The sequence below is a fragment of the Polyodon spathula genome, chromosome 1 (assembly GCF_017654505.1).
Source record: "Polyodon spathula isolate WHYD16114869_AA chromosome 1, ASM1765450v1, whole genome shotgun sequence".
NCBI classification, from domain to species: Eukaryota; Metazoa; Chordata; class Actinopteri; order Acipenseriformes; family Polyodontidae; genus Polyodon; species Polyodon spathula.
The window spans coordinates 94,387,712-94,459,800 of record NC_054534.1 but is presented as its reverse complement, the minus strand read 5'-3'; the positions used below and the strand labels follow the sequence as shown (position 1 = coordinate 94,459,800).

The following is a 72,089-nucleotide window of genomic DNA, read 5'->3' as shown; positions in this document are numbered from 1 at the left end:
CACTCAAGAACATTAATTTTCTTCTTGTTCAACCACTCCAGTGTGGCTTTGGCTTTGTGCTTCGGGTCATTGTCCTGCTGAAATGTAAATTTCCTCCCCAGTTTCAGTCTTGGCTGACTCAAACAGGTTTTCCTTAAGGATTCACCTGTACTTTGCGCCATCCATTCTCCCCTCTATCCTGACAAGCTTCTTAGTCCCTGCTGAAGAGAAGCATCCCCATAACATGAAGCTGCCACCACCATGCTTGACAGTTGGGATGGTGTTGACTGGGTGATGTGCAGTGTTGGGCTTGCGCCAGATGTAATGCTTGGAATTTAGACCGAAAAGTTCAGTTTTTGTCTTGTCTGACCACAAAACCTTTTTCCACATGTCTGCAGTATCATCTACATACTTTTTCTCAAACTCCATAGTGCTTTAAGATCAGGCTTTCTGAGTAATGGCTTCTTTCTTGCCACCCATCCATACAGGCAAAGCTTTGTATAGGGACTGGCTTATTGTTGATGTGTGAACACTGACTCCGATCTTAGACACAGAACTTTGCAGATCTCTCAAGGTCAGTGTTGGTTTCAGAGTGAAATCCCAAACCAGTTTCCTGCCTGCCCAGCTGCTTGATTTGGGAGGGCGACCTGATCTAGGTAGTGTCTGGGTGGTATGATGCATCTTCCACTTCTTAATGATGGACTTCATTGTGCCTTTGAAATTTTCTTGTACCCACTTTATCCCTGACTTGTTTCGAAAGCTCCTTGGTCTTCATGGTTGCTTTGTTGGATCACTATGTGAGTTGCACCTTGAAAGTCTTTATATACCTGAGGGAAATGATCTACAAGTTAAACCAATTTGAGTACACACAGACTAGAAGCATTTCACTAAATTTGTGACCTTTCAAACAAATAATTTGCACCTGAGCTGATTTAGGTCTGCAGTAGCAAAGGGGCTGAATACTTATGCAACTGAGATTAGTTTGGTTTTCTCTGTAAATCTTACTTATTTATATTCTATATGCATTTTTAACTTTATCAATGTGGAGTAGTTTGTGTAGATTCCACATGTAAAGCCAATTTGAAAGCCACGTGGAGTAAGCTCAGGTGCCAACAAAATGTGAAAACTTTGAAGGGGGGGGGGGGTATTTCTGCAAACCACTATATATTGGTGCACGGAGTATGGATTATCATGATTTAAAATATATAGTTTTATTTAGGCACAGGGATTGCACAATCACTTCATGTGCTGATTAAAGTGGGTATTAGTATGAAAGCACGGGGAGCACAATTAGTTCACGTGCAGATGTACCGAGATTCCAATTGAATGATTGATTAGCAATCGAGTCTCGGTACAGCTGCATAAAAGATGCAGTGTTTCACTCACTTATCCCAATCTGCTGTGGATTTACTTTCATTTCAGTCGCAATGCTGTGTGTTTCTTCCTGGTCTGACGTCACCGCTCAAGCCAGCTTGCTGCAGATGGTGTCCTGCGTGGTATAAACAACACCTCCAAGACGCAGGCCAGGAACGTTACTGCTGGTGAACCTTTTTGTTGTTTTGAAGAACTTTTTTTTGTGTGTGTGCATGTGTATTTTTTGAAAGGAAGAAAAGAGAAAATAGGGAGAAGAAGCCAAAGGGGAAAACAGAGGAAGCAGGGAAGTGAACCCTGTGATCCGGTCATGTGACCGCATGCAGTGGGTCTACAGGGAGTACTCCATTGTGGAGCAGGAGGACATGGAGTGGTGCTCTTACTGCTATCGCTTTGGGCATGAGAAAGAAAGCTGCCCAGAAGTAGACAGGGACACAAACTAGGAAGGGGATGAGCCTGAAGTCCTGTTGTGTCTAGCACCCACAAGGGAGGTGCCCGAACCTCCAGTGCCACCGGTGCTATGGCCAGAATACACCGCACACCTGCCAGCTACATGGCAGGTTAGCCGCTGGGATGGCTACTTCCGCCTGGTCGAGACCTTGAGTTGGTGCCCTTCCTGCCCCTGCCCTGGAGAGGAGGAGGAGGGATGACCGGAGGGCAGCTGGGAGGCTTACCTCAGTACTCTCGAGGCCTTGAACCTGTTCTGTGTCTGTGCAGAGTGGGGCTAATTTGTGGTCAACTGCCCCCTCCTCCAGAAAGAGGAAGTGAAGAAGCACCAGTTCCCAGCATGAGAGGAAGATGCCCCACTGTCTCCAGCGCGAGAGGGAAAGCCGCACCCATCTCCAGAGGTAGGAAACTACCTGCTGCACCCGCCTCCACCGTCATGGGAGGACTAATGCTGAGCCCTTTTACAGTGATATTCACTGTCAATGATTTCCAGAGCTATTTCTAACACATTCTATCAATGGGGAAAAACACAAGCCATGTGTTCTGTTGGACCCTTCACAAAATGTTTCTATTCCTTGACAATAAAGCTGGGCCTACTCAAATGTCTCATATATGTAATTGACTTTCCTCTCCCATTGTGTTGCGTGTCCCTTGCTAGTAACTACTTGGGTTAAAAGTGTATTTTTTATACCAAGCCTTGCTTTGACATCTGTAAGTAGCTGGACCCCTACCATTTTTAATCATCCATTAAATGTTAGCTTCATAATACAAGGAATGCAGTAGTTGCTATTGCAACTGCAAAATACTAACAATGAATATTTAATGGTTCCAGATAAACAGTTTGCACAGAGCATTTTTTAACAGTTCAAGGGTCCCCATAGGTGACTATTACCCTATCGGGGTAGATATGTCATGAGGTGTTTATCATTTTATCATTCTCATAATCATGTTCCATTTTACACTAAAACACACATTACTAAGTTCCTTCATAGTTTAAATAAGCACACCTTATCATAAATCGGTCACGTAATGGAGAAATGAGCTTGCCAAAACTGTATGTCACTCACTGGGACCAATTGGCCTGCTCCCTTTTATGACTTGCCATAATAAATTACATCTTCAAGCTCGGTTATATCTCAGAATATTACATTGTACAAGGAACACAAATATGTAAATCCTAGTTAAAATCGGATGGGGTACTACAATAATAATATTTTGGGCTTTGACATTGCTATTATAACTATATAATTTATTGAGAAAAAAGTTACAGTGATAAAATAATCAAAACCATTATGTAATTGCTAAAGTATGTATTAACTCAAAAATCATCCTAAATCTTGCAATCTGCATGCAATGGCCCCTTTAAAATGTACTGCTGCATGTTCAAGGCACAAACTCTTTAAAATCAGCATAAGACAAATAAGGAAATTACTTATCAACAATTAAAGAAAACACAGACTGTTTAAAAGCATTAATGTATAGTGAAATCAATTCATGGTTTCAAATATGATATTACACACAGAAATATGGTAAAGTACAGTAAAGACCACGTAGGCATGGTAAATTTAAAGCATAACAATGATAAAGTGAAACATTACTGGACAGCTGAATACAAAACAGTATGATTTAGACATGTTGAATTTCTTAAGGAATAGTATTAAACTGGGACAAATACATGCTAGATTTCAACAGCATTTACTTTACCTAGACTGTATTTTAATGGTACAGTAAGTGCAGTATAAACATAAGAACAAGAAAAGAATGAGAGAAAGCTATTCAGCTCATCAACGGTCATCAGGTTACTAATAGAAAATTTATCTCAGGACCGTATCCAGACAGCCCTTGGAGGAGCACAATGAATCAGAAAAAAAGCATGTCTTGGCAACCCACTACTCTGTGTGGCCACTGACATTTTGGTGTGAATAGTTTTATGAATTTGTTTTAACTGAATTTTCCTCATCTTGCACTTCATGCTATTGACAGTACATATCTCATTAAATTACCATTTTGCAATAATCTTGATTCATGGGCAGAATTTGAAACAGGTTCCGTTTTCTAATATCAACCTTGAATAATATGTTAAAACAACCATATGGGACAGTACATTTTAACATCATATTAGCAAATAATATGAAGATTTATTTTTATAAATTGCCAGGCAAAAACTAGATTTTTGTTCTGCAGTGCAAGGAACCAACCAGTATTTAAAGCTATGTATCCAGAGAAGAAGACTTTAATATTTTTTAAAACTCAATTATCCCCAATTTTAATGCAGAAGAGCGGGTAAAGTAATAAAACAGTAAATGACAGAGGTATAATAGTCTGCTTACTACATTTCGTAATGCAGTAAGTCACCCACTGCAATGTCTTAATTCATAGTGGCATATATGTGCCAATGTATGTATTATTGTGCTACAGTAATCCATCGTGTATCCGCCCGTCACATATCTGTTTATTTGCCATGATCAGCCTCTTCAGCAACGTTAGGTTTTTACTGAATACAGAAGATTAGTTCTGATATTGTAGATCCTACCAATGTTTCCGTACACTGTGTTGTATGTGTTCCGTGAGCAACCATAGCTGGTAATGTCACGTGAGCTGTTGTTCAAAGTGCTGACTTCATATGTAAATAAATCCTGTTTGCCTGCGGGGCGTATCAACTTCACCCTCCATCTCAATCTCCTACCTGTCACTCAGCAGCGAATGCACGCACCCACATGGCAGACGGCTACTCTGTCACAAGAATTAATACCCCATATCTTTCTAATCAAAGGATTTAGGGGAGCTTGTTAATAAAAACTGAATCTCAAAACAATACTTGTGTGAATATAGTAATTGTTACTGCCGTGTATAATGGTATTTAAAACAGGATTCATTCATCCGACATTCATACATATCCGCCCTTTCTCTTGTCCCCCCGCAGTCAGATATGTAATGGATTACTGTATTATAAAGCAAGTTATAATAACAAAAGAAATGCCACTACGCCTACTTGGGCCAGAACAGAAAGAGTTGAATAGTGTAAGTAAAAAAAAAATAGTCAAAGGTCGATTCATCGCCATATTAAAAAAAAAAGAAAAAAAAACACATGATAAATCATGTATTTGACAATGTCCGTTGCTGTATTGTGAACATACTGTTTCGCAACATTATGGGTGGTTGTGCACTATACTTTTTAACTGCATGGAATTTTTACAAACTATTAATGTCCTAAAATGTAATTTATATGTTAATGGATTGCAACAGCGACTGCACTATACGTGGTGTACAGCTAGTTGAATACCGTTTCAGAGGTTGACTGTCACGTTTCTGTTTGACTAGTAAAAATTGTAACTAGTATAAATATATAATTGGGGGACAGTGGGATTAAAACAATTATGTGGGATCTTTGGACGATTTGCATTTTTACCTACAATTCTAATGTAAACTTTGTGAAAAAAGACAAAGTATCCCTGGTAGCATAATATAGAGATAACTTCAAAAGTCTGCAAATATGAAGTCATTGCCTCAAATGGTTTCTGAGATACAATACTTTCACATTGTATCGACAGCAGCTTTGCAAAAAAAAAAAAAAAAGGTTCATTTTCTCGAAGGCCTCCCAAAATTGAACCTGAACTAGATAATCACAGAATACACCAGTAAAAACAATACCTCGAAACGTTTGGTCTTTATCTTTGGGAAACCAAAAAGTCACATGACTCCAACATGGCAGCCATCTTAGGTCACAGGTCGAAGTAAAGGGTGCAGTTAGATGACTTTATGGACGCAGTTTTCACAACCCTGAAAATATGAAGTTGTCAGTTTAAATGTTTTATTGTTACGCTTGCAAGGTTTTCAGGCAGGAAATCTACAGTACAAGTGCTTGGTACATTCACTGGTTAATCTACAAGCCTATTACCGGCAAGTTCCCATTAACCAATAACGTATATAAGCCTATTTCACTCAAATTACCACCTTGTCCCCAACCACTACCACCTCACTCCCAGTCTTGTCCCGAGTGGGGGAGTATACGATGTTCCTCTGCCTAATATTTATTGTTCACCAGGATGAAGATGTCGTATAGATTATTTTATTGTTTTTTAGCAGGTGGCACCGAAGGCTGTGCTCCAACTAGTTTTATTCTGCTTATTTTTCTTCATCCATTGTTGGGTTTAATGTTTTTGGGAATCTATAAGATTTTGTATTATAATAAAGGTGGTCATTTAATACAAGATTGTCCTCACTCAAAAGATATTAGCAATATTAGGTGTGGCAGCTGCTGTTTTGAAATGATGCAATTATCTTTCTAAATGCAGCATTGTTTTTCTCTTTTAGATTCCAAAATGTTAATAGTGATTTGTACTGTAAGCTTGATTCACTGCATCAGTGGACAGCTGCTGGACAACAAGTTTAAAGGACATTCCCCCCAGTATATCTGCAGCGTACCTGGTTTGCTTGGTCCTCCGGGGCAACCAGGAGCCAATGGACCACCTGGAGCACACGGGCGCATTGGACTGCCAGGACGAGACGGAAGAGATGGAAGGAAGGGAGAGAAAGGAGAAAATGGAGACACAGGTATCCACATTACAACACTGCTCTGTAGGGGTGTGACAGGATGCGAGTGGTATGGGGAATAAGGCAATGACCAAACAATTCAACTGCAGTTTCAAAAGGTGCATGTTTATTAAACAATAACAATCCACCTCTGTAACAACAATGGTATGGTGGAAATTAAACGCGACGTGTTTCAGTCACAAATAATAATACAGTACACCAATTGTAATCCCCACGGTTCACGAAACAGTGCTTTCCAAACGGGATGGTGGTGCTTGTCTGTGTTGTGCAGTGAGGGTAGTTCTCAGGGGTTTGTGCTGGCACCATGGCTGCAGCTCCTAGTCCTCCTCTGCAATACAAATCACAAAACAAGAACACAGCGCTCTGGTGCATTAGTAACACCAGCCTAAGGAGCCGTAGTCACGTAATTGCGTCCTCTTTGTACTGCCAAACTCCTCCCTGCGATCATCCCAGCACCACGCTCTATCCAATCGTTGCGCTCCACAACTGTACCAGTTGTGCTTTACAGACTGACCTCTGCCCAAGGCTTGGGATATTCTATACAGTAATGACCGGAAAAAATGTGGTGAGGATATGTGAGCAGCCGGTTGCCTTCCCCTCAATAGACTGAACCTGCCCCCAGAGGTTGGCAAGCGTAGGGTCATTTCTCTGTTCCCACACTAGGTCAACATCGCTGGGAGGCCAAGACTTCGAAAGCAACAGAAGTAGGTCAGCTTAGGAGATGTGGATCCCAAAACAGTATTGAGTGAGTTATCATAGAGTAATATGTTCCTGGAGTGGGACGTTCCTTTTAGTGGGACTATCGCTCGTCATTTTGTGTGGCAAACTTATTTTTAGCTTTGGTTTCTTTATTATATGTGACATTAGAAGTTACCATTGTTGGTACCCTAGTGTCAGTACTGTGTTGAAATTAAATCTGCACACCTGAGTGGCATATCAACACCAATGCTCTGTGTCAGTATTACCAGCACATGTAACACAGCACACTGTTACAGGGTCGTATTGGCCGCCTGGGATTCCCCAGCCAAGTTGGGGCCTTGTTGGGTAGCCCACCACTCACAAGGCCATCTGGCTGCAGTTGCCAGACCGCTCGAACACCACCAGACAGGCCTCAGGGCCACCCTCCAGCGACGTTTTGGGAGTATGATTGCTGGTTCTGCCACTAGTTTCCTCCCATGGTCATCTGCCCCATGAAGGTTGCGTAAAATTTCCGGTGCTCCACCTGTTGTTGAGCCTCCCTCGACTCTTGCGCCTCCAACATCGAGCCACGATACTCGGTCCAGCCTTCCGGTTCAGAATCTCTTTTCTGACTCCACTTGTGACAGGATGTGAGTGGTGTGGGGAATAAGGCAATGTCCAACTAGTTAAACTGCATTTTCAAAAGATCTGTATTTATTAAATAATGAACAATAACAATCTACCCCTATACCAGCAATGGTATGGAGGAAGTAAACGCGGCGTGTTTCAGTCATAAATAATAATACTACAGTACAACAATTGTAATCCCCGCGGTGCACAAAACTGTGCTTTCCAAACAGGGGATGGTGGTGCTTGTCTGTGCTGTGCAATGACGTTAGTGCTCAGGAGTTCGTAACTGCGTCTCCTTTGTACTGCCAAACTCCTCCCTGTGATCAGCCCGGCACCACGCTCTATCCAATCCCTGCATGGAACACAGCTGATCACAATGGATTTGTTCAGCAAACTCGCAGCTACGCACTTCCTCCAAAATGGCTAACTTCAGGTTCCCAGCTACCATCAAGTCACCCTATCTATGGGAAAGCATATCACCAACCTTATACAGCGCCCTTTCTGGTCGGGAGAGAGATTTGCAGCTCAGATTCCTCCTCTCTCTGTCACAAGGGGCTTAAAGTAATTATAGCTAGCAAAATAGTTCAAGAAATCTAATTCTCTTTGTACTGTACTTTCATTAGCTACATAGGTCTCTAATGTGCAGTTTAGAAAGAAACACGTTATAACAAACATGGCTTTTCATTTTAAAACAGACATCCAACACTACACTAAGTTAAAGACAGCTCTCAGTTTGCTTGCCTTGACTTCCAGGAAGCCTGTTACTGTTTTACTTCCTTGGTCATTTCACCCCAGCAATGTCTTCTGGGTTCAAGAATGTTACTGGCAGAAAGCATGTCAGTTAATAGGAGAAGCAGCTGATTGGTTATTGACTGGAAAGAAGCTAATGAAGGGATCATGACAGCTTCACCCACCAGCAGAAATGACCCAGAAGTACAAGACAGTCCAAAAGCATAGCTTTTTAACCTTTCTCCAAACCTTGTGTAGTACCAGATATCCTGTTAAAATGAAAATATGTGTTTGCTAGAACATATATATTTTTTCAAAACTGCACATTTGAGACCTATAAAATGAATGGATGTACATGGTAGAGAAAACTGATAGAACTATTTTGTTAGTTACAATTAATTTAAGGATAACGGCTGGAGTTTACGGAAATGTATTCAAAACAAGCTAATATATTAATTGTATTTATTAAGTCTTACACTGCACACAATGCTGTTTTAGTATGCATGTTTCACATTCTTCATGACACTACATACTTATTGCAACAGGCAATTTTTTAAAAATGAACCAAGTTGTTGAGTTGCCTATTTCTTAGTGAATCATGAGAAAATCACATAAACATGTTATTCACACAAGACAGGAGACACACTATTAAAAGGAAGTTCCAAACGCTGCATGTCTCCAGTGGTCTTTGCAAACATGAAGCAACACCCCCTTTCTTTTCTGTTAACAGATCAAGAGGTAGCTGTATCTACCTCCAGTAGTAAACAAATCGTTAAGTCTGACAGTCTTCCAAGGTCATGGTTGTTTAAATACATGACTCTTTTTCAGGTCTAAGAGGGAACTCAGGTCCCGCTGGAAGAACTGGGGAAAAGGGGGACAGAGGACTAACAGGCAAGAAAGGACCTGACGGATTTGCAGGCGTCAAAGGAGTGCTAGGCCCAGAAGGTCCTCCTGGGGAGAAAGGAGACAAGGGACAACGAGGGCTGCCAGGACAACCAGGAGTCTGCAAGTGCGGCAGCCTGGTGCCTAAATCAGCCTTTACAGTCGGTATAACCACCAGCTACCCTGAGGAAAAATCCCCCATAGTATTCAACAAAGTCCTTTTCAATGAGGGAGAACACTACAACCCCACCACTGGGAAGTTCGTATGTGCTTACCCGGGTATTTACTACTTTTCCTATGACATCACACTGGCCAACAAACACCTGGCAATTGGACTAGTACACAATGGCCAATATCGTATAAAGACTTTTGACGCCAATACAGGGAACCATGATGTTGCTTCTGGATCTACAGTTATGTACTTGAATCCAGAGGATGAAGTCTGGCTGGAAATCTTTTTCACTGATCAGAATGGCCTGTTTTCTGACCCAAACTGGGCTGACAGTTTGTTCTCTGGGTTTTTACTTTATGCAGATACAGACTACTTTGATGCACTTTCAGAAGATTATTCGTGAAAAACTGACTATATAATACTGGTTGGCAACATTATAATAAATGTTAAGTTCAGGTTTAAGTATTAAGCAATGTGCAAAACAGAACTAATGAAGTAACTATATACAAGTTTGCTACAAGTGGGTTTATTATAACAAATAATTAGTGGCTGGTGCTATGTATACGGTTCATATACCATACTTTCCAACATTTTGATATCCAAAGTTCTCTTGGCACCCTGTGTTTTCACACTGGGCATAACAGATTGGTGTTGTTACAACACAAAACCCAAGATGAATCAAAATGATCTTAGAGATAGCAAAATCTTATGAATTAGATACGGTAAATCTTCTGCCATAATCATACTATTGAACTTTCAAGTATTTTAACACAATAAAACTTTTAAAAAAGCTAGTTGGGACCTTTGAGGTGATTTTAGATAAGAATGGCCCACAGAAAATACAATAACACCTGAAACCCAACTGGCTGTGTTTTGTGTTTTTCCAATTAAAAAAAATGATTTGTTAATAAAGAATCCCCAAAATTAATTTAGAAAAAAAAAAAAAAGAAGCATGCGAGAAACAGTTTTGTCCCACAACTCACATCTGGAAACTAACTTGGAATGACAATGAATTTCCAGATGGGCTGTTAAGGCTGATGAGGGACTAACTTTTCAAAAAACATATGCATAAAGAGCTGTTTCTGCTGAGTTTTAAGACTGAGTTGTTAGGGTTTGTATTTAATAAAGTTGTATATGGTTTCTCCTTAAATGGCAGCTGTATCTAGTACGAGTTAAATGTATATTGTTATGATTAATGTAGGTGATGTAAATCACCTACTGTGGAAACACAAGCAGGATTTAATGGTAGCAGTACAGCAGATTCTAAACCCAGCTAGACCGAACTGACCTATAATCCAATTCATGCTTGCATAATGAAATACACGCTAATAGCAGCTGTAAGAAACAAAACTTCATAACTAAGTGATGAATGTGTGAAATATTTACATGTTTTTTTTTTACTCAAAGAAATCTAAGTTATTTTTGAAGAAAATAAAAATAATTAAAAAAAAAAAAAAAAAAACAACATAAGATAGGCATTTTTAGTATTGTACAGATTACAAACAGAACAAATCACTAATTAGTGAGAGTCTATTATATTTAAATCTGCCATTTCAAATAGATTAGGGGTACACTCTGAAACCAAGTGTACTCATCATATGCAGGTACCTGTTTTGGTAATAAAAAATTTAAAAAAGCTTTAAATTGATCATAAATATTGATCTTTGATATGCATAAAACATAGTTAAATACTATACATAGTTTTACCTTCCTGCACTGTAGATGTGTGTAGCCTTTAATCTATGAGATGACTAAAGTTACCTGTAAGCAGAAATGCACTCCATGCTGTAGGATTACTTGCACAATAACCTCATTCTTACACTTTCTGTAAAATCTTATTAATATTGATTATTTTGTTTTGATCTTCATTTTCCAATGTATGAATCTGCTTTTCTTTTGTATTTCTATCGAACAGCTTTGAAACCCCACTGAGAGCCCGATCCAAAGCTTGGTAAATTATACTGAGGTTTGGTTCTAAACAAGGTTAATAGATATTTTTAATATTTAAGTAGACATCATGACTTCATCGATCAAAATACGTCATTCAATTTAAGCTGAGATAAAAAGCAAAGGAAAAGTATATTTTAAAGCAGATAACATTGACAAAATCCACTTGCTGAGTTTTGAATATCAAGCCTGTGAGTGTATTGCAAATTATAATTCCAATCAGATCTCTCTGTTGTCCTAGGATATGTCACTATATATTACAGCTTTTGATTTCTGTAGTTTATGCAGTGGAACTAGTTTAAGATGAAAAAAAAAAACATAGCACAGACTATTGCAGAAGAAAGAAAAGTAAAAAAGTAGAAATGTTAAGATGTATTCAGTATTCGAGAAAAGAAAAATGTAAGCAGACCATGTTTTATGGAATTTTTGAACTTGGGGGGGGTTAACATTCCAAATTAAAAAATAAACGACTTGGCAGGCCTCGTCGATTATTACAGTTCACAATGTTTACCTCCTAGTACACTACACTTAAAATACACAGACAACTTAGGGAAAGTCATTCCATGAAAGATTAGAACACCTCACAAAAGGAGAAAGGGGTTCCTGGGCATATGAAAGCATGTTTTGGGTTTTCTAATAATAATTCATCCATTAGTAAAAGGAGTTGAGCAACTCCCCTTGGTCTACTTGAGCTAGAATGACCCAATACTATTTTGATACCTCTAATGCTGTCTCTGTATGAAGACAAATCATAAACACAAATATTTTCTTTAGCACTATTTATTGTTGTCTCAGAGGGAATTGCACTTAACCTAATACATTGTGTCTTAAAATTTATATACGTTTAAAACTACATTAAGATGAATCACTGTTTGCCAAATTAAATGTGTGTCCATGTAAATTGCATGCTGCTGTTATATATAAACAGAAAAAAAACCCCTAATAAATAATATTCTATTTTATTGCTGGCATGCATACACAACCTCACAACAAGTATTCGGAAAGATGAAAGTTAAAAAATATATTTTGTTTCATATAACCTTTTTGACTTGATCTGTTGGGACCTCAATTCTGCCAACAACACTGAGCTTAGGGTTGTAAAACAAGTAACCCCAGCTGGGACAGATATTGTTGAGCAATTAACCAACATACTTTCTGAATGTGTTGTCGCTTTAATATGTTTTTAATATACAAAATGAAAAACATTCCCAAGTGCCTTATTAAGCCAAGCCAAGCTGATATTTATGGCCACTATTTTTTTTTTTTATCCCAATCAATTCCATGCAAAAATGTAAATGGTACTGCATTTATTGTTTTTGATGTAATTTTATCCATATATGTAGAGTTGACAGTTTACCATTTCCTCTCAAGTACTGACTTATTGTCCAAAACACATGGCTAAAAAAAAGACAATACCTGCAGCCATTGAAGCAGGACTTGGCACACTGTGTGACTTTTTATTTGGACCAAGAATTTATAGATGATCTTCTGCAAGGCAGCCACATTAAATATTAATTAAAGGTGAGCCAGAACATAAAACAGCTGCCAAAGGGATGACAGAGAGAAAATGAGAAGAGATCTGAAGCCCAACTTATTGTTTTGTAGCAAACTGAAGTCATGGGCTATTTTAATGATCTAAACGAGCGGTTCCCAACCTGTAGTCCCGCAAACAACTCCCAAAATCTGGTTAAGCAGTTCTAAGCAACACAACAAACACATTATGTGATCGGGTAAACACAATAATAAAAAAAACACATCTCGTTTGTTTGACTTGCTGGGCCACCATCACTTGCAGTCTACCTTTTTAATGCATATCATTGGATAGGGGAGGAATTGAATTTCACTACCTGCTTGTTTATTTTATCATGTAACGTCACTGAGATGGGCATTTACTTTTAAAGGGTGGAGACATTTTCAACAGCACAGAGAAACAAAACATAACTTGTTTACAGCTAAGAAAAAAAACAGGTTTTTCATGATTATCTATGTTTTTAACTTTATAAACATGTCTATAAACACTTAATATTTCATTATGTGATACGTATACTTATATAAGCTGATAATCACAAGTGAATTGCATTCAAAAATTTCATGTAAATCTTGTCAATTTCAATGAAATGGTCACCCAAAGCAAGGGGATTTCAGTCTGAAGCCCAAGTCAGTTGTCTGAAATGTGTATAACATGGTGTTAGAACACTGGCCTAAGTATAAAAGTGTCTTTGTTAGATGTTCTCTTAGTTAACTAGCATGTTATGTAATAAACCTTTTGTCACCAATTATTGTTAACAGGTGAGGGTCCATGATTACTATAAATATAGGTAGCACAGGCACAAGTTTGTCATTGCTGAATGTAAGGGAGCAAAAAATGGCAAAATACGCTCAGTTAAGCAAAGAAAAAAGAGTCTGTAATTACTTTAAGAAATGAAGGTCAATCTTTAAGACAAATCGCAAGAACTTTGCAAGTGTCTGTAACTGCTATGGCCAAGACCATCAAATGATTTGAAGAAACTGGCACTCATGAGGACCGAACAAGGTCAGGCAGGCCAAGGGTGACCTCAGAATCAGAGAACAAGTTCATTTGAGTCCCAAGTCTGCGAAACCGGCGATTAACTGCCCCTGAAATACAAGCTCAACATCAACTGTTCAGAGGAGATTGCGTGAAACTGGCCTAACTGGTAGAATTGCTGCAAAGAAACCATTGTTAAGAGTGCAGAATAAGAGGAAGAGACTTGACTGGGCCAAAAAAAACAGAAACTGGACGTTCGAGGAGAGGAAGTCGGTCTTATGGACCAATGAGTCAAAATTTGAAATATTTTTTCGGTCCAACCGCCGAGTATTTGTAAGATGCAGAGAGGGTGAATGTATGAGTTCTGTATGTGTGGTTCCCACTGTCAAGCATAAAGGAGGCAGTGTCATGGTCTGGGGTTGCTTTGCTGGTGATCTTTACCAAGTCCATGGCAAGCTCAACCAGCATGGCTATCATAGCATACTTCAGAGGCATGTCATTCCATCAGGATTACGGCTAGTTGGGCAGTCCTTCATTCTTCAGCAAGATAATGACCCGAAACACACCTCAAAGTTGTGCAAGAACTATCTGGCGAAGAAGGAAAGTGAAGGACAACTCAATCTAATAACCTGGCCTGCCCAGTCTCCAGACCTCAATCCCATAGAACTTGTATGGGACGAACTGGACAGAAGAGTCAAAGCAAAGCTATCCACAAGTGCCCTACACCTCTGGGAATTGCTGCAGAAGAGCTGGGAAGACATGTCTGGTGATTTCCTACTGAAACTTGTTAACCGAATGCCTTGTGTTTGTGAGGCTATTATTAAGGCAAAGGGTGGCTATTTTGAGGAATCCAAGATTTAGAGACAATTTTCAATTTTCTTGAACATTGCTTTGATACTCCTTATGTTTTGTTTTGTATATTGTAACATGTGTTTTTCGTTTTTAAGTATTAACAGAAATGTATACAACGTAAAACATTGTTAATTATGAAAAAAACCTAGTTTCCACAAGTGTACTCAAATTTGTGACTGGTGATGTGTGTGTGTGTGTGTGTGTGCGAGTGGATATACAGTACCTATAGAAAGTCTACATCCCCTTTCAAAATTTCCACCTTTTGTTGCCTTATAGCCTGGAATTAAAATGTATTATTTTTTTTTTTTTTTTCATTTATCTACATATCTACCACACAACTTCCAAGTGAAAAATATTCTAGAAATTTGTAGAAAATTAATTAAAAATAAAAACTCAAATAGCTTGGTTGGATAAGTGTCCACCCCCCTTGTAATAAAAATCCTAAATTAGCTTAGGTGTAACCAATCGCCTTCATAACCACACACCAAGTTAAGTGGCCACCTGTGTTAAATTGTAGTGATTCACATGATTTCAGGATAAATTCAGCTGTTCCTGTAGGTTCCCTTTGCTGGGTAGTGCATTTCAAAGCAAAGACTCAACCATGAGCACCAAGGCACTTTCAAAAGAACTCCGGAACAAAGTTGTTGAAAGGCACATCTCAGGGGATGGGTATAAAAAAATATCAGAGGCCTTGAATATCCCTTGGAGCATGGTCAAGATGATTATTAAGAAGTGGAAGGTGTATGGCACCACCAACATCCTGCCTAGGTCAGGCTGTCCCTCCAAACTGGTCAGAGAGGCTACCAAGAGGCCAATGGTAACTTTGCAAGAACTACAGGCTTTTATGCCCAAGACTGGTAAAAGTGTGCATGTGACAACAATATCCCAAGCACTCCACAAATCTGGCCTGTATGGTAGGGTGGCAAGAAGAAAGCCATTATTCAAGAAAGCACACCTTGAATCCTGTTTGAAGTATGCAAAAAAACACTCAAGAGATTCAGTAGCCATGTGGTTTGACGAAACTAAAATTGAACTTTTTGGCGTTAAGTTTGGCACAAACCCAACACAGCGCATCACCCAAAGAACACCATCCCTACTGTGAAGCATGGTGGTGGCAGCATCATGTTATGGGGATGTTTCTCATCGGCAGGGACTGGCGCACTTGTCAGGATAGAAGGGAAAATGAATGGAGCAAAGTACAGAGAAGTCCTTGAGGAAAACCTGCTGCATTCTGCAGGAAAGCTGAAACTGGGACAGAAGTTTACCTTTCAGCATGACATTGACCCAAAGCACACAGCCAAAGCTACACTGGAGTGGTTAAGGAACAAAAAGGTAAATGTCCTTGAGTGGCCCAGTCAGAGCCCCGACCTAAATCCAATAAAAAATTTGTGGCATGACTTGAAGAGTGCTGTTCATCAACGTTCCCCACGGAACTTGACAGAGCTTCAACAGTTTTGTAAAAAGAATGGTCAAATATGGTCAAATCTAGGTGTGCAAAGGTGGTAGAGACCTATCCCAACAAACTCACAGCTGTAACTGCTGCCAAAGGTGCTTCCACCAAGTATTAACTGGGGTGGAGACTTATCCAATTATGATTTGTATTTTTAATATATACTTTTTTTCTTAATAAAAGCTTTTTCCCACTTAACAGTGTGGAATATGGTTTGTAGATAAGTGGAAAACAATCCTCATTTAAATGCATGAAACTCTGAGGCACTGACACAACAAAATGTGAAACAAGTTCAAGGGGGTGTAAACTTTTTATAGGCACTGTAAGCAGATACTATTTCATGAACTAAATAATGGAATTAATTACCTATTTCGATTTTTCATACATGTATCTCTAAGCAGAATACATGATAATAAAAAATACTTAACGTTTAAAAACTTAAATAAAAAAATACAATGTTGAAAATAGAGACAAGTTTATATGGTTTCTAAAGTACTTTGTTCCCCAGAGTTCTGAAAACATGGGCACCAATTCCAAGATGCTACTGTAAAAAAAAAAAAAAAAAAAATAAATAAAAAAATAAATAAATAAATATATTTTTTATAGGAAAAATAAACCTCTCGAGCACCCACACTGAAAAATGCGGGTCCTGAAAGGGTTAGCCACATTATATATAAATGATAAGATATGTATGTAGTCTTCCTTTTCCCGTCTTTATCAGTTTTATTTTATTACGGGTGTGCAATAGTTATTGGCGACTCAGTGGGTGCAGTAACTAAATTGCGCTAGAAATGGGCTGATTAATTTGCTACACGAGGTAACGGTTGTGAGTACCAGCATTTACGATCCAAGACCCCGTGCATTATGTATCACGAGGTTTTGTCAAACACAACTCTTAATCCTGCAAAACTGAGACTCCACTTAACTACAAATAATTCAGAATGTGAAAAAAACAAAAAACAAACAAACAAACAAAAAAAACAGGAACTTTGCCATTAGCAACTTTCAAAACGTAAGATGACAACATTCGTTGGATGAACTGGTAGCGAACATTCAAGCCTTGGAATCTCATTAAGTTAGGTACGTTATATAAATACTTTACTTGTTATATTTAATTTACATGTGCACTTGCAAATTTGTTACTATTGTGAAGTGAAAAAACGCGTAGTCCGCGTGAAAAATCCAAACACCAAGGTGGTCCTTACATTGCAAAAGGTTGTCGTTCCCGTGTGATTTATTGACCACCTTTTTAATATTATTAATTATCATTTTAAAAAAGTGCAGCTAGGACATTTACAAATAATTTATAAGAATGAAATATATGCTAAAAAGAGTATTGCCTACATGTTTCTACCTATAACAACTAAAACTGAACCTGGAGAAAACTGTCAAATTGAAAATATGAGAACTACCTTTAGCATCTGTTCTGAGAATTTTGACCTTTCCTTAAAAATCACCACTTACCATGTCCACAACAAACGCTGGTTTATTTATCCAGTGGGGCCACCGTAATCTGGGAAAAGAAAATTTAACTCCTAGGTGTGGAGGAAATGATTGACACCAGTGTAAACGAATGGTTCCTTTGTTTCCCTACCGTCATTTCTCAAATAACCTATTATACGCTTTTATGGGCGGTGCGTGGATTGTTTACTAGAAAGTGTGGTTGAGGTGTAGTTTTTGTCGTTACTAAGCAGCCGTTTTCACTGCGGGTGTCGGTAATCAGGTAAGTGTGAACCAACACATCTTTAAAGTTTAGTGAGAGACTTAGTGATTATTAAAGAAATATAATGCCAGCAAAGAAATTAAGTATTGGAGTAAATTGTATCTGTGCAAAACAGGGTGGGTGGTTTTATAATTACTTTTCATATCCACTGAAGTTCACGTACACATTTTGATTTATGAAAAAAAAAAAAAAAAATCTCAAAATATGAGTAAGGCTATACCGGTAAATATTCGCTAGTCTTGATATGTACAGTGTGAACAGATCGTTGACAGCTGTATGGGCAAGGCTACTTCAGCAGCATACTAACTGTGCAGTCTAACACAGATTGGCGAATTGAAAGTTTATTTCAGTGCCACCATGAGTAATGTCTCTGTGTCTTTTTGTAATTTTATATAAAATGCTGAAACTATGTATAAGCTCCAGATAAGCATTCCGTATATTTGTATGTGCTGGTAGTAAGAAGTACAGTTGAAAATTAGTGAGGCATGCACCATAGTAATATGTACTATGTATTACAATATTTAGGCATCCGTTTTTCTGTTCTTGAATAGAAAATACATGAATAAAGAGAAACCATACCTTGCAGTTCACAGGCCCCGCATTGGTGTCATGCAGTGTTACATTAAGCAGCATACAAGGTGACGTTTTAGTAAAATATATATTTTGATTGTGCAGGTCTATTGGTATGCTGCTAGTACTGGGTGGTGCAGCAACTTCTCAAACCACAGAATTGGATACAGACTATAGCCTGTTAAAACAGAGTGACAAACTGAGGGTGAATCCTTTTCATCATCTCATGGCATTTGGATGTAGTTAAAATACTTTTATTCTCAAAACCAGTACTTTATTGTAGGTTTTTAACAATACACATATAACAAGCCAAACTATCTAGATCAAGCTTGAGTTTGTTAGTAAAAGATATAGTCTTTGGGATAGAGATGAAAAAAATGTGGAAATATGTGTGAAAATATCAGCATACTGAGCCTCCAGTATTCATTTTTTTGCTAATCAAGATATCTTGTGCAACTGACAACTTAGAGATTTTTTTTTTATTTTTATTTTTTAAGAGTTCAGTATTCAATACTATAATTTGAGTGTACAGCACTTCTGTTGTGAAGTTAGGAAATGAGTAACTGTTCTGACTGGATTGTGTTGGATTACTTCTTGACTATGATAGGTTTCTTCTACGCACTCGCTTTACATTTCATTATGAACTAAATGTGTCTGTATTCTGCATTTTGTTTGCAGAAGACTGCAGTCACGAGTCATGATCTGAGATTTTAACCAGGAAACACTAAAGAAAATGGCATCTACTACGTGAGTAAACATTATGACAATATACACTTTAAGGAGCATCTGATAATTTGTTGCGCCCCATAATACAATTGTACTATAGGGATAGAAAAACAATCCTGTTGTCTAGCCGTTTGAGCCATTCCAGATTGTATTGGTAACTGCAGTGAAACTAGTGTCTACTAAAGCTCTCATTAAAACCTGAAGTGGCTGAAACTGCTGAACTTTCAGAGTCTTATTTCCCTCACTTCTATTTTCTTAAATACTAATCCAAACATTTTCTGTATTGACTGGTGATAATACATTTGCTTCAGTTTTGGCCTCTGACTGTTTGCGCCAATGCAGGCTAAATCTTCATAACTGTTTTCCAAAAGGAGCAGTATAATTAAGTATAATAATTAAGTTGAACAGAAACAGTGCAGGAGGTAAACATCCTGTAGACACACATATCTGTGGAGTTGCTGAATGTACATGTTTGGCTGCATACACACCTGCTTGTTTAACTGGGTCCTCTGTGGACAACCATGACCATACATACATTTTTCACTAGGTTATCACCTAAGGATCTTCTCAACTTACATGTTGAACACTACAGAGCTCCTGCTGGAATAATTCTATCACTGAATTATCGCAGGCAGAGCACCAACCCAGCATGTGCCTCACTGACCTCAAACTGCAAGATTTTTTTGTTAGGTAAATATTTTAGAGGTGCAATCAGTAATGTGTGTGTCACATTAAATTTGGTCATGTTTTCTGATTTTGTTTTAGAAATCTCCGTGAGAAAATTAAAAGCAAGCGAAAGGCACTCCAAGAATCCTTGACAAGAACCAAAGATGACATTGATACACAGGTAAATATAATGGAGGATAAATCGCCAAAATCCAAGAACATGAACATGGCTTCATATTTCTTTGGCTTATTTGAAGCAATGCATGACAAAAGGTAACACTTGTCTCTATAAACATATATGTTAAACATATATAGCTATAGTGTAACTGAACAATAGCGAGTAAACTAGAAAGACAAATGTATATATCAATGATACATTCTGAGTCGTCAGAGATCCCACTGAGATTATAACGTTACAGTTTTTGCCTTTTAAACCAGGGTTGCATATCGTGTAATTTCCCTCAGATGCTTTGAATTCTGTGGTAATTTGCCTGGAAAACAACCAACTGAAACATGCACATAATATTATATGCATCTGTGAACATATTGCTTATAAGCAGTATACACTGTATTTTAGAAACAGTTTAAAATGTGTATTTCAAGTTATTAAGATTCTAATCTGATATATGTAGATGTAACACAATAATAACATATTTCAAGAATATATTCCAAATTGAATATTGTTTATCATTCATAAATTAAGTTAGACAGTTGCATTTACATTTAATTATATGGGAAAGACTAGGGTTTGCAACAGTGGTTGCTGTGATTTCTGATATTTTTTATAATGTGGCCTCTTAAATGCAATGCATATCCATGTAAATTAAAGAAAACTCAGATAGCCAGTTAACACATGCTAAACAAGTGGCTTTAAATGGAAATCATTGCATAACAGAATACAATCAGTTGAAGCTGTTTTAAAATAACAGTAGCACAGAAGTATCTATGATTGAAAAGAAGGCAGCCCTAAGCAAGACTCAACATGTCCTGGAGTTCAGTTTTGCAGCTGAAATGCCACAGAGGCAGCCGCAAAGCACAGCGGAGCTCCTTGACATTTCTAAATCTGTGCTGTTTTGCTTGCCAGGCTCTGGTCAACTCAGAAATGGAAATCAATAAAGAAAGTCAACAAATAGCCGTGAAGGTTGGTATTTGTCCAGCGTTGAGCTTGGTGTGCTGTTTTTCTCAGCTAATAATTTGCCCCCATGTGGGTGTTCACTCTACTTCAGGCTAACTTCTTTGTGCTTCTGCTTACTATTCCTGTTAAACTGGCGCATACTTACCTGGAATTATTTTCTTTGTACCAGTTAGCTAAGGGCCACCTGAGGATGTGCAATTGTTAATAAATTATTGTCAGCTTTCCATATTAGTAAATTGTTTCTTCTGCATATCTTTTGATTTCTGTCATTGGCTCTTAACAATAGACTGCTGGCTATGTTTTCTCTTTCAACCCCCCAATATAATGGTTCTCATTGGTAGAAGTTTTTATTGGCTTTCCTATTGTCTCCTACTTATTGTTTAGATGAGACCTACATTTTTTTCTAATATATAGTTTACCATTTGTCACTGTTTTCATACTGGCAGTTGTCTTAGAAAATAATAGGAAGTTTTTGTATATTTGTCAACATTTTTAGAGTTTTTAAGTATATCTCCTTACTGTCCTTTTCATATAACCTGTGAACAGCTTTGTTGAAGAGTGTAATAGTATTTGGTCTGGTCTTGTGTTTGTGGTTTTCAGAGTACATTTTAAGTACCGGTAAGTATTATTACATAAAGTTGAACCTCTAGGATTTCTGGTTTAATAAGCATTACTGTTCTGCTAAAATCATATTTCGTTTTATATCACAAAGGATAAAGACCAGCTGTGGGCCTGAGAAATATACCAAGGCTTTCAGTGTGTGAAACAGCATCCACTCAAGTAAAATACCGCATTGCAAACTGGCTTTAAAGAAAGATATGGGTCTGTGTTTTACTTAGGAAATTGCAGACAACGAAGAGGAACAAGTGGAAAATCTAAAACGTACCCTCAAGGCGCAGAGACAGAGGAGGAAAAAGCCAGTAGGTTTTCTTTTTAATGTCATTATTTTATATGTCTATTTATTCTCATCATTTTTTTTTTTTTTTAGTAACATAGCATGACTTTTTTTTTTTTTTAATTATTATTGATTTTAGTACATCAGTATGAAAGAACAATAAGAATATACTGTATTTGGAAAAATGTACATGAATAATAGAAAAGGTAAGTAAACTATATACACTTCATGACAACAGCATCTGTCCCTGTCTCCCATGCAGGTTTTCTGAATATTCATCAAATATTATCTGACTGTCTGACCATTGCATTTACAATAACTTATGACACTGTGTTGAACAGTAACATGTGATCTGAATCCATTTCTCTCTTTTTTTGTGGATGAATAGAAGAAATGCATTTATTAAGATAGGAAGGCTGTCAATTTGCTAATTATTCAGATGATGGGGAAGCACAAAATGTAATGTTTTATAACCATGAAGACCATTCTGGGGAATTGTGTGTTTTTTTAACAAATCATTACTGGTTCATGTTTTTTAACTTTCAGCGTTAATGTTTTATGCAAATAATAATATATGTACACAGGATAAGACATTTATAGAATTTCTTACCATGCATTTAAAATCTGTAACCAAGTTTATTACTTTTTAAGCATAGATTAGTGCAGCTAAATTCAGAATGAATCGCTCACGATCATGTTCTCTTTTGCTTCTTACAATCAGGTAGGTATAACTAACCTCTCCAGTTGCATGATTGAGTCTGTGTGAAAGAGCTGTCACTTCGAGTTTTCTGATAGTTCCTCTGTAATTTATTACTGGAAGTCAGCTTGCCACTTTGTCGGAAACTCGGCTTTCAAGGACTGAGCGGAAATGCTGCGCAACTTCGTCCGCTTAGAAATAAATAAATTAATACATCTTTCTTTCTTTCAACAGCCTAAATTGCTTGGCGATTGTAATCTGCTTTCTCTAACCTACAGCATCTGCTGTCTGTGTATTTTTTATTTTTTACCTCTGCTCTTTGCAGCTTAAAAAGGTATATATATATATATATATATAAAAAAAACAAAGAGTGACTTTTCCTACACCGGGACCCAGATCTGACACCCCGCAGGTTCTTATGTGTGTGAACAATGTGTGCTTGCTCCACTGGGTCTGATTTAGTTCACTGTAGAGTAGACATACATTGACCCACCCACCGACGAGCTTGCAGCCGCTCACGGTGGATGACCAACAAACCTTGTGAGTTTGCATCACTCACATTCACGGGTTGGATGCAAAAGAGAATGTGGTCTGGAGGGGCCTATTGGCAGCTCTGACATAAAACGCTCAGTAAATACCCGATCAGTGGCAGGCATATCCCGAAAGTATAGTTGTTGGTCGTCTTCTCTTTCAGGGAAATGGGGTTACATCTGTAACCTATCGTTATGTTTGTGAGGGAAAGTGCTCAATTTGAAGTTCTAATAGTGTGGGAAAAGCATGTTACCCTTACACCTTTGTTATAGTTGCTTGAAGATGTAACGGACATGCCAACTGAAGAGCTGGTGGAAGACCTGAGCACTGTTGTTCGTGGCAAGAGAAGTAAGGATCTCTGAAAAACATTTTTTAATCTGACCAATTTTTTTAAGTGTAACTTTGCAACTCTGTGCAGTTACCAGTGTTATAATACTTCATGAAGATGACAAAATCTTAAAATTTATTTATGCTATCTTTAACTCATGTTATAGCTAAAAAGCAGAAAGTATAAAATGTGATGTTAAAAATGAGACACAAATAGATTGAGAGCAATTAAGAGACTGGATTATTGTACGAAGTTTCTGGTTTTGCAAAATGAACAGGTCTTTTTCTCCTTTCTCTAGATATAAAAATACATTGTATTTTTCTGTATGGAATTCATGCATCTGTGCATGTTAGAAATGTTTTTAAAAGGCTGGGGAATGCATGCCATGCCAATCTGTCAATAACATGAGAACTCTGACTTAAAAGCAATTGCTTATATACTGCAGTATATGTAATTTATAAAACTAATCTTACATTATTTATGATCAAAGCGATTGTTTTTGGGTTCCGTCCCTTAAAATATTGAACAAGGCTTTGTTCTCTCTCTCTCTCTCTCTCTCTCTCTCTCTCTCTCTCTAGCTTTGCCTCCCATCTCCTTGTCGTCTCCCAGAACAAGCTATGCAGAATTTTCAATGAGAGAACGTATGAGAGAGAAGCTGAAAGCTGCAAGGGTATAGTGACATTTATTTCTGCGTAGCATTTTGTTCTCTGTTCACACAGTAAAACTTAGTTTTTCAAGATATGAACTGACATGAACACATCACATTAACTTATATACTAAATATTCATTCTGTATAAGTTTGGGTACCTTTTCTATGTCTGATTTACAAGTCAAAAGCAGAAAGTGTTCTACAGCAAGAAACTTCTAGTGGGTCCCCGAGACAACTGAAGAGTCTTCGAGACACAGAGAAAGTCACCAGGTTTGACACAGAGGTAAGTGACTTAAACTGCTATTACAAATGCTTCAGTTTTCGTAACCCCCTACCCTTAATCCCTTTGGTATCTTTGAAAGAAGTGGAAAACTAATATCCTACATTAAATTAACACCAAACAGTACAGAGCAACTCTTGGGTGATGTAGCCTTTTATAAATTAAATTATTTATTTTAAGCACATACAGCCAAATGTAGCCATTAACAAAGTTGTTGATAAATTTAGAGCTTCAAGAGAAAGTACAAGCGACATCAGGTTTCTGGGTTATTCATTAAAAAATAGATAAAGTTAATACAACAAGTGATTTCCCCCCATGTTCACAATGTTTAAGTGCTGGTTGTTAGTGAATCTTGGAAGCTTTAGATGTCTGTCTACAAAGTATTGGTAAAGATGGTAGTCCATACTTTTAATTCATCAATCTTCCCATAGCTAATTCTAAAAAAAAAAAAATTGCACTAATTTCTAAACCATTCAGGCATTGCCTTAAATTGCCATTGCTTACATCATGTTTACTTGAAGATTATTTTATTCTTTGAACTGTTCTTTTAATGAAAGTTTGTAAATATTACCTGCCCCAGCAGCTGGATGATGATGAATTCAGGAGAAGTAGAGACAGTGTCTCTCCCCTTTCTTCGAGAGTCAAGTTCAGAGACGTAGTGAACAAGCTCAAGCAGAAACCTCAGGTATTAGTTGTAAATTGTTAGTATGAAAGCTCATGAGTGTTTTTTTAAACAGTCTTGTGGATTATACTGCAGCAGTTTCTTTGCTTTTGTTCTCCATCTCTTGTAGACGCAGACAGGTTTTCCTACAGCTGAAGAGGCCTACAACTTTTTCACTTTCAACTTTGACCCAGAACCTCCAGAGGAGAAGCCTAAAAAGAAAAGACAGGCAAGGCAAGACCAGGAGGAAGGAGAGGAAGAGGAGGCACAAGAGGAAGAGGAGGAGGAGGAGGAGGAGACAGCAGTTAGTGGAGAGCAAGAGGAGGAAGCAGAGAAGGTGAATTAGCAAAGCACCCTAACACTGATCAACAATACGTTTGTTAACATTGTTAATATTGTTAACATTTTTTTAAACAAATTGGATACAATCAGAAGTAAATCTTGTAGATATATGCATTGCCTTGATGCATTATACTTTAAAAGAACGAGAAATCACATTAAAGAGCAAGTAGCGGGGTTCTGAAAATATAGCGTTATACGTCCCCACATGCTGCTACAACTGCTTAAAAAATGTACCTGTAATTTTATTTTCATTGTTACAGCCTGACAACTTCTGACACTTATAACTTTAAAGTCTGTTTCAAAGCTGTTTTCAAAATTAGTGCTCTAGTGCACTGGGGTTTGAAATCTGCCCTTTAAATCACTGCAGGAAGAGAGATTTAAAAACATAACAAGTGCTCTGGCTTTTCAGTTCCGTACCACTCGTGGATCGTTATTGCAGTGTTACCTGTTTGACAATGTGGGAAATATTCCTTACACTATTTGTGCAGTAGAGTGGCCATTTTGAAAAAATCTTTGAAACAGACTTTAAAATTTTCTAAGTGTAAAAAGTTGTCAGGATGTTAACAATAAAAAAAATGACAGGTATGTTATTTAAACAGTTGTAACAACACGTGGGGATGTGTGATGCTATATTTTTTGGAACCCTACAACTTACTCTTTAAACACTGTCCAAAAATGTTACAAATATATTACACATTGACACTATTATACATTTGGCAACCTCCGCTGTCCTGGTGTAAAGGCATATGGGCTTGGATATTGAATATGTCCAGTCTGTGATATTAATCCAAATCAGTCTTTTTTCATCTTGCAGGTTTACTTTAAACAGATTAGCCATATTTAGGTATGCCAAAAACACTGCTTTATCAGACATTTTTCTAATGTAATCTCTGTTTTCTAATGCAAACTCTTTTCCCATGCAGGATGAAGACTCACCTCTTGTAAGAGAACAGGATGAAGACCTGTTTATTATCGATCAAACAGCACAAGACTTTCTTGAATATAAAGCTGCAGTGTGTGAAGGCTATAACAGCCGACTGCTAAAAGAGAAGGAAGTGCTCTTCACACCCAGTACACTCACAGGTAATCCTACTACACATCTTTGTGTTATTAGCTGCATATTCTTGCTATTCTGAATTAATTGTATTTTATTGATGTTCTGGGTCATTTTATGATTAAAAAAAAAAGATCTAAACATATTCTAAAAACCACAATGGGTTATATACCTCCTTGTATTCTTCATTGTCACCTCATCCTATATTCTATGTCTAATGGCCCACTCTCTGTGTTTGTATCAGTGCCTGCTTCCCACAAGGTCCCTGAGAACAAGCAGCCTCGCTTTCTGGAGGATGAAGGGCTGTACGTCGGAGAAAGGCCTGAAGTTTCTCTCACTAATCAGAACATCCTGGAGAACAGACTACTCCGACAGGAGGAGGTGACCATCTATTTTGTTTGCAACTGTTGCATAAAATGTTGTTGTTTTAATACCAGTATTGGATGGTTATAATAAATAATATAAAAGATGAAGAATTCCATTGGGACCCATCAGTTCTGAAATCCTTCAAAGAAATATCTGCAGAACATGTGTTGCTTGGATTAGTGCATGCTGGCCAGTATTTTGCCAAAATTTGCATTATTCATTGTGTTAGCATCCCAAGCTTTTAACATTTATGTTATTTATTTTCCATTCAGGGCAAGAGATGGTTTGGAGATGATGGCCGGATAATGGCTTTGCCCAATCCCATTAAAGAGTCCTCAACTAGGCCTCCTGTGTTTTCTCTCGAAGAAGATGTAGACCCTGCCCTGGAAACAGTCTACAGGAAGGTAATTCCTTTAAATGTCTTCATATGCCACCTTTTAACATTCCAGATCCCCAATCTCCTGCATACATGTGCACCACTACATGATTAAATATTTGTTATATGACAATGTGAAAAGTTTAATCAGCAGATGTAAGAATTTCTGCCCTTGTTATACGCTTTCTTATCCATGTAGCAAATACTATGCAAAGCAGACTTGCTGCTAGGTGAAATTGATGACAATTAGTACTTTGAACTAAACCAAATGCATGAAAATAGTTACAGCTGGCAGATTATGTCATTAAGTAAACAAGAGTAGTGCTTTACAGGGTTTTCAAATCAAACCACAGTTTTGCAGTTTCATCATTTATTATCAACATTTTAGGATAATATTCCTTTATGACATTTTACATATTGCGTACTTAGCGACTCTTTATCTTTTAAGATTAATCAGATTGGAACTTTAGTTCAAGAGCTAAACACATCTGCTGTGGCTCATTTTCATAAAATGTTGCATAAAGTTTGTAATCTATTTTCTTACATATAAATCCATTCCAGGCAGTGAAGTCCAAGTACACCAACCGTTACATTCTTGGCTCAGGTGATCCCCAGGGGGACTTTCAACTAGATATCGATGTGTCTGGTTTGATTTTCATCCATCATCCACTATTCAGTCGTGAACATGTGCTAGCAGCCAAGCTGGCCCAGATGTACGACCAGTACTTAACAAGACAGCAGAAGAACCTCACCAGCCTCCTCACAGACAAGGTATCCGTCCTCTCTTGTTTACTTACACATTTTACACTTTTGTCTTCTAGCAGTAGTGGTAACTGTTATTTCTGTCATTGTGCAGTTTGAATATATTATAACTTGATTTAAAACTAGAACTAATTATTTAATGTTTTCCACTAGTATGCATTTAGCAACTGAATTACATTTACATATACCTGCTTTAATGCATAACCAAATTAATAAAAAATTGTTGTATTTTAGAAAATGTATTACATGTACATACTAATTCTTGTGATCGTGTCACAGCATAAATAAATGAAGATGGGTGAAATACATTTTTTTAATTTCCTGTTATCCAGTAGGGATTGTGTTCAGTGTTATCATCTTAATTTTAGTTACATTCTGTATTAGTAGAGTAAGTTTGTAAAAACAGCTGTCCAAAAAATAACATGCAGTTATTAGAGTTTTTACTCTCAAATAATCTACTAATCTTATCTTGCATATGTGAGCAATTATATCCTCAGTTTCTTTTTATTGCCTTTGTAGTTGCATGCTCTAAGGAATGCCATCCGCAACATTACAGAACAATACGATGGACAAATTCTTAATCCAGTAATGCAACACAGGATATCAGAGTACAGATTTGAAATCAGGTAATTCTTCTTTCTGGTTGACTCTGGACCTGTCGGGTTTTGGGATCCCATTTGCTTTGCTTTTTTATTTTTATTTAAAGCTTCTACCATATGTTTTCTGAGTTTTGTAACCCACATTGACATGAGGTCGGCTTAAATATGGGACTGAAAGTGAAAAACCATTGCTACCAAATAATGCTAAATTATGCAATTATTTAAGCCATTCGATGCATGGTTATTTGTAGTTTAATGAAAGGAACTTTAAGGCTGTTTTATACAATAATGTGAATATATTTATATCGATTGCAGTTGCATAGTCATCTTGGGTCTAAATTAGGTTTAATGCAATATTTAGGTCATTCTGTTTTAACAGATATAGTAACATGTATTTTCTGCACAACAAAATAAGAAATTTTACTGTGCAGTGAAAATAAGCCTACAATGTTGTAAGGATATTTTGTGTCTACAGGCATACCCGAAAATTGCGTGATGTAGAACAGGAAAAGGATCGAACCTGTGAACTGAATTCCCGTTTAAGATCTAAGGACCTTCCTCTAATTTCCTTGCGTGATTTCCAAAGGTCTCACTAGTGACCACCACTCAAACTCTGCCTGAGAAGGTTTTTTTTTTTTTTTTTTTTTTTTTTTGGTTCCCTTATGTTTCTTCACTTTGAGAATTCTCAATTATCTTTTTTTATGCATTTATTTTTATTTTTGCTATCTGAACAATTTACTCTTAGTTATAAAATGCACATTTCATCTGTAATCATATGTTTCTTTGCAACTGCCACCCATCCGTGCACTTTGCTGCCACCTGCTGGTTTCTGAAGGTTTGTGATGAAAAACAGTGTGCTGAATTTTCATTTCTACCTAATACAAGTTCATTAATCCATATGTACTGTATAATCTATAAATTCCATTTTTTCAAACGGGTGGGGTCAATTCCTTTTTTAACTCAATTCCCAATTTAAATTTGTCAGAAATAATTGGAATTGGAATTTTATATTTTAGAGACCTCATAATTGTTCAATTTTGTGACCCACGTTGACAAGGTAAAAAGACACAAAAATATATTAATGCAATGTTTTGAAACAAGTAGACCTTCCATAATTAACACTACATACTTTGCATCACTTGTAAAGCGTTTAAAATGTGTGGGATTGTATAGTACTGACTGTATATCAAAACAACCATATAAATTAAATTTGTATAGTTTGGGAAGTTTAATGTTTGATTCCTGACCATTACAGATGGCTTCAATACTTTGAGCTGCCGCTGATTTAAATAAGACACGCCCTGACCATCACTGTTTGTCTTAAAGGGAGGAGGTGGATCATAGAGCAGATGAAAGACTCTTTGAATCTGAAATCCAGGCTGAAATACGTGAACTCTCTGAGGAGTTTGAGGAAGAGTATCAAAAGAAGCTTTCAGAGTACAAAGCAAAGTATGCAGAGTGGAAAGCATGGAAAAAGAAGCAGGTAGGATTGAGTAGTGATTTAAGTTTGCTGACACCTGATCATTTTAGAGTAGGGACATGTGAATTAGTCGAGACCTACTCAATTTCAATCTAAAAATGCAAGCACGGGGCTGCACTTGCCAATTATTTAGATTAAAATAGAGCCCACATTATTTGACAAATACAGCAGATTAATGCATACATTTGTTTCAGTGCATGGCTGTGTATCAGTCACTAACCATAATAATGTAATACCCATAACCAGAAAGCCAAAAGGAAAAAGAAGAAGAAGAAGCAGCAGCAGCGAGCTGAGGAAGAGGATGAGGATGGTCAGCAGAAAGAGAGCGACGAGGAGCTGGGGGAGGAGCCCCCAAAGCCAGACCCTCCAGGAGAGCTGGACGTAGCAGCGCTGGAACAGCAGGTCCGGGACAAAGCAAACCTCAGCCGCAGGAAACCAGGGGAATCCAGTCTCATAGTTGAGCTCACTTCTGCAGGCAATGTCACTCCAAATGAGCTCTGCCCAAGGTACTGTACGAGAAACAAAGGAGAAATAGAAAGGTCAGGAAGTAAGGATGTGCAATAAATAAAACATGACGTTTTAGCGGGTAAACTTTCTTCGGGAGATACCTGAAGGGGATTCAGGTGGCAGTAGGTCATTTTACTTATATTTTCTTCCCTTTGGGGTTCTCATTACTCATTTGTGTATCATTCATTTCACAATACAACCATTCAATCTGGCACAGTCTTATGAGAGTCTTATTTTTTCATTATTTGTACTTTTTTTTGATCTGTTGATTTTCGACTGTCTAAAATTAGCCAATGAATGTTGTAGCAGTATAAACTGAGGTCAGACTTTAGTAATACAACAAAGGTTTTCAAAAAATATCAATGGCTTGTCATTCCTTTACAGAGGTGAGATTATGAGAAGAGAAGACACCCTGAAACGCTCAATCTATACAAAAGTGCTTTACAACAACAAGGAAGTCTCCCGGACTGCAAGTCGCACGTTAAATTCAGATTTCAGAGTCCACTTTGGACAGATCTTTAACTTGAAAATCGTCAACTGGCCAGAAAGTGTCAAGCTTCAGGTATGTATGTTATAATGTAGTCCCAACACATATACAATTGCAGACTGCCCAAGTCTCCCGGGACTTCCGGGAGTCTCCTTGATCTGCATAACACCCTCCCTTCTCCTGAAAAGTATAGCTAAATGCACTGTCCCTGTTTTTGTAAAGGCTTTGCTTTGTTTGTATCAAACAGATCAGGCACGAAAGCCAAACTGCTAGCTTTGCTAAACAAAGTGCATGTTGCTTGGTGGGTAGGTACAAGGTAGTTCAAGTTGGCTGGTCAGTAACCTGTCCATCAAACATAAGGTATTCGTAATGACAGCAACGGTTTTGAAGGTGGGACATTAATCACGGTGGCATCAAAGGACACAACTGAAGCTGAAACTGAGGGTGAACCACATTGTTTAAAAAAGAAAGAAGAAAGAAGTAGAAGTTGCAGTTGTGATCTGTAGCTACATCAGAAAGAGGAGTACTATAAGTGATTTGTTTGTTCTACCACATCACACGTTCACGTTTAAAAAAAATAAACAACTTTAGTACTCTGACCACCTCTAGATTTGTCATTTATTCATTTACTATAGAAATAAATTAACTTTTGCAAACCTGTCTTACGTCGAACTAATTCAAAATTAAAAACACAGCTATAATGACCATTAATGAAAATAACCAGCAAGTGCTTAATTTGCAAAACATTTAGCGCCTGAATTTTTCAGCACCATCATCCCTGAAAGGAGAGAAACGCTGGTTAATGTTATAGACCTGAAAATAAATAAACTGATATAAAGTCCCTAGATTGTAATTCTTCACTGTTTATTTGTACATCTGTAATGTCTCTTTTTGTTGAACAGCAGAATTAGAGTGTTTTAAATGTTCTATACATTGAATGCTAATGGATACAATAAAGGTATGTAATGGAAATTCCTGACTACATCTGTAATTTAGAAGTACATTTATCTTGCTGTAAGTAGGAGTAACAGGATTATGCTACAAGTTTGAAAGTCTCCTTTTACACTATTATACAGTGAAGAGCTATTTTCAGTAAATTACTTTTTTGTTGTCTTGGGACATGCTTCATTATCTTTTTTAAACCAAGTGCAAAATGTACTTGTATTATTTGCACTGCAGGGGTTACAGCATGTGAGGCAGGCAAAGAAAAGGGATACATGCCACACAGTCTCTCAGTTCTTCAGGACAGATCAGGATAGAACTCTTCAGGATAAGGTTATCAATGCTGAGGTGCTGTTTACAGGATTTTTAGTTGAGCACACCCTGCCATTTTCAGTGGCTCATCATGCAGTAAGTTTGTTTCACAAGATGTTCCCAGACAGCGAGACAGCAAAGCATTATGTTATTGTCGTTACACAAAAACATCTGCCATTGTAAGAAATGCACTTGAGTGTTCCCGAAACCTGTTTCAGCATATTTTATCATAGAAAAGGCCATATAGTCTAATGATAGATGAGAGTATTGTCAGCATGATTTTCAAAAGGAGCAAGTTCGGAACTAGGTTGCAACATGATTTTTAAAGGCTGATTAACCATATCACTTAATGTATTATTTTAAAGGGTCAACATTTCATCAAAACCCTTTGAAAGCCATATATTTAGTGATCCAAATCAGCTTTTAGAAAGCACTTTGCGACCTCATTCTTATTTGCTCCTTTTGAAAGTCATGCTGCATGTGTGAAAAAGAGTGCGCTGTCCTTGCAAGGTACTTTGATGAAGAGAAAGATCAAGTCCATGTAGTAAGGTTTGTAGATATGCCTATCTATAATTCAGCAAATGCAGAGAACATATTGAGATGTATTTCATCATCACAGGAAGGAAAAGGCTTGGTATTGTTGGGTCTCCCTGAAATCAATTTTATACACTTGGGTTATCTGCAATTGTTCGTATTGTACTATATTTCGATGACTTGTAAAACCATTGAAGGTGCTTTGGTGTGTACAGTTAATATATTATTTATTATTATTATTATTTATATAATAATAATCTTGTAATTTTTTTTTTTAGACGATCTAGTGGCAAATATCTCTTAACCTTTTTTGATTTTCTTTGTTTATGTACTCGTAAACAATTTTGTTATAATTTACTTGTTTTAAGTAATTCATTAATTACTGTTAAATGTACATTTTTTTTACTACATTTTTTATATATATATATATATATATATATATATATATATATATATATATATATATATATATATAGTTTTGTTCTCGTAAGATCTTTTTTTGTTCAGTTGCTAGGACTGTTAAATGTTTATAATATTAGTTTCTTCTGTACGCTATTCTTTAGGTCTTATTTTAACGATTCCGTCATTCAGAAAGACCAGGCACAAGTAGAGAAAAATGCAAACAGCTCCAAACAGTATCTATAGATTGAGGCCTCAAGACAACAAAGCAGCCTGCAGTACAGCATAAGGAGATAGAGAAGTATTCAACAGTAAAGCTTTGAGATACAGCACTGGGCAATGGCAGTCTGGCAACAAATTGGTTTAGCATGGAGAGGCAGCAGTGCAGAATCCAGAGACAGCAGGTTCATCCATAGCAGAGCAGAGGCAGGAACAGTCATCCACGGTGCTATAAAGTTCCTGGTAAAACATGTTTCAAATTAACATACAAATAAAATCAATTTGTTTGCAATTGTTTGCGTACTGTAGAAAAGCTGTACAGATGGCTGGATATTTTGAATATTTTCTGGTTTCAGGTATTTGAAATGGTGGGATCATCCACAACAATGTTGGCAGAAGTGTATGTACCTCTTCCAGACACTACAGTCCTCACTGGCAACGCCCCTTCAGAAGAGCTTGAGTTCAGCAGCAACCAGCGCGTCATGTTTGATCATGAGGGAGTAGGAAGCGGTAATATTTCTCTGATCATTCATGTGGGGGAAAAGTACAAATGTAGCCGTGGGGAGTCTTACAATATTGACATAAAAAAAAAGAAATCATGAGAGAAGAATTTCTAAGAATTAAGGAATTTGCTGACATATTGGCACAGTACTGTTATTAAAATTACAATTTGTTTTGTAGACACTTTTGACTGTCATTTATTTCTTAATGATTTCCTTTCTAGATGTGCCATTTTCCTTCGAGGCTGATGGGAGTAACAAGCTGATTCTCCTGACGTCTGGTAAACTGTCCTGTAGTGTTTCCTGGGCAGTGGGAGAGAGCGGTGCTCCGTTAGTCCCACCTGTGTCTCAACAGACTGGTGGAATTCAAAGGTAATTTATTCTTCAGTTCATGTTGTTAACAAGTTATCCGTGTAATGAAATGTGTGACTCATGGTTCGTATTACAGCAGAGTGAAGTGCTTGCACAAAAGACATTTTATAAAACTGAATTATTTGTATGACTTATGAATTGTTGAATTTCAAAACCCTTCTTTGTTAAACTTGTACTTTTTTTGGTCTTTTTAAAGTGCAATTAAACAACTGGATGCCATTGCATGCATTGGGACGTCTGGTGTAAGTGACATGAAAAAGTTGGCAAAATGGGCTGCTGAATCCAGACTTGATCCAAATGATCCCAATAATGCTGCACTAATGCAGCTACTAACAGTAAGATATTTCATAATCTCTAATCTCAAATCATACTTTTAATTTTTTTGGAAAGTGTTGCTGATTGTATTTCTGAAGCTTAGGGATCTAAAATTCAGTTTTTGGCTAGAGAGAAAAATAAACACCAAAACATGTACATTATCAGTTTGTTCTGTTAGTGTTAAGCATGATTTGGGGTTCTAGCACAAACATAAGCTTTAATTTTGCTGAAAAAAGAAAGTCTTAAATGTTATCTTTAATTTTCATTAGATCGCTACCAGTGGGGAGGTCCAGATTCCTGACTTCTTTCGCCTAGAGCAGTTACAGGAGGAGTTCAATTTTGCCTCGGAGGAGGAGCTTCAGAGATCCAAGAGATTCCGGCTTCTGGAGCTCAGGAGTCAGGAGGTGGCAGAGTTCCGTAACTTTAAAAGAGTCCCTGCACTAGACAGGGAAATCTCAGAGAAGGTGTTCCAGGTAGGATCTACTTTTCAGCTTGTGTTTGACTGTCTGTGTTTGTGGCCTGATAAACTCAAATCCTGTAATCCTTAGTGACTAGCCTGAGACATCACCTGAAGGTATTAGAGCTTCACCTGGAGCCTTTTGCTTACTTGTCTGATATATATATATTTTCTTTTATGAATAACACAGCAAATAATTCTCAAAAGGAAGTCAGTCATACATTCTTATAATTGCCTCATAAGTGTAATGCATTTTCCTATTACTTGCCTGCTTTATCAAAGTGCTGTATGCATCATATTCTTTCCTATTAAGGAATATGAAAAGAGGCTGCGTGAGAGAGAGATTATTGACACAAATGATCATCTGGATGCCCACAGAGCATTGGTAGCCAAGTATTTGCAAAAGGTAAGGAGTTTATACTTTTTCATGATGGCTTGTTATTAAACAGACAGTGTTGACTATCAGGACAGGACATTATACTCTGGTCTTCTCTTTACAGGTCAGAGAATCTGTGGTAAACAGGTTCCTGGTTGCAAAACATCATTACCTTCTGTCTGACCTTGTTGTGGAAGAAGAGGTCCCCAGTATCGGGTACAAATATCTCTGTTAAACATGTGTGATCTGATGGTCTTCTCTTCCTGTCTGTCCCCAGTATTGCATGCTTCACTGTTGCTATCCCTTCTATATTATTTTTAATTTGAATTCCTCAGGACTTTTCCGTAGCTCCCTTAGCACAGAATTACAAGTAGGTTATGATCTTGTTAAAACACTGCATCTGATATATTAAATAAATACATTAATATAGTTGAATAAATAAATAATTTATAATAATTTGACACTGAGCACTTTTATTACCAGATTTAAGTCTAGAATAAGAACAATTAGAAGTAGTACACTGATGGATTTTCTTTTTTTGTTGTTGTTGCTTACATAGTGAAGACTAGACATATTTTAATTCACTAATTTGCTTTACATAAACTTAGCCAAAACCTTAAACATACAATCATCTTCATTAATACCGCAGAAAAATAACTCAAAGTTGTTAAGTTTGCAGCTTGTTTTTTCCTAATTAATCACTGCTATGTATTTTCCTCTTTGTGTTAAAACTGTCACTTGTTAATTTAACCCACTAAGGTATATATTTAGTAATTGTTTTTATGTTTTGTCACTCATACATATTTTTTCTCTTTATTCATGTTCTTTCATTTTCTTTCTTGTTTGCTTTTGTGTTTAGTGTTGGGGGACCTGGGTATGTTTCTATAACTTGTATGTCTTTCAGTGTGATGAATATGTGTGTGTGTGGTGACAGCATACTTTCTCTGTGCGACTTTGATCAATTTTTCAAGGATCTTTGACACTGTATTGATATTAACTCTTCACCAGATGGTTAAGCTGTTTACTGATTCAAACAAAACCAACAGAGAAGAATACATTCAATATACAGCACAAGGTTTCAAAACCTTTTCATTACACAGTAATCTGGTTTATACGCAGGTCTCTGCCTTCACACAGACAACCCCTGATTCATAAAACCAGTGTTCAAGGGCGCTAGAACTAGAGGTGCTGGGGATGTGACAGCACCCCCTGGCTTTGCATGGCTTCCATCATATACATTGGTTATAGTTTTGTTCAGCACCCGCACTTTAGAAATTGTTCCAGTGCCAGTGGCAGTCTTTGTAAATATGTGTTTGCTTGACTACAGAAAGGTGTGCCTTATTAGGAAACACCCTGGGAAATGTAGCCTTTCTCTTCCTAGATAAAGAACAAAGACCTTTCCCTTTTCACTGATTTCAAAGCCCACCTCACCTTAAATGGTATGAAGTATACAATATTTGGGGTCCTATAGGAATCTTTTTATACTCCCCCCCCCCCCCCCCCCCCCCCCCCATCCCCCCATTTATATCATAGTATGTTTTTGAGATTTTAGTTTGTGAATGTCTTTAGATCTCATTTGTGTTGTTTTTACATTATATAACCAGTGAAACAATATAGACATTGGAGAACTGAATATTTACAGTCTTACTAACTATTAAACATGTACTGAAAATAGCAAGACTGGTAAACTGTTCAGTTTACAGGTTCTTAGAACTGAACAATTATTGAGACTGATATTTGAATAAATAAAAGTTGAATGTAATTGTTAATGTAAAGAACAGACAGAAAAAAGCAGATTTGGCTGGTTTTTATTCTTTGTTATAGTTATTATGGAATTACTATAAAGTACCATTGGTCATTCCATGGTCTTGTCTGTCCGCAGAAGGGAACAGCTGTAAAAGTTAAATTGTTAGCTTGGAACTTAAAGGTAGTCCTTCACTTCACAACAACAATTCTAACATTTTTATTTTAAATGCTACAAAAGTATACTGTTGTGGAAAGACAAAAACTTAAATGACTTGTATGTGTTTTGGGTTTTAATGACTTACTGATGGATTTACTGTCTCCAGTGTTTTGGGAATCAGCCTGTTCAAGCTGGCAGAACCCAAACGGCCACTGAGGCCAAGAAGAAAAGAAAGAAAGAAAGTTACAGCCCAAAATCTGTCAGATGGTGACATTAAACTCCTAGTCAATGTTGTCAGAGCCTACGATATTCCAATAAGGAAACCCAGCACAAGGTAGGAGCCCGACTAGTTCATACTGAGAACAAATTAGAAATTCACTGGTATGGATATATGATTATTGCAGTCTGTTAACCTGTTTAATTAGTTTAAATCCACACCAAACCAAAATGTTTCTGTGACTCCATAAAATAATAAGGTGAGGTTTTCCATCCTAAAGAGTAATTTAAATGTGAAGCTCTTTATTTGTATCAAGTCATCCCAAACATTTCTGAAATATTGTATTAAATTCTAATTTGTGTTATACTCTGTGTTAAAGCTGTTGTAGCCTGATGTCTTACACAATAGATACGTGAAACACAGACCAAATCAGCAAAGTGTTAGTTTACATATCTAGCTGAAGAGCCCATTTTATTTAGTGTACAGGTACTGTGTATTGACAGCAATACAAAAATAAACATGATTTATTATTTTTTTAACAATTATTTTAATTCATTTTCCAATTTTTCTCCAAATTTGGAATGTCTAATTATTGTTCAACCTGGTTCACCACTGCAACCCCTGAACTAACTCGAGAGACGAAGATGAGCACTTGCATCCTCCAAAATGAGTGCCGTCAACTGTCTGCTTTTTTACCTTTCTGCAAGCCCGTCATGCAGCCGTACTTACAGCGTCGGATGACCACGCAGTTCCGAATTGCATACAGGCCGGCCTGCAGGGGCCCGGCCAGCCATAGGGGTCGCTGGTGTGCTGTGAGCCAAGGACTCCCCAGTCGACTAACCCATACCCCGCCAGGGCAGCACGTGGCCAATTGTGCACCGTCCCCTGGGAACTCCCGTCCACGGTCGGCAGTGGCATAGCTTGGGTTATCAGAAATCTCCAAGCTATAGGGTGCAACCTGCACTCCGTGCCGAGTGCCTTTACCGGATGCACCACTTGGGATTTAGTTGATGGTGCTGGTCTAGCCTGTGAAACATATATCTGTGGCGAAATAGAATCTGACAAATGCAACGCAGGAGCTGTTCCTTAGCTCAAGTTCAAATAACCTTAACAGAGAATCTCAAAGATTAAATTCAACACTTTTTAGTAACTGCTATAAATACATAATAATCATTAATCAAAATATCATGCACATTTTTCTACTTTCTAGCAGACCTTCTGTAGCATCAAGATCTGCAAGGTCTTTTACTGAAGCATTTGCTGCCGGACAGCCATCTCAAAGTCCAACTCAGAGTAATGACTGGCCTCTCCATCAGGTATGTTTTGTTTTTAACATGAGTATCCACACTATGCTGTGCAGAATAACCTTCAGGTCCTACTAAACCACTTCTCTTTTATTTAATCAAGTATGTCAGTAAGATATATCCCCACCATGATGTATATCAACAGTATGTACAGAACAGTATAGAATAAGAAATGGAAATTGATATTGTAGTTTTAAAGAACATTTCATAAGTGATATTTAAGGTCTAGATATCATTAGAGAAGAAAATAAGTTGTTGATATCATGACATTTCATAGCATACTATTAAAATGACCAATGTAGAGTATGTGAAATAACTTCTCGTGTTCTCAAGTTACGCATATGTAAGTGCGACATACAGTTAGAGAAACACCTGCATATATACCCACAATCTGATGCTCCCAATAACTAAGGTTAAAGAAATGGGCTTTTAACCAGGAGGTCCCGGTTCTAAAAACTGACTCATTGTGTGACTCTGAGCAAGTCACTTAACCGCCTTGTGCTCTGTCTTTCGGGCGAGACGTTGTTGTAAGTGACTCTGCAGCTGATGCATAGTTCACACACCCTAGTCACCCACACACTGTTGCAGCAGCAAAGGTCATTCAAAATGATCTAGACAAGATTCAGAACTGGGCAGACACATGGCAAATGGCATTTAATAGAGAAAAGTGTAAGGTACTGCACGCAGGAAATAAAAATGTACATTATAAATATCATATGGGAGATACTGAAGTTGGAGAAGGAATCTATGAAAAAGACCTAGGAGTTTTTGTTGACTCAGAAATGTCTTCATCTAGACAATGTGGGGAAGCTATAAAAAAGGCTAACAAGATGCTCGGATACATTGTGAAAAGTGTTGAATTTAAATCAAGGGAAGTAATGTTAAAACTGTACAATGCACTAGTAAGACCTCATCTTGAATATTGTGTGCAGTTCTGGTCACCTCGCTATAAAAAAGATATTGCTGCTGTAGAAAGAGTGCAAAGAAGAGCGACCAGAATTATTCCGGGCTTAAAAGGCATGTCATTTGCAGACAGGCTAAAGAATTGAATCTGTTCAGTCTTGAACAAAGAAGACTACGTGGCGACCTAATTCAAGCATTCAAAATTCTAAAAGGTATTGACAGTGTCGACCCAAGGGACTTTTTCAGCCTGAAAAAAGAAACAAGGACCAGGGGTCACAAATGGAGTTTAGACAAAGGGGCATTCAGAACAGAAAATAGGAGGCACTTTTTTACACAGAGAATTGTGAGGGTCTGGAATCAACTCCCCAGTAATGTTGTTGAAGCTGACACCCAGGGATCCTTCAAGAAGCTGCTTGATGAGATTTTGGGATCAATAAGCTACTAACAACCAAACGAGCAAGATGGGCCGAATGGCCTCCTCTCGTTTGTAAACTTTCTTATGTTCTTATGTTCTTATGTCTCTGTAAGTCACCTTGGACAAAGGCGTCTGCTAAATAAACAAATAATGTTAATTAATATTAATAAGGGTTTTTTCCAGATATATGCAAAATTCAAGTGTAGCATTGAGATGAGCGAATGTACGGAAAGACAGACACCTTCATATGTCCTCCAAATCTAATATTCTCAATAACGTGTGGTAAATAATGTTAATACCACGTTTAATCACAATTATATAAGTGGTACAATCTCCTCCCTGTCCATGCGGTTTCAATTTGACTTCTCCTTGCAGTGTGTGTATAATTTTAAATGTGTGTCTTTGTGTATTCAGTTTACATGCCGTTATTTTTCATCTTTTCTAAGGTTTTGGTACGTCCTTTTGTGGAGGTTACATTTCAGCGTACAGTGCGGCAGACAACAACTGCAGATGGACCTAATCCAAACTGGAATGAGGAATTAAAACTACCATTTAGGTAACAATTTTAAAACAAATTCCAGATGCATTATGTACCACAAGTAAACTATGCTGTTTATTTAATTACTTTTTGTACCTTTGGTATTTGTGTACTGATGACTTTTTTGATAATACAAAATATTTCTATTTTGGGATATAATAGATATACAGTAAGTAACATATCAAGAAAGAATATTGTCAATGAGACTTGTGATCCATATATGTACTGCTTCTCTCTTTCAGAGCCCCTAATGGAGATTACAGTACTGCTAGTTTGCAGTCAGTGAAGGAGGAAGTCTTTATCAATGTCTTTGATGAAGTTGTGTATGATGTCATAGAGGTAGGTTTGTGAGAAATGGTGGTAGATGGTTAGATTCTCCATAGTTGCCAACATGGTATATAACTGTTGCCATCTATAATGTTTTTTCCTAGGATGACCGTGAAAGAGGCAGTGGAATTCACACTCGGGTTGAACGACACTGGCTAGGAGCTGTCAGGATTCCTTTCACCACCATATACTTCCAGTCAAGGGTAATCATTTTACCTCTCACACAGCCAAAGACACACACACATGTAATGTGTATCAGGATACGGCCTTATGGCTGTTTGAACTGCTTTACTCGGTGAATACTGGAGGTGTGTTACAAAAGCCACTGTTGTCACACTTTCAACACCATTTATTAAAGATATGAAGTGAGTACAGACCTTATGTTTATATAAACAGGCAAAAATGTGCAGATGACCTTGATCTCTGACACACTTAAGACAGCCATTTTGTGTTACTTTTTAGTTCCGGGTGATGGAGACCAAGCACTTTCAGACATTGGCTTCAGTTCACCTATATCTAATTTCTCCATAGAAATGTCATGATTGTATTTAAAGGTTTGTGAAACATTTATTATTCCAAAGAACAGGGTACATACCTTATTCCAATGCCTTTTATATTGTCATAGGCGTTGTGCCACGGTAGCGTCATGGCTACGATGGTACTGGCAGGGAGAGGGACTCAGAACCAGGAAGCTGCAGTTTAAGCGCTATTGCACACACTTATTAACATTTACAGTAAACAAAACACATTAACAAAACAAAAGGCACAAGGGCCAAAACAAAAGGTCTACACAAAAAATCACGGACATAAACAGGACAGCAACACAACAACATGCACCTTTACCAACACTGACAACTTCTTTAACACCCGCGATGGAGCCTCATTACCCATTATTCATTCAGTTGTGGCTCGTCACTTTCCCACGTGTTTTCTACACACACACCTCATACCGGCTTCCGCCCTGCCACAGGCATTTATGTAGTAAATGGTATATTAGGATTCATAGACTATAACCTCCATAATTAATTTCTGTAGATTGATGGAACGTTTAAGATCAACACACCCCCGGTTCTTCTGGGCTACAGTAAAGAGCGCAGTCTGGCAGGTGAAGGAGGCTATGATGCTGTGAGGTGCCTGAGCGAGGGCTCCTACATCACGCTGTTTATCACTATTGATCCCCAGCTTGTACCTGGGGAAACAGTGAGGGAAAAGGTAACTGCTTCTATTCTAACAATTACATCAAAAACATATGGCCGCTAGAGTTTGATAGTTAAGCATTTTTCAGGGCCAGATGCATTCCATGAATTTGGTATTAAATATACTGATTAGTGAATATAAAATATAATATCAAGGTTATATTTTTGATGGAACATTCTTGTTTGAGGAGGTTTTCTTGTTATGTGGTTGATTATGCAGTTAAATACACTATGTAACACAATTTTTGTTCCTGGGTAGTAAGTGTTATTTCCTAATTGCTTATAACTCAAAAGTACATAAAATGGCTATTATTCCCCACAAACTTTGCTTTTGTGACCAGGACAGTGATATTTCAAAATATCACTGTTTCCAATGGGCAAATGGGCAAATGTGTGTCTTTTCGTTCACATAAAGTCAGAAAAAAACAACATATGAATCCAAATTAACATGTAATCGTAAATCTCGAAAAACTACTCACTTCTAAATCTTTTGTAGTCATTTTTGTATTACTTTAGTATAAATACATGTTAATTTGGATTCATATGTTGTTTTTTTCTGACTTTATGTGAACGAAAAGACACACATTTGCCCATTTGCCCATTGGAAACAGTGATATTTTGAAATATCACTGTCCTGGTCACAAAAGCAAAGTTTGTGGGGAATAATAGCCATTTTCTATACTTTTGAGGCATAAGCAATTAGGAAATAACACTTACTACCCAGGAACAAAAAAAAAAAAAAATGTTACACTGTGATATTTATTCTAACTAATATTGACCATTTGTGAAAGGTAAATAACAATGGTTTAGTCTAAAGAAATAAGGGAAACATCTCTATTAACTTTAAACTTTTATGCATTTTCATTTTTGGCTGTTTGTTTTTTGTGCCTACTGTTTAATTTGGGTTTTATTTATTTGTTTATGCCTCAGTGTGCTTGACTTTTTTTTCTTGCTTTTCTGCTGCTTTTCTGTAGATGAATAACATGAAGGTAAATAACATGCTGGTCGTTACAATAACTAGATGGATAAAATAATAAAGTATCCTGCTTTGAAAGCATCTCTTTTTATTTGAAATCATTTTCTACAATGTTCTTCCAAACTTCAGTTTTTTAAAACCCATGCCTCACAGCTTCACCTTAGTAACACCAATTATTTTTAATTTTGGGTTTGCTGTAAATGCAGCTACTGGTGTGGAGTGGTTGTGCTGTGCAATGTTCATTTGTTTTTTTGTAGTAATTTTGTTAAGGTGGTCCAATATTTTAGGTTACCATGTATTATTCCTGTTTGCAGTTTGACACCCAGGAGGATGAGAAACTCCTTCAAGCAGCCGATAAATTCCAAAAAGAAGCTGCTCTCAAGTTCCCGGGTCGTCAGTGCCTCACCACTGTTATTGATATTAATGGAAAGACTGTGTTTATCACTAGATATGTCAAGTCACTCAACCCTCCTCAGGAGCTGCTTGATGCATTTCCCAACAACCCCCAGGAAGCCTCTGTAAGCGCTGATTTCTATGCATCATTTTTTTGTGACCTGAGAAATAATATCAATATGAAATTATCAAGGTTGATTGCTTAGTTTTACTGCTTTTGACTCTGATTTAAGCCAGTTTATCTTGCCTTCACATTTAAGTCACACCATGTGCTGACCCCACTTAGCCTTAGACTTTGTGTGTGAGGCTCCACACTTGGTGTCCTAGTACCTCCTGAATTTATAGTGTGGTAGCAGTAGAAATTGGCTTGACCTTAGTCATAGTGATTAAACGTCTCTATGGGAAGTCTTTGTCAGTGTCTTGTCACTCCCTGTCAAAAGTTTGTCTAAGTTTTAATTTTTTACATTGACATGTTTGCGTGATATCCTACAGGAACTGGTGGCTCGCTTTGTTTCCCTTATTCCGTCCCTTCCTGACAGTGTGTCTTTTGCTGGAATTTGTGACTTGTGGAGCACCTGTGATGTGAGTATATCTTACTGATCAAATATTCTACATAGTAAGTGATCATTTTTAACCCTACTGTAAAAAAAATAAATAAAAAAATAAAAAATAGATGCTTTTCATTTTATTTTATAAGATAAATCATATGTCCATTCATACAGAGGTTGGACAGATACACTGGAAACATCTTGCTGCTCACTTTTTTGTGTAAAGGGGATGTTCCTAAATACAAATGGCATTTCCATAGTGAACATTGTAGGCCATTCTGCAAAACTGATATCACTTCCTTGAGTAATGGGGTAACCATTGTAGAATGGTCACATATTCCTCCACAACAAATTAAACATGGTCAGAATATATGACATCCTTGACTGTCCATGTCCTTGCACCCTCTTGACATACCTGCATACACCTAAAACAGACAATAAGTGTTATAAACTATGACTAAAACTGTGATTGCTCCACACAGATTTAGAGCAGCCAGGAATTAACGCAGTTGTTAGTTTGCAGATGACTACATTTTAACTAATTAAGACCCTAAGAAGGCAACACACTGACCAATGGAACAATGTGTTGTTTAAGGGAGTTTGTGTTTGTTTTACTTTATTGCAAACAAACGACATTGTAATGTGCTGAAATATTTAATTTAGCAATTCCTGGACCTTCTGGCAGGGGACGAAGAAGAACATGCTGTTTTGCTGTGCAATTATTTCCTGGCAATGGGCAAAAAGGCTTGGCTTATCATTGGAAATGCTATTCCTGAGGTGAGAAGGAATATAAAGTTACAAAGTATTGTGAGCTTTACAATAAGCGAAGGGGCACTTTTTTGTGTAATTTTTAAATTTAAGAATTTGGTATTGTATTTCACAACAGTATATATAGAATACTCAACGTAGACATTAACAGCCATCATGAATACTGGTTATAAAATCATAAACAGTTAAAGTTTCTCTTCTGGGATGTCTATGTTTTAAACAGTTGCTTTTTTTTTGGTCTATTAGAATCAAAGGTAAGCAATAACATTTGTTGTTATGTATTTTCTTCCATTCTCATAACTAGAAATATTGTCTTTCTATGCAGGGACCAACTGCATACATTTTGACTTATGAGCAGAGTCAGTATGTCATCTGGAACCCCAGCAGTGGACAATTTTATAGTCAATATGATACCTTCTGCCCACTGCAAAGCGTTGGCTGCCTAGTTAATGCTGATAATGTAAGTATTTAAAAAAAAAAAAAAAAAAAAAAAAAAGAAATCTTTAAAGCAATAATGGTACATGTCATCCTAGTTGTTTATATTGATCAGAACAATTGTTTTAAAATGATTTGTATGTGCTTGAATGGAGAAATAGCATTGTACTGTTTCTTTTTTTTCATATTGTGTGGCATCATGTAAAAAGCTCAAGCGAGAATAATGCTGATAATATGTTTCTTCCAGGTATGGTTTAACATACAGCAATACGACACACCAATGAGAATGAGCTTTGACATCAGCAAGTCCAAATTCTGGAAGCCTTTCTTCTCAAGAAGTTTTTCCCACCCAGGTCTCTCCAGTATCCAGGTATGGCACAGCCCAAAAATAATTGTTTACAGTGTAGTCCTGTAGTGAAGTTAGTCTGGTCACTGCCCATGTGAGGTTTTAATCTAGGACTCGTGACATCCACTTCTGAGTTTTTTTTCCATGGAGCATATGACTTTTCTTTATTCACCATTATATTAGTCAAAAGAAAGCAGCTGTAGCACCTTAGAGATTCTGATCACTGCAACTTCCTCAGCAAATCATACCTACTACCATGATACTTCAGTACAAATTATAAATGTAACTTACTTGATCACTTGCATCAATCAGAAACAGAAACAAAATTGTAAAATTCTTTCAATGTTCTCTTTTCCTTATTTCAGCCGGAAGAGTTGATGTATTGCCGCACAGATAAGGCTGCCGCGGCTGAACTGCAGGACAGGTAATTTCCACCAAGTATCAGAATGTATTTTTTGGTAAACAAAAATATTTAAAAATCTTACAATGTTTGTCTCATACAGGATAGAAAAGATTCTAAAGGAAAAGATCATGGAATGGCGGCCCAGGCATCCGACACGCTGGAACAGGTACTGCACATCGACTCTGAGGCAATTCTTGCCCAAACTGGAGCTGAATCACGGGAAGGACGTGGGAGATGACCACAGGATGGAGCTGCAAAGCCTGCTTGGAGACTACAGAGTGAGTAACCTTTGTAATGCAGACGAAAGACCAATTCAATGGACTGTTATGGTAGGAGATAAGTATAAGTATACATGCTTTTCCAATAAATCTTAAGAGAGGATTTCGGGTTCCTGAAATACAACATCCATTGAAAACAGTACAAACTGTTGTGTTGCAGTGTTGAATAACTTTGTAATGGTCAGACTGAACCAAAATATGTTAACCTTTTTTTTTTCTTTCAGATATCTGGATTTCCAATACAGATGTCTTTCTCTGAAATAAGGCCTGTCATTGAAGCAGTATACAGTACTGGTGTGCACAACATTGAAGTTTCTAATGTGGAATTTGCCCTGGCTGTGCATGTCCAACCTTACCCAAACAATGTCCTCTCAGTGTGGGTGTACGTGGCTTCACTCATCCGCAACCGATAGCTATGAACATCCTAGCTATCGAAGAGCTATGATGTTCTTTGATGAAGTCCAAACTCAGTATATTATATTTTCAGTTTTAGCTTTTTTTTTTTTTTAATGAAGGTAATACTTTGAGATGCAGATTACTTGCTATTTGGGTATTGTAGTGTATGAATATACAAGATGACTATAAAGAATGCCACTTTATCAGGATGTTGCACCAAAAGTTTCAAACCATGGAAGCATTGGCAATGATTTGACATCCCCAAACACCAGTAGTAAAAGGAATCTTCATATGGTACATCAATGCTAATAGGAATTATACGAGCTTCCACTATTGTGCTATGTTAAAGTACCTTATATATTTTTCAAATATGTTCCCCAGCTGGATTTTCTAGGACATGGTACAGTACTAAGGAATCCCACTCGATTACATCAAACACTTATTTTTAGAGATAACCTCAGAATAACCCCAGATAGGGCGATTTCCCTAGTGCTCAAAAAAACAACACAAAAAAAAAAAAAAAAAAAAAAAAAAAAAAAGCTCAAATAAAAATAAGGACTTTTTTTTTTTTCAATTTAAATACCACAGCTCAAAGTCCTAATTTTAATTCAAATGTTTATACACATTGACTACAATTTAATTTATTCTGATAAATATAACCATGTAAAGATGTTCTTTTTAGTGATGTTAAGAATGTTTTATTGTTATTTTTCTACACAAATGATAGCAAATTATTTTTATATTGGTACTAAACCCCATAACTATAGCACTAAAAACTGCAACATAATTTCTTCCTATTGTATGTGTCCTGAATTTTATGGGGTATGGTCCTAAAAAGAACACCTTTTGTATTTTTACCTTATTAAATTAAAAGATCAGTAGTTTACATTTAATCATGCACTCCCACAGAATATTAAATAAAACAAAGCTGTGACTACAGTATATTTAAGGATGGTTAAGTTTTGTCATAGTGTCACAATATATGCCTAAATACCAGATTGTCATTAAGGCAAAAGTGGGGGGTGGGGGCACTAACTCAGGCAGGGGTGAAATTACAAGCATATTAACATTAACTAGATAGATTAGGCATACTTAAAATTCAAAAGGTAGAGCACTTCACACAGTGAAATACAATTAAAAGTTGCTGCAGTATGTTGTCCACTTTTGTCATTTCAATTATTTTCACAAAACATTAAACTTTAAAGCTAGTGTGCAGTGCAAAAAAAGCACATCATGAAAAACCACTACAATAAATCACTACATTTAAAAAAAAAATTCAGTCCACTAAGTTAAATAGCTTTATATAATGTCGAGGGGTGTTCTCTTAGCTGGAGACTACTGTATTTTTAATACCCACACAAACAACATTTAAAGTTTTTTTTTTTTTTTTTATTTTATTTTATTTTTTTTAAAAACATGTACATGTATTTTTTTTTCTACTTGAAGGAAAACCAATACTTTAAATTCACTATTTGCATGTGGGCCAGCAGTTTTAGCAGTCTAGGTATGGCAATTAATTGTACAGCATTTATTTAAAGCTAAATAATAAAGCCTTTGAACTATACATTTGCATGCATCTATTTGGGGTTTATCCTTTTCAAATTTTAGCAAAAATATGAAAAATAATGAATTGTACCTCAGGTGGGTAAATTATTATTTTTTTTTTTTTTTTTTGAAGGTGAATTGCTATTGCTAAAAAAGTAAAATTCTGGGCATATATATCAATGGGGTTATTTTCCAAATGTGGGAAAACTAATAGTTAAATTATGGGTATTAATCTGATTGTGTAAATAACCTTAAAAGTCAGTTGTATTTTTTTCAGAAGTTTATTCAACATACATCTAAATTACCAAGCATTGAATATACCACTCCATATTGGACCCTTATTTTTCAACTACAGTATGTTTTTTAAATAACCATGTTCAAGATATTAACAAAACAACCTTTACTTACATATATTTTTCCTTATGTAATTAAAGCAGATTGAGATGAGGCAACATCTTTAACATAACTGTATTTTGAGAACAAAAGCTATCCCAAATCCATCCTTGTACAGGACATTTGAAGGATAATACATTGAATGTTATTCCTAGTGTAAAGTGCATGAAGTAAAGCCTGTACAGCTATGAGAAGCATACAGAAAGGGCGGGGGAGGAGTTCATTCCCCAGAACGGCAGCATGCTCTGAAACCACACTGCAGGTTCTGGCATCCACTGGCGGTATCCGCATGGGGACCTGTGTAGAAAGACATACAAGTATAATGCTGTCAGTGTCTAATTATGGGGACGTTCCCATATAAACTTACGCTGCTGTTCATTTTTTATGGTCTGGATACCTCTCTGTACAATGAACTGTTGATTAATCTATTTCAGAATATTCCTTGTCTTGTCAGCATCAGTCTTAGAATTCGCTTCTACCTAAAAATGAGACCCTGGTTTCCAAGGTAGTGTATTCAGACCTCACTACTTGTCTTTAACCATGGTATTTACTTACACATCATTAAGCATGTTTATACAATTTAGAACTGCACATGCTAAATTGTATAAAAAGAGGAGAGGCACACCAGGTTAATTACTTAAATCACACCAACAGAGCTTCCAGAGATATATAAAACAGCATTTGCGATAACTGTACAAATGGGTTTCAATCTTTGTTACTTATATGGGAGGTCAGTCACAGCAACATAGGTTTGTTTAAAAGACAGGTGGTTAGATGATGCATTCCTTTTTTTGGCTGATTGTAAAAACTTACTTTAAAACTGAAGCTCGAAAGAAAAGGTGCTCTTAAAACAAAAGCATTCATTAACCGTGTACAAGAGGTCTTGGCATTGTAATGGTGGTCATTTGAGATGACATAACCAGCCTGATTTAATAGAGGTACTTTTAAAATACAGATTCATAGTAACTAAAGGTTCCCACTACATCAATCTACTCAAATTACTAAACAGGAAGTTTAGAAATGAAATGTACAACACATGGTTTTCCCCATTTGATGCTGTGTCTTTGTAAAGTTCTAACAAATACTCTAATAGAACAGTGTAAAGGTGACCTTTGTACTGTGGGAATGCAAGAACACAAATGTTCTATTTGTGTGGTCGTCTAATGGTTAAAGGTTATCATACAAAATACAACTTAATAGCACAAAAACAAACATTTAAAAAAAAAAAAAAAAAAAACTTATTGTACCCCAATACAAGGTAACAGCAGTTAATGTAAAAGTGTAACTTGTTCTACTGTTGTATGGAGGTTACAACATACTGTAAGTGTTTTGTCATTGCTAAATTTACCTTTTAAACATCACAGGCTAAACCACACTGTACTAATCTTGGACTACCTAACCTAACTTTTATGTAAACATAGTCCAGATCAGACCCAATGGTCTGAAACCAGCCAACCAGCAGTTACAACATGGTCATAGTATCAACTTTGGGTTTCACCTTGAGTTAATGCTGGTGTCACCGAATCACTGTATCCGTAGGGGTGGTCACAGTTGGGTCTTCCATTCCTGGTTTAATTGTTCCATTCCTGGTTTAAAACTGTTTAATTGAACCAACTGACCCTCCATCCAAACCCTGAAGTAGTTCATTATCATATTTTTACCTGTTAAACCTGGAGTGGAATAGCCCTCCAGGATCGTGACTGGCCACCCCTGCTGTATTGTCTGCTTGTAAATTCCATACAGCGCTTTCTTGTTTTAAGGCAGTTCTTTATGGAACAGGTAATAAAGCGATATGGTTGTGGCTCCCATTTGCCCCCTAGCACTTCTATTCAAATTAAACATACATTTTACCTCTGGACCCCGACTACAGCTTTATATAAGGGGATCACTCTAGTTATTAACTGAATTGCCGGAACACCCGAGTACCTCAAGCAGGTGTTTAGTTTTCAACTGAACTGAATAATAATTGTTACACTAGAGCAGGTAGTACAAAATCATAGCATTTGCAGGATTATAGTGTCGATCAATAAAATCTGGTAACCAAACCAAACAGTTGTTTACAGAAACAGCTACCGTACACCTACAATTCTATAAAGAGGTCCACTTTGTACTTTTATCCTCAGATGAACAACCTACAATTACATTTCTCCTTTTCATTTTATAGCTAATTGAAATAACAAAACTGCACCACTCTCAATGTATTACTTACCTCCACTTACCTTTCCTCTTCAAAAAAAAAAAAAAAAAAGGTTTGTTTCCCAGTATTTGCTGTTAAATAAAATCACTGATTTTTAATGTTAGGCATGCAAATTTACTTAAACAGTAATGTTTCTAATCAGAACATTTATTGTGAACATTTGATAATACTGTTGGAGGACATGCAAATATCCTGTGTACCATTTTTTATCTGAGATGTCATTAAAAACAGATAGGAAGAATCTGTCTCAAAATTGAACTCCGGAAGTATTATAAATTTCACTGCTATTTAGGACTGTATTTAAGATAAACAGGTTACACAAAGATAGCAGATGCACTTAGTAATAATGTAATGTTTGGAATTATTTGCATAATAATGTTACAAAGTGAAATAAGTGCTCTAAACAGTGGCCACAGTACAGTATTTTACTATGTTTAGTGATGTTAATATGTGATATTAGTTAAGTACACAGTAAATGATGTCTATTTAGAAACTGCTGTTAAGATTTGAGCTACAGAAACTCATTACTTTGCTATACCACATATTTTCTGTATAGCAGTGTTGTCAACAAACACTACCCTTCAAGCACATGGATTTCTACTGCCCCTAATAATGCCATCTCTGAAAAGAGTCCTGATAAAAAGTAAAAGGCCTTGCACAATTTGCAAAACTTCATTTTTCAGGTCAATAGTTTAGAAATGTTTGATACTTTCTTGCAACTGGTTTTCTTTAAGGTTTTAACTATTTATTTTTTATTGTAACTAACTTGAATATTGTTAGATTGCCATCATTCCCTTATTTTAATTTCCTTTTTTTTTTTTTTTTACCACAACGAAACCAAAATGGTAGTAAATACTGTAACACTATGTAGAAAAGTGTTTATCATCATTATTTACCTCTCTTATGATTAGAGCTTAAAGTTTTCGATTTTTAAATGATAACCGAAAAAAACACCCGGACACACATTAGAAAACTAGGAATATACAGGAGTTAGTAGTTCTTGGAGATAGGATGGCCCTAATCCATAAAGGGCCTTATAAGTTATTACAGCAAATATAAAATCAATTCTGCAGCTCACTGGTAACCAATGTAAGGACCTAAGCACTAGAGTAATGTGTTGAGAACAACAAGTATGAGAAAGCAGCCTGGCACCTGCACTCTGAACAGCCTGAAGCCTTCTAAGTTTGTGGCAGGTATACCAACAAAGAATTGCAATAATCAAGATGAGGTTGTTTTTTTTTTTTTTTTTTTTTTTAAAACAGATAAATGTGGGTTTGGCAACATATTTTAAATAATGTCAATCATTCACTATTTTCTTTCTAGATAAAAAAAAGCGGCTTTCCAAAGGCAGGCAGTGTGCAAAGACACTGCAACTGATTGTTTTAGGAGTAGTGTACATAACGCTTTGTTACCGTTAATGTTGTCACAATAATAGAAGTGCTCATCGTTTAGAGCAGGACAAGCAGAGACCAACTCCTGAAGTCCAACTTCAGTAATGAACAGGCAGCCAGAAAGATTGAGATGTTCCAAACGAGGAAGACCGCCATGCAAGGAGAGGGCTCTGGAAGAAGCAGAAGAAAAAGCTATTAAAACACAAACCAATCAGAATTCTTGGCAGGCTCTCGCTCTGCTTCAAATTAACAATATAATATTTTCAGTCAATCTTTAACAATTCCTGGTGTTTTCGTCCATGTCCCAGTCACTTTAGTAAAAAAAGGTAAGATGGATCAAAGCTGTTGTAAAATTGACAAAATCGACTACCGACAGCTGAAGGCACGGCTAAATCCCTTTGATGGAAAACCTTGAGCTTGTTTTTCATGCATCAACCCCACCCCATATATATCTATATATATCTATATATATATATATATATCATTTTTTTTTTTGGGGGGGGTAAAAGTAAAAAGATGTTATGTTAAATTGAATAACAAAAAATATTTAACTAACGTAGTGAATGAAACAAACCCCTTGGTCAACTTAGGATACAAGGTGTATGAGAAAATGCCTTTAAAAAATGACCATGTTTCCTTTTTTAAAAATGCATTATCATTCCCGCTGTACAATCTGGAAATGAAGGAAAGGCTATGATTATGGCACTATCTTTAATGTTGAACAGACATGGCATTGGACTGTCAGCAAACATATCAATAAAAAATATTTATTTTAGCAGTTGTCCAAAACCATGCCATATTCTGTGGAAATTGATTGGTCAAAGGTCTCTGGAAACATTTTCACAAACCAGGACCCACTTCGGGAAACATCCAGAAAGTTTCCTTCTGTATGCAGAGCTTAAATACTTTACAGCAGTGTATTCTAGGAGCTGGGTTTTTACCTTAGCCCAAGATCTGTGATCTGATAACATCCAGACAAACTCAGAAACTTCAGAGCACGCCTGACTTTGGGTTGATTTGTCCTTTTTTCACTCCCAGAACAAGCCATGTCCTTCTCCTCTGTCTGTCTAGTCCTTAACATTTTATTGCACAGAGCAGAGGGTTCTGGGAGTGTTTCAATAGTCCTTAGTGCTGTATCAGAACAGCAGAATGAATGGCCACAAAGTGCTGAGGAAGCAGGAGAGGTAAGCTGCTGCCTATAGGCACTAGTCCTTAAGCCACGATTGTTGTTTCTGCAACAGCAAGAAGCTAAACTGGAAGTGCTGCCTGCTGGTGGAGCGTCTACAAGACGAAGACCCTCAGCGCTTGTTTGCCTCCACTCAGCCGCATCCTCAATATCGACCAGGTTTGCTCGGTTTATCACCCAGACCCGTGAGGATACGCTCACTGCACTTCCGGGTTTGCCTTTAAAGAGAAGTGTCTGATGCCCACACATACGGAGACCGCATTCAGTGCTGGCCTGCAGGCTGATCTGTTGATGCGCCTTTAAGATCTTTGCACAATTGTTTTGACAATTCTTAGTAATTCCCTCTTTTCCATCTGGCATTGTGAGATCTCCAAGAGCCTTGGACAGTTTCTCCAATGCCACATCTGTGATCTTCTCACAGCCAGACAGGTCCAGGTGTTCCAGCGCCTGGCAACTCCCAACTGTCGACCAGCTATGATAAAATCCAGAAGACAACACAAGTGGGATTATTATTTTTTTTATTACAAAAATTTCTACACACCAATTGCTTCACACATAGTTGCACATACAAGGAAGTGATAGGGCAATGATTTACCTGTCAAATGAAGAGTTTTAACTCCAACTGTTTTACTCCATCAATTATTATATATATATATATATATATATATTTAATTCATATATGTTTGTGTATGTTTATATCATGATTTTATGCAGTCAATAAAACAATTATGCAGCTTTAATCCAGAGTTACTAAAATAAATCAACTATTGCTACACACATGGAAACAGTAAAAATTATTTACCAGTACCTGTCAAATGCCGAGTCAGTAATGTCTGTCTGCGTGAGATCTAAGTGTGTTAAGTTTGGACAAAGTTCAAGCATTTGTCGTATCTGAAATACAAAACAAATAAACCTCTCACTATTTTACCAATGCCATAACAATTGAGTTTTCTTTTTTAAAATATTTGTTTTATTTTTTATTTTGTAGTTCATACCATTTTACTGGAGAGAGCAGAGCTGTATGCCAGGATGAGAGACTTCACAGACAGTCCGACCACTGGAAGCAGATTTTTAATCATCCCATTAAGCAAGTGCTTCTCTCTCTGTGCAATGTTAACAGCTGGGGAATTTTCTGCAGCCTCCTCTGAAAAAACAAACAGCGATTATACACTGATGTTCTCCACACCTTTTAAAACAAAAGCAAATCAATGGAAATTAAAGAAATATTGTATGTACTTTGTTCTTGTTTACTGCATAACACATTTCTGTAAATATGTTTATTATACCATTACTGGTGTTTTTTTTTTTTTTTTTTTTTTTTTGTTTTGTTTTTTTTTTTAAATTTAGTGGTCGCCAATTATTTTTTGTATTTTCTCCCAATTTAGAATATCAAATTATTTTTAGCCTCAGCTCACCGCTACCACACCCGCGTCCTCCGAAGCGTGTGCTGCAGGCCAACCGCTTCTTTTCACACTGCAGACTCACCATGCAGCCACCTCAGCTACAGCGTCGGAGGACAACGCAGCTCTGGGCAGCTTACAGTCAAGCCCGCAGGCGCCCGGCCAGACTACAGGGGTCGCTGGTGCACGGTGAGCTGAGAACACCCTGGCGGACCTAAGCCGCTCAGCCAATTGTGCACCATCCACGGTTGGCAGTGGAATAGCCTGCACACGAACCAGTGACGTCCAGGCTACATGGCTTATCTTACGCTCCACTTGGGAGCCCCATTATTGGTGTTCTTAAGAATCATCATCCAGTAATTTCTGCACTGATGGATATTTCTCATGTGATGTTTAATAAAGTCAACAACATATTTAACCTTGCTACTTTTTCCTATATAAACCACCAAAAGATAAACTGCTACTAACTCCCAGCCTAGACTCACCAGATTCATCAATATCTGCATCTTCATCCCATTCCTGATAGGCTTTGCTCTCATCTTCTCGATTTTTTACCCAGTCATCATCGGGCTCCAGGTCCAGCTCTCCAGGCGGGCAGCTATAATAATCACCTGGACAAAAATAAATTAAATAAGTAAATAAAATCATAAGCAAAGGTACAGCTTGTGTAAAAATGATTTTCTGACCAGTAGCACAAAATTCTATTTTATTTTTTGTCAATACCCTCTTTTGACCTAGCTAGGTCCAATTCTGGTTGAACCCAGCCACCTCCAACCCCAGATCCAAATCCTGCACACCCTTAAGGAATATTTTAACCTCAACATTTATAAACAGACTAGCAGTACTTCTCACACATGTCCTGGATTAAGATGCAAAATGATGTTCCAAGTTAGAACAGTCTTTTAAAAATCTAATTTAGTTTCTGTTTGAAAGGCATCTTTTGTGAACTAAGCCGTAAAGTTAAGCACACACAAATTCAGAAATATATATTTTATTTACAAATAGATGAGTGGAGTCAATTTTTAAGCTCATCTTGTGACTGAAATAAGCAGCTCTAGAAGACAAATGGTTTTTGTACATCAATGTTGTTGAATGAAAACATTCGAGTATTTCGTGAACTGTTTGTTACACACAAATGATATTTGCATAAAATACTAAAAATCAGAAGATGGTGATGCAACTAGCTATATATATATGTTGTATGAACCAGTGTTTAGATTTAAAAGATTAGACCATGAACTCCATAGAAATTGTCATTAGAGCAACAGTAGCTTTCAAAAAGCCATAAAGAAAAACCCAGTTGATCTTTACCTCTGGCCCAGTGGACAGGATGGAGATGCTTCCAAAGAGATCCAGTTTTAGTGAGTTCTGACCAATCTGTACAGACCTGGCTACAGCGACACAGCTCCACTGGGCTGAGATACCTGAATACCTTCAGAATTACCTCAGGAGGAAGGTGGGAAACATGAACAGATTGTGTGTCCTTCTCAAAGCCTGCAAAACAGAAATCCCACTAAAAGATGACGATACAATACACAGCAATAAATTGCACATACTTCCGAGAAAGTTTGTGAACCCCTTAGGATTTCCACATATTTCAAACCTAATTTAACAAAAGAAAACCCTGCGCTCAAAAAAGCATCACAAAAAGCAGCAACACAATACGATGCGTAGACCAAACGGATATAGTGAAAAAATGAGAAACGGTCCGCACTCAAAGATTTTTCATTTGAAAAGAATTCATTTAATTTCTAAAACATATTGAGAATAATTAACACAAAGAAAAGAAACACACGTTTCGCCCATAAAATGTTATTAGATCTTAACCTAAGTCCTAATAATAGATAACCTATTTAAACAAATGACACAAAAACATGATACTTTTTCAACATTTATTTATCCACAAATGATTCAACATTCACTATCTATGTATGAAAAAGTATGTGAACCTTTAGATTCAGTAACTGATGGCACCCCCTTAAGCAGCAATGACTTTAACTAAGCATTTCCTGTATATGTTGGTCAGTCTCTCATATCGGTTTTAAGGAATTTTAGCCCATTCCTCCTTACAGAACTGCTTCAACTCGGTGACATTTGAGGGCTTCCTTGCGTGGACAGCTCGCTTTCAGGTCCTGCCACAACATTTCAATTGGGTTTAGGATCACTGTCTTGCTGCATGACCCACTTTCGGTTCAGCTTCAGCTCACGGATGGATGGCCTGACATTCTCCTCTAGAATCTTCCGATACAATCCAGAATTCATGGTTGTGTCAATGATGGCAAGCCATCCAGGTCCTGAGGCAGTAAAGCAGTCCCAAACCATCACACTCCCACCACCATGCTTGACGGTTGGGATGAAGTTCTTCTGTTCGAACTCAGTGTTTGGTTTTCGCCAAAGTTTCTCACAGAGGCCAAAAAGTTCTACCTTTGACTCGTTTGTCCAGAGAACACTGCTTCTGAAGTCTTGTGGATCATCTATGTGCTCTTTGGTGAACTTCATACTGGCAGGAATGCTCTTTTTAGAGAGCAGTGGTTTACTCCTGGCTATCCTTCAATGAACACCATTCTTGTTCAGTCTTTTTATGATAGTTGAGGGATGAACACTCACATTGGCAAAGGTGAGAGTGACTTGCAGATCCTTGGATGTTACTCTGGGGTTCTTTGTGACTTCTTTGATGATTTTTCGATTTGTTCTTGGAGAGATTTTGGTAGGACGACTGCTCCTGGGTAGAGACTGTGGTCTTGAACTTCCTCCATCTGTAGATCTGTCTGCTAGTGGATTGGTGGAGCCCAAAATTCTTGGAAATGGTTTTGTAACCCTTTCTAGGCTGATGAGCATCAATAACTGTTTTTCTGAGGTCCTCAGAGATTTCTTTTGATCGTGGCATGACATGTTACCACACACCTGTATAGTGAAGACCAAAGTTTCTGATCTTTATATAGGGTGGGGCCTCCCTGAAGATCTACCTAATTTAATATCTAATTTATACATAATTTTGTTTCAAAAGACATGGAATAGGTTAATATAAACCTTATTGGATATTTAAGAAAAGACTGGTTTTGATTCAAGCGGCTATCATGGTAAAACTATGGAATTTCCATAATTATCACTGGGGTTCACAAACTTTCTCAGCCTGTAGAATAAAGAACCAGTTTTTAAATTAAATTAAACAGTACATACACAGTTTGAGTAATTCATAATCAGAATGAGATACCATGGGTCAGCTTTCTTATTTTTGTAACACCAAAATACAACTGGCACCAAGGTAGAAGACAAACAACAGTCCACTCTGGAATAATTGAGTCTTTAAAATGAACCTTTTGTGTTAATTTTGTTTGTTTCTAGTTTTGTAGATTTATTTTACTTTGTAAACTGCATTGTGGTTTAAATATCTTAAAACATCTGGCCCCATATGTCATGTGTTGAAAATTAAACTTGGAAACATTCTTTGTGTACCTTACCTAGGCCATGTATCGTACAAAAAAAAAAAGTTTATACGCACGTAACCCACCTATATACCATAAGTTTCTTGCAGATAACATTTGATTGATTTGTGAATTCAATAATGTGTCTTAATGCAAGCATTTGTTTTGTTAAATTACTTGTGAATTCAAATACAATGCTGTATTTCATATTGGCATTTCGTATTGGCCAATTGCTTATTAATGTACCACAGTTCCAGTATGCTGTTCAAATACCCAATTGATTATACACGACAATCTCTAATTACTTCTTGTTGGTGCAGAACAAGCAGAACTGGTTGATTTACAAGAAAAGTTAACGTTGCCTAGCACTGAGATCTTCACTGCTGCAGTTCAACAAGGTTAAAAGACCTTTTAAAAAGAAATTCCCTTTTCAGTTGTACAATGTGTAAATAGTCAGCACTCACAAATCCGACCCTATAACATGACTCTTTAAATTGTGTTTTATTTTTTCCTCAAAATGAGGGTGGGAGTCTAAAATCTGAAGGAATACGATATTTAATAGCAAGAAACACCTTTGTTTTTCAACTTTGTAAAAACTGAAAGCATATAATTAGTTCCCATTTGGAGAATCCTAACAATCCTAAAAGTTATGGAGGTAAGAGTGTGCATTAGAGAAAGATAAAAAAAAAAAAAATTAGCCCAAGTCTGCTTTAACTTTGAAAAGAACACCTGGGGCATTATTGTTTGTAATTATTATCTTCCACAAGGTGTTCTGTTGAAGGTTTAACACAATACCCTCACCATTTCCTGGTCATTATCGCCACCAAACTGCTTACCTTCATCCACTTTCTCATCTGCAGAGTACTTGAACACTTTGTGAAGTTCCTCAGCTTGGTTCCACAGGCTTAGCCCCTTTAACAGCTCCATTGTGTCCCAGCTCCTCTGTGAGCTATGCTGAGCAATCACCACCTTCTTGATATCCTTCAGCTCTTCATAGGTGAAATACTCCATCAGCATCGGCTGGAACACCTTGCATTACAAACAACTGAATGCAACTGGAATTTTGTTTGAGATGATGTGCATGTTTAAATATCTTTCTTTTTTAAACTTTAAATGAAAATGACCATGCCGTGTTAATAACGTGTTTTAGTATTTTTTTTTTTTTCACTTTTCACAAATTATAAATTCTTAATTAACATGGTTAGAGAATTTACAAAAAAACAAATCTAGTGACCACGTGAGAGTCCAGATAAATATTTAAAAAATAATTCTAAAAAATGCACTAACATTTTCAAAAATACCCAAAACATTTGTTTCAGTCCCCCTATTTCCAATGAAATACATTTTAAGTTGCTATCCTAACCCATATAAAAAGGCCCTTACCCAGTACTACAGTTTAACACTTCCCAAACATTTCTGTAACAAAACAGTTCACAAATCCACAACCAGTATTTTAACTGTGTATTATGCATCACTCCTATGTACATACAATCTGACAGTTGTGAAACAGATCACTCCTGGTGAAACAATTTAATGACAAGAATACATGATGAAACTTAAACTCTGATGTAACACACATACCTCCTCCTCCTCTTTCATGTGAGGCAGGAAATCCTGAGTAAACTCTTCCAGCCTCTCCTTCAATTGCTTTGCGTAGTTCAGCTGTTCATACTCATTCTAAAAAAGAATATAAACAGCATCCAGTGATTAACTTGAAGGGACTGCAGACCCTTGAATGCATTAGATTATCTCAAAGGCAATTTTAAAAAAAAGGTAAAAGCATTAACGTGTCAATAAATGCCTTGGCCAACACAGAATTTATCTATTACTGAATGCCTTCTGACCAGTAGTCAAATCTGAAAAGTAGATATAAAGTTAAGCAATCAGTTTACTGGCTGCAATCTCCTTCATGTTCTGTTTGGTATCGGTTTGCATATTAATATTAATGCGGTTTAAGTAAAAATAATTACACCTTGACTGCCGACAATACTGTATTGTATGAGCTCATTTTTTGTAAAATACCTCTATTTTGTAGTCCCTTGTGTTAAATTGGATAAACATAGTTTTAATATTGTGCAATGGTGCATTCTAACCATCTGTTACCCATTGCTACAGTATTGGTATCACCCTGCAATTTTAAGAATGCCTGTGTGTGTGTTTTTTTTTTTTTTTTTTTTTTTTTAATTATTATTATTTGTCAGGAGCTTGAGTAATTTAACGCTATAGAAATGATTATGCGATTAGTAAATTTTCTAAATGATTTGAAACACTTTTCTAATCGATTATTTGAATAAACGATTACAGGTTCCCTGTGGTCAGTGACTTAACATCTCTGCCCTGGCTGTAAATAACAAATCTGATTGATCAGCAACATGAAAAAGATGATTACCATGATGCACATTTGGATTGCATAACTTATGCTTAAGAATTCCCTTAGAAAGTTTAATTGCAAATGTTTCACTGTTGTGTGATAATTCTACAAATAGCATACTGTACCTGTTCAATAGTTTACTGTACGGCAACAATACATTTTACTGTGTTTACTTGCTTTGCATCTAAATTATCCACATAAACAGAAGACTGTGTGTGTTTTTAACCCTGCTTGTCAAAAAAGATTAAATTAGTTAATAGTAAACTCTGCAGTCAGCACCAAAGAACAAACACTATAAAGCTATAACTAGTTTTATCCTTGTGAAAATGTAAAATACACCTAACTGAACACAGAGCTGTGAACTCTGGCTTTATTCCATATTGGCTTTTGGTCTGAAGATTTCCCAATCCTTTCCCAGCAGCACACTTGTTAGCTAAGCAATTTCTCAGAAAAGTACACCCATAATGAAACATCTGTAACAAGGGTGTTATTTGACAGGGGGGGGGGGGGCGAATGCTCATTCAATTTTCATCCCTGGCAGGAATAACAGATTTTGCACTTACAATGTTATTCTGCTAAAAAATGACATTTATACAGATAATAACAACCAAATAAATCTTTGCTTCACCTCGTGCAGCGCACTACCTTGTTGGCTCTCAGCATCTCTAAAGACTTTCACACTGGCACGCTCTACCCGACTCGTGATCCAGTGTCATGCAAGCAAGCTACACAATTTCACTTTTTGAAGAAGCAGGTATCGACTTGAGACAGAAGCAAGTACACAACGTGCGTACGTAATGCACCAGATGCAGCTTGATACCAACACTTAATCAAATAATGAGTTAGATTCTCAATTACTGTTCTGCTCCTCTGACTTTAAGCAGCATCTCAGGTTTAGCATTTGAATAGCTTTTTGTCAGCAAGCACTTTTCTTAGCTTGTTTGCAAGGATTCCTTCAATAAAATCTACTTACATGTCTAAGTAATAGTCGCCTTATTAATGACCTAATGAAGTTAACTGCTCTTTGTCGAACTCGCTCTTACATGCAATTATTTACTGTAGTCTCTGTTTTTTGCTCTTATTTGAGTTTGATCTTTCACTACTGATTTTATTGCACTTTACAACTGCTCGTATCTGTAATATGATACTTTAATGTGGTAAGGCCAAATTTCTTTTTTTTTTTTTTTTTTTTTTTTTTTTTTTTTAAAGTGTGGTTCGGGTTAACCGACCGTCATTATTTTTTTTCCACCTGACCCTAAACATTTTTTTTTGCTGATAAGGGGCTACAATTTTCGATATTAATCTGAAAAACTGATCAATGTGCATGGCCTCGTTTTCGCTCATGTGATTTTCCAGAAACATTTAACAGAAATGTTTAAAAAATGCAACCACATTACAATTTGCACAAAACATTATGGATGTAAATACTGTATTCCAAAATTATTACAAAATGTTCTGATCAGCTGAATAACTTTGAAAAGTCTTCACGGCTGTCATAAACAATTTTCCTGGATTGAAAGCACTTAAATGTACGTGTGTGAACTGTAAAGGAATACTTTAACATCAAAACCATTTCAGCTGATGCCTTTCAAATACTGTTCCACGAAAAAAAGTTGAGCAGGTAGGTAATTTATTTTAAAGTTCCCTAGCAATCCAATTAACACACACATTTTAACATCCATTTAACTGCTGTCTAACTACTAAAACGTACAGAAATATCTGAAAGTGAAAGCAACTTTAATATCTTACCTACTGTATTACTATAACTCCCATGTTTTTTTTTTTTATATTTTCATCTCAACATGTTAAATGTACACAAAGCCAGAAAAAACTATATATATTTTTTTTATATATATATAATATATATATATATATATATATATATATATATATATATATATATATATATATATATATATATACACACACATACACACACACACAATACCAGTCAAAAGTCTGAGTACACCTGCTTGAAACCAGGTTTTTCATGATTATCTATGCTTTTAAATGTATAAACTTGTCTATAAACACTTAATGTTTAATTATGAGATATGTGTACTTATATAAGCCGATAATCATAAGTGAATTGCATTCAAAAATGTAATTTTTAAATGAAAATGTAAATCTTGTCAATTTCAATGAAATGGTCACCCAAAGCAAGAGGATTTCAGTCTGAAGTCCAAGTCAGTTGAAAGTCTAAAACATGTATAACACTGGCCTAAGTATAAAAGTGTATTAATTAGATGTTCTCGGAGTTAACTAGCATGTAACCTAATTAACCTTTTGTCACCAATTATTGTTAACAGGTGAGGGTCCATGATTACTACAAATATAGGTAGCATAGGCACAAGTTTGTCATTTCTGAATGTAAGGGAACAGAAAATGGCAAAATACACTCAGTTAAGCAAAGAAAAAAGGCAGTCTGTAATTACTTTAAGAAATGAAGGTCAATCTTTAAGACATATCGCAAGAACTTTGCAAGTGTCTCTACCTGCTGTGGCCAAGACCATCAAACAATTCGAAGAAACTGGCACTCATGAGGACCGAACAAGCACAGGCAGGCCAAGGGTGACCTCAGAATCAGAGAACAAGTTCATTCGAGTGACAAGTCTGCAAAACCGGCGATTAACTGCCCCTGAAATACAAGCTCAGCTAAATGCTACTAGAAGTACAGATGCTTCAACATCAACTGTTCAGAGGAGATTGTGTGAAGCTGGCCTAACTGGAAGAATTGCTGCAAAGAAACCATTGTTAAGAGTGCAGAATAAGAGGAAGAGACTTGCCTGAGCCAAAAAACATAGAAACTGGACGTTTGAGGAGTGAAAGTCAGTCTTATGGACCAATGAGTCAAAATTTGAAATATTTCGGTCCAACCGCCAAGTATTTGTAAGATGCAGAGAGGGTGAGCGCATGAGTTCTGTATGTGTGGTTCCCACTGTCAAGCATGGAGGAGGCAGTGTGATGGTCTGGGGTTGCTTTGTTGGTGACAGAGTTGGTGATCTTTACCAAGTGCATGGCAAGCTCAACCAGCATGGCTATCATAGCATTCTTCAGAGACATGTCAATCCATCAGGATTACGGCTAGTTGGGCAGTCCTTCATTCTTCAGCAACATAATGACCAAAAACACACCTCAAAGTTGTGCAAGAACTATCTGGCGAAGAAGGAAAGTGAAGGACAATGTTGAATGTTGATTTGTCGACTTCAATACGGATTTGTTGACAGTGACGTGTACATGGACACAGGATGAGCTGTATTGGGGCTTGTAGTTTATATCAAATTTATATAAGGTATCTTTTCTTATGAAAGCTTTTTTTTTATTTTTTATTTTTTTGCATAGGCCTAATAAGCTTGCTTTTAGTTAAAACAAATAACTGGGCTATTTTTTAAGTGACTTTGGACTATAAACACAGCAGAAATTTGGCAACCCTGGTGAACGGGTCCTAAATTAAGTTCAGAGTTATTTGGTTTAAACATCAATATTAGTAACCGGACAACCAAGAAGCTGGTAGGTGGGAAAGTAATTAAAATACAACAAAACAAAAATGTAGCCTAAAATCATTTTGAAAATCAAAATATAAAAATTACCTTGACAAACAGTTTTCCCAGTACTTTGTACAAATGTTTTATCAGTACGCAGAAATATAATTAAAATAACCCTTTCACCCTTTGCAGGAAATTAAATCACTGTGCACAAATTTTCAGAAACTCGCCCATCTCACTAACACGCCTGTATGCAGACATTATTCTTGAAAATGTTTCTTTGTTATGGCTTATCCCAGAAGGTTGAGCTGCAAGGTTAGGTCTATTTACCAAGATACATATTCAATATAGAACACAGTAAAACATTGCAATCCAAACGCGGGACTCAGCGTCTTCGGAAACAGGAACCATTTATTCAATACCAGCAACCAAGTTAGTTCTGCCTGCTCTACAGGCTGTGTTCTGCAGTGCCCAGTGCTGAGCGGGGAAATACAGGGGGTTCAATTTATTGATATTCAGATTTGCAATGTTTTTTTTTTTTTAATGCATACTGTATATATACTAGTTCACTTTGACCTGGTTAATCTAACATTTTTAAGTTGTCAAAACTGAAATACGACAGATTTCAGATATTAATGTTGTTGAAGCTGACACCCTGGGATCCTTCAAGAAGCTGCTTGATGAGATTCTGGGATCAATAAGCTACTAACAACCAAACAAGCAACGTTTGTAAACTTTCTTATGTTCTTATTTAGAAATAGTAGTAACAGGTATTATTTATTTAATACCTACAAGTTTCCCAAATACAAACCTACATTAGCAAAATGCAAATATTTACATATTTCGTTTCTTAACTTTTCAGCACAATGATATAGAAATAATGTGTGTGGCAGACAGCGCTCACTTCTTATAAGACAGTTCCACTATCTAAACAGATTAATTGATGTCTAATAGCCAGAATCTAACAACGTCGCCTTTTCTGTCCTGTGTGTTATTTCGGAGGGAGGGAGTCATAAACTAAACAAGTCTATAACCAACTAAACACTCAATAAGTCTATATGTTATTTGGGTCACTAAGAAAACAAATCCAAGCATGGGACCAAGAATGTGTTAAATATCATAAAATATGACAATTGTTTATGGGCGATGCAAGTAGGAAGGTAAATGTATAATCTCACCTTAACATTCTTCAGTCCCTTTTCAAAGAGACTGAGCATTTCGGAGAGCTTGTTGTCCGAATGAACGTTATAAATAGTTCTGCAGCGTTGCTGCAGCAAACCAATAATGTATTCGTTTTCAATTTGCTCGTGCATCTTGAACTCCTTGAATGTGTCACACAGCGACCGCAGAAATGATCGGAAGTCATTGTTGTTTGAAAAGTTGGTCTTCGACAGCTACAGTGCAGTACAGGAAAACATGATAATTTGTGGTTAAACAGCCAATGTTAAACACCATACACTTTTGAGAACCAATAACTAACGTACTACAATTAGAAACTATACATAACCTAAATTATACAAATGTTCTATTCATTTAATCATTAATTATTAAACACTGTGTATACACGTAATTGGCTGAACATAGAAGTGCCAGGATGTGACACACTAAAATGCTATTGAGCAGTTTATTTGCAGATCACCTTTTTCGTAATGTTTATAAAATACAAGCATTAGTCTTTACACAGACACTGGTTAAAATTACAGTCTTATCTATTGGTGTTTTATACAGTACTAAAAAAGTTAACCCTTAAATATTTGAAAGAAGAAAAATGCCCACATTTCACAGAATAGAAACAGCTAGATATTAATCATGCACTGGAGAGGCACTGTGCAAGACAGAAAGTAAAATGTATCTATCTATATCTATATATCTATAACTATATATATCTATAACTATATATAACTATATATATGATAATATAGATATTACTATATATATAATTATAATATATATATATATATATATATATATAATATATTTCTGCCGAATGATTTTAGTGGCTTAAAAAAAAATCTGTAACATACTATTTCCGTTATGAACTATCACTTTAGAGGTACACTACTGGAATGGGTTGTGGGTTTCGATTTATACATGTAACGTTATAGATTTTGTATTGTGTTTGTACAGATTTACAAGATTTAATTTATGTTATTTAAAAATGAGTTGAAATATTTATTTAAATCTGTATTCGTATATTTCTAACCTTGTTAGAAGGGTTGACAAGCAACACTACGCAGAAAAAAAAAAAAAAAAACTAAAACAAACCAAAAACCTTCTTAATTTAAAACTAGTCCCCACACATAACAAAACAGTATGTTACTTCACACTGCACTTTAGCAATCTTTAGTTCAAAATAGTAACATGTACATATAATCAAATACGTAGCAGGACCGAAGACGTAAACAAATATTCTCCTTTGCTCTGTCGGGTAGATTAAGCTTCCGTTTGTTTTGTTTTTTTAACCTCGTTAAATAAATTAGTCAACCGTGAGGACTCACCTTCTCACAATAAACACCGACCAGATGTTTCATCCGCCAGTGCGGGCCTGTAAAGACATCAACTTCTTCTGGAAAAGGAGCCATTTTCACTCCTCCAGGGAGACAGCGCTGCTCTGCTACATAGAGGTGCGTTCGGATTTCCGATAGGTGAAGCTTGATAGGAAGGAGCCATACTCACTCCACTGTCATGTGACCGGCGAGCAAACAAGGCTACGTGATACATTGCGCATACACTTCATAAATACAACACAATCCACTCAGCCAAATGGGAAAAGTGTCAATGCGCGATCTAAGCCTGATTCATTGATTCATTTATGAAGAAGACTTAAAAAAAAAAAAAAAAAAAATCTTTAAAAAACTCATGAGCCTAAACGTGTTGTTAAAGTAAGGATACGCCATTTTTTTTTTTTTTTATGTTCTCATAAACACAACGTAAATAAAATGTAAGGTACAAATATAATTTATGGTTTTGAGTTACACTTACTGATCAAAAATGATCAGTATAATGCCTGATGATAATGTGTGTCTGTTTCTTACAGAGGCTGCCACCACCCTCTTGCTCTGAATAAGATTATTCACCTCTTTCCCTTGTATACCCGTCTTAAACCCTTCTTTCCTACCTATATTTTGGTGAATGAACCGTGACCCTGAAAAAGAACCCAGACCCCTGGGTGAGGGCTGTTTAAAGAAGAAATGACAGCCCTGTTGAGGGGTTTACATTTGATACCAGGAGTGGGGACTTGGTGTTAGAGGCTGGTTTGGTCGGTGAAGTGCCAACATCGGGAGGGAGACCTTGAGGCTGCGAGAGACTGGAGTGTCGGACGAACGGCATGGAATCAGGACGAGCGGGTGGATTTTATCACATCCCTGTTAGAGGGGTTTGCACTAGAGGAGATTGATATGCGGATGGTAACCACGTCATTGGGCCCGGGAAAGATACTAGAAGTTCTACTCAAGGTATTTGGCGAAAAGAGATCCATGCCCCAGTTATGGAGAAATTTTTATGGACTAAAGCAAAACGATAGTGAGGCTGTACACAGGTATTCGCATGCACTATCACAACTGTTAGGTAGTGTGCAGAGATGCGCGACAGAAGTATGAACAAAATGTTTTACGTGATCAGTTTGTGGAGGGGATTAGGGATATGTCATTGAGAAAAGCCTTAAAAAGAATGGTGAGGGAGAAACCTAAAATGGCTTTCTTAGGAATATGCGAGAAAGGGAAATTGCAGGCTGAGAAGGAGAATAAACCAGTGTAGTGGATGTCTGTACTGGCTCTCAAATGTCTGGAGTGATGGTAAGAGAGAGAGATGCAAGGACAGTCACACTTCAAGATGTAGTGAAAGCGATGGAGAGTCAGAGCAAAACACTAGAGAAACTGATCGAGGCTGTAACAAGTTTAACATTAGGTAGTTGCCTTCGGGGTGCAGCAAACTGGGAAAGAGCGGCCCAAATACAACGAAGACTGGAAAACGATTTGTTTTCATTGTAGAGAGGAGGGTCACATAGCTAAAGATTGCCCGCAGCGGCCAGCAAAACGAACAATATCAGTTTTGATTCGTCTGAATATCAGATTTAGTAATTGTCTTGTTTGTGAACCACTAGACGACACAAAGCTGGAACAACACTGCATCACAGTCATAAAATAACCTGTTATCATCCACCACGAGCACTACTGCACGCACCCAGGCCTGGTGACCGTGTTAAGTATTATTGTGGGGCGGATAATTTGTGTTCATTGTTTGGACCACAACCAGTTATTGTTTCCTCTGTGCACAACACATTGTTGTGTATTGCCTGGGTTTATTATTTGGTCACCAGACCTGGATTAAAAATAAAGAAACACCTTTCCAAACCGGATTACAGTCTCTGTCTGTTTCATTCCTGCACTACATCATTTTTGCACCTGTGTCCACTCAGCTACCTTGTCACAGTGCCCCATAGTTAACATTAAGGTTGGACAGGTGTTATTGCCATGTTTATTAGATACAGGGAGTCAGGTTAGTACCGTATCAGAGAAATTCTTCAGGGAACATTTTCTGATGGAACAAACTGATTTGTTACAGACTGTAGGGTGACTTTGTCTGACAGCAGCGAATGGGCTAGAAATCCCGTATTTGGGCTATTTAGAATTAGATGTTGAGGCCATAGGAAATGTTTTACCAAACTGCAGATTTTTTGTCAAAGACGTAGCCAGTCACCCCGCTAAGGCAAATGGCAGTAGAACACCAGGACTGGTGGGGATGAATATAGGGTTTAAGTTTGTTGTGTTGACAGACAACCCATTATGCCATCTGCAAACAGCAAAGCTGGAGGCTATAGAGCAGCAGTGAGTAGCTTGTTCCATATTGAATACAGGGGAAGCGCTGTAGAACCAGAATTGCGTGAGGGCCTGTGTTTTACCATAGGTGTAGAGCAGATGTGACAAATGAGGGTTTAAACGGCCAGCAGATGATGCCAGAGGCACAGGCACCAGCTCTCCCAGGCTACTCCAAATTAGATTTAAAGCAGTTTCAGAACTCTGGTTCAGCTTTGAGGGAGTTTCGGAAGTACTGGAATGTGAAAAAGGAAACAAAAGGTTTGGAAAGGAAACAATTGAGCCGCACTGCTCGTTTGCTACTGAAGCAGTGGTGTAATACCCAGGAGAGAGATGGGCTGCTGTAGTGCTAGATACTAGGTCTGGTGAGAGACGTCAGTTGCTGCTGCCTGAGTCTCTGAGAGAAACAGTTTTACAGAGTCTGTATGATCAAATGGAACACCAGGGAATAGAGAGGACATGGTGTTTGTTGCAAGGCAGGTGTTTCTGGGTAGGAACATAACATAACAGAACACCCCCTGTTACAGGTGGTTTGCATTTTTTTATTATTGTTTTGAATTTTACATTGTTAAAAAATAAACAGAAAACATACATTTAATTTCATGTACCAAAAAAAATTAAAGTTATTGACATTAAGAAAATATGTATTTTTTTTTAACAATAAGCACACACACTTTAACTTGATAATTAGGGCTATTTACAGGGGCAGGGACACACCCTGACAAGGACATTTAAAAAACTACACTTGGCTACAGGATGGACTAGTCCTGCCACTCTCACTATACTTGAGATATGAACTGGAATATTATTAAGTAGTCATTTAGCAGATACTTTTATCCAAAGCGACTTACAGAGACAATAAGTGTGTGTAATATAGTGGTCAGATTCGCACATACTCTTTTTTTTATATATATATTATATATATATATATATATATATATATATATATATATATATATATATATATATATATATATATATGTATATATATATATATATATATATATATATATATATATATATATATATATATATATAATATATATATATATATATCTATATCTATAATATATATATATAATATATATATATATATATATATAGACACACACACACACACACACACACACTCCAAGCACACTCTTGAACTCAGGGGAGACGTTCAGGAGGACATAGAGATGTTTAGGACTCCTGTAAGTGGATCGTTCGTGCACTGGGCTTGCAATGTATCCAGATGACTTATAATAAACAAGAAACTCACACAGACTCATTCGATTTGAAGTCTTAACGAATCAGAGAAGTATCAGTGCTCTTTCAGTTTATTAAATGCTTAAACATGGATTTAGTATTTACAGATTACGTCAAATTCCAACTGACAGGCAATCTGGGAGGTGTATGCATAAAGCTAAAAAACGCTCACCGCTAAATCGTAAAGTATTCAATATTTCACGTCTCCACAGCTAAAATATAAAACCTATACTTTATAGCAATGCATCAATATAAAACAGATATAAATTCTAAATAGTTCTTATCTCCCAGAAATATATATGGAAGTGTAGAGTATAATGTAAGGACAGGAACTGTCTTCAAAGGCAAAGACTTCTAAATAAAATACCAACAGCAATCAGCTCTCTAGAGATCTCTAGAGCATGGATCACATCAGCTTGTAGTTAGCAAGTTGAGTGATACTTGACTAGGATTTTACCTCGGTTTTTATAGAGTTCTTGCTTCGCTTTTTACGACAGAAGTCTTAATTAAATCTTAAACATTAACCCGCCTTAACAACTCTTGTCCTTCAAGTTAACAACATTTTCAAAACAACTGGTAACTCCTTCTATAAGATTAATTAGCCATCATCCCATACATCTCCTACATCTCCAAAATGTGTAAGGTGAACTTTTGAACTGATGTTATTCTTTTTTTGGTACCAGGCAGTTCATGAACATAGCATGCAAGTGAATACAGTGCAAATATATGAAGAATATATACCTATATAAAGATGTGTTTAATATATAACAGTTACTTTGGTTTAATTATTCCAATCCTGTGTTCAAAATATATTTCCCTTTTAATATCAAAAAACATCCTTCTTAATAGGTTGGCTTCATTACATGTATAGATGTGGTTTAACAATTAACTAAAACATACTCATATCAGGCTCATATCAAACTTCGAAATTCTGCGATTATATATCCAATCATTTTCACTTAAATCCAGTTTATCAAGAACATAGTCAAAATATAACAGTCCCATTACAGCTATTCAATGCTTTAAACTAAACTCTCTGTTTATTACAAAAATCCTTTTCAGGCAAGTTCCAAACCACCTGCTTCTCTGTTGAGTTCATCAATCATTAATAGAAGAATCTTCTGTAAGCATTTTCCCAGATGTATGGCATAACATGGTCCTATGCTATGGCTCCCTCTCATTTGTTTTACCAGGTCGTCATTAATTTTTATGATTTAATGAAGCCATGTATAGTTTTCCACTGACTCCGCTTTCCTGTACCAGGAGGTATTTCTTATATGTAAAAGATCACTCATTATAGAAACCTTGGCTTTTAAACCCCCCCAAACTTTAAAAAGCGCATTAGTTGCCAAAAAGTTATTTCCTTCAATTTCAAGCAAAGACAAGGTTAACAAATGAATTGCATTCTCTTTGACAGATCCTACTATATACCTGACACAGACTGGCACCTTTACGCTTTGATTGAACCTAGATCCCTTTTTACTCAGACTTACAAAGACACAATAATATTTTTCACTGTTATAACAGAATAAACAGGATATAGAATGTTCTAATATAACTATAGGTTAATACAGAGCATATTATAACTTTTTATATGAACAGTGTGTTTTAACAGTTTGTTTCGTATTTCTGCTGGCTTTATATTCTTTAAAACACAGTACAGTTATTACAACATTTTAACAAACATGCAGTTTCACAAATGTTCAATTTGCATCCCAAAGATCAGCTTGCTTCCAACAGCTGTCAGTGAGTCTGTCAAAGCCACCACATGTGTGTCTTTAAAAGCCTGATACCGGCAAAAACTTAAATCTTGTTAGCAGAGCTTCCATCT

At 36.8% G+C, this 72,089-nt stretch overlaps 3 protein-coding genes across 3 annotated transcripts in view; 2 read left to right on the top strand and 1 right to left on the bottom strand.

Moving 5' to 3' along the window:
* Window positions 1-12,496, top strand: part of LOC121324607 (complement C1q tumor necrosis factor-related protein 7-like) — an 18,032-nt gene extending 5,536 nt beyond the window's left edge. The window contains exons 2-3 of the mRNA XM_041266678.1: window positions 6,112-6,351; window positions 9,217-12,496. Coding sequence (XP_041122612.1) covers window positions 6,112-6,351; window positions 9,217-9,845 — 869 coding nt within the window. The 3' untranslated portion in view covers window positions 9,846-12,496. The remainder of the gene's footprint in view (window positions 1-6,111; window positions 6,352-9,216) is intronic.
* A 5,976-nt stretch (window positions 12,497-18,472) lies between these two features.
* On the top strand, window positions 18,473-47,971 carry cc2d2a (coiled-coil and C2 domain containing 2A). Its single transcript, XM_041266666.1, is given in 39 exon segments — window positions 18,473-18,558; window positions 19,169-19,237; window positions 19,982-20,063; window positions 20,967-21,023; window positions 21,857-21,937; window positions 23,413-23,488; window positions 24,047-24,138; window positions 24,299-24,400; window positions 24,978-25,082; window positions 25,189-25,395; window positions 26,324-26,483; window positions 26,699-26,835; window positions 27,093-27,224; window positions 27,758-27,967; window positions 28,478-28,584; window positions 29,033-29,182; window positions 29,884-30,040; window positions 30,284-30,543; window positions 30,929-31,106; window positions 33,794-33,947; window positions 34,162-34,309; window positions 34,506-34,644; window positions 34,894-35,097; window positions 35,395-35,487; window positions 35,582-35,673; window positions 37,527-37,694; window positions 38,788-38,893; window positions 40,646-40,755; window positions 40,980-41,076; window positions 41,169-41,267; window positions 42,100-42,276; window positions 43,551-43,754; window positions 44,122-44,211; window positions 44,841-44,954; window positions 45,271-45,405; window positions 45,628-45,750; window positions 46,092-46,150; window positions 46,230-46,407; window positions 46,632-47,971. Coding segments are annotated over 38 exon segments (4,986 nt in total). The 5' UTR covers window positions 18,473-18,558; window positions 19,169-19,223; the 3' UTR covers window positions 46,821-47,971.
* A 642-nt stretch (window positions 47,972-48,613) lies between these two features.
* On the bottom strand, window positions 48,614-66,823 carry LOC121324588 (F-box/LRR-repeat protein 5-like). The gene is made up of 11 exons (XM_041266656.1): window positions 66,695-66,823; window positions 65,375-65,590; window positions 59,922-60,017; window positions 59,177-59,369; window positions 56,227-56,409; window positions 55,401-55,526; window positions 54,511-54,659; window positions 54,324-54,406; window positions 53,271-53,987; window positions 52,351-52,499; window positions 48,614-49,038 (listed from the first exon to the last, which is right to left on the bottom strand). Exons 1-11 carry the CDS (start codon window positions 66,776-66,778, stop codon window positions 48,962-48,964), a joined length of 2,073 nt encoding a protein of 690 aa, XP_041122590.1. The 5' UTR covers window positions 66,779-66,823; the 3' UTR covers window positions 48,614-48,961.
* Between the last annotated feature and the right edge of the window lie 5,266 nt (window positions 66,824-72,089).

What these genes read in the sequence shown, in the direction of transcription:
- LOC121324588 (XM_041266656.1), bottom strand. Translation starts at nt 66,778, where the DNA reads ATGGCTCCTTTTCCAGAAGAAGTTGATGTCTTTACAGGCCCGCACTGG. An exon ending in AGGGACTGAAGAATGTTAAG is followed by an intron (nt 60,018 to 65,374) that starts GTGAGATTATAC and finishes ATTCTTTTTTAG; the next exon opens with AATGAGTATGAACAGCTGAA. An exon ending in TGCAGATATTGATGAATCTG is followed by an intron (nt 54,660 to 55,400) that starts GTGAGTCTAGGC and finishes TTGTTTTTTCAG; the next exon opens with AGGAGGCTGCAGAAAATTCC.